The 72,089-nt window shown below is 45.7% G+C and overlaps 1 protein-coding gene across 1 annotated transcript in view; it reads left to right on the plus strand.

Annotated features, from left to right (window-relative positions):
- The window catches only part of DHRS2 (dehydrogenase/reductase 2), a gene marked incomplete at both ends in the record, with an annotated part of 6,951 nt that extends 6,420 nt beyond the window's left edge, over nt 1-531 (plus strand). Inside the window, 2 exon segments of the mRNA XM_080707104.1 lie at nt 372-413; nt 415-531. Coding sequence (XP_080563230.1) covers nt 372-413; nt 415-531 — 159 coding nt within the window.
- Between the last annotated feature and the right edge of the window lie 71,558 nt (nt 532-72,089).

Raw genomic sequence — 72,089 nt, forward strand, 5'->3', positions numbered from 1 at the left:
CAAACCCTAACATTGGCCATGATGCTTTTCCTACCTTCTGCCTAACACAGGCTCTGAAATCTTTCCCTAGGTGAAAGAACTACCACACTTGCTACCTAGCCTGAACAAACTCTATGAACTGCAGCGGTAGGTACAGCTGTTGAGGTGTGTGTCTACTTAGAGGGAAAGATCGATTTCAAGAAGAGATAAACCCTAAATCTTCCTCAAGTCTATTGGCTGTTTTTCTTATCTGATGTGTGAAGATAGCACAGTTCTGGGTTGGGGACAGGTGGGTGGGCGTGATCCCACCATGACCCATGAGCCTGGAGAGGTATTGCTTTATCAGGGTGAATGCGAGGCTCTCTCTGGTCCAGCGGAACCTGAGGTCAGAGCTCGACACTGCGAAGGTCATCACCCCGGCTCTGCTCTCTTTCCTTCAGGCCCGGGGAGGCGGAGGAATGCTCAGGGATCGTGTCCTTCCTGTGCTCTTCAGACGCCTGCTACATCACTGGGGAGAACATCGTCGTGGCCGGCTACTCCCCTAAGCTGTGAAGACAGCATGTGGTCCAAGAGTGGGCCTGTGGTCCTCAGTGGAAAATGGGGAGTATGGTGGGGAATGGGGAGATAGGGAACCTTCACGTTTCCTTAGGGTCCAGGGGCATTTAGGGAAACTTGCTCAGGAAATAAGAATGAAGGCAGGTGTTCAAAACTTTTCATTTGGAAATAAACATGTTTGGAAAGTTCTAATCTGGGTGTATTCCTGGCTTGTAATGTATGAGCAGTGCCCTGACCTGCAGGCCTCGTTCTTGGATCAGACACTTCCCTTGTCATTGTCTCTCATCCATAACAATTTTTACCTTCCCTCCCTCCCTCCCGTCATCCCTTTCTCATGACACTGGAGACTGGGCAGGATGCTTTCCATCTGCCCCTCGACATCCATCCTCTATGCCTTCTCTCCTGTTCCTTGCCTCGGAGGGCCTGGAGGGATGTTTCTAAGTCCCTTGACCTCTGCTCCCAGTTGGTCAATTGAGGGCAGAGGAGGCTGTGGTCAGAGGCTGCCATCTGTGACTTGTTCTGTCTTCCAAAGGCTGTACCTCTGGACAGGCAGTGCCTTCCACACAGGTAGATTTCCAGTTACTCTGGCCTGTTCCTGCAGGCCTAGGGGTGGTCATGGTTCCCTATTGTTGTTAGACCAAGGGTACCGCTCTCTATCTCCATATCTTCCTGGATGCTTTAAACCTTGTCCATTCATTTGTGAATGCTTTTTTTTTTTAATTACGTTAATTTTGAAAAAATTTTTGCAGTACTGGGGATGGAACTCAGGGGCATTCTTCCTCCAAGCTATACCTTCCAGCCCTATTTTTAATTCTTTATTTTGAAGCAGGGTCTCACTGAGTTGCAAAAGGCCTCACTAAGTAGCTGAGGCTGTCCGTGAACCGTTATCCTCCTCTCTCAGCCTCCCGAATGCTGGGATCACAGGTGTGCGCCACCACGCCTGGATGAAATTTTTATTATATTTTTGTGGTAATGAGGTTGAACCCAGGGGCACTCTATTACTATAACTATATTTCTTGCCATTTAAATTTATTATTTTGAGACAGAGACTAGCAAAATTGCCCAGGCCTGGCTTCAAATGTGTAACACTCCTGCCTCAGCCTCCCAAGTAGCTGAGATTACAATTTTCACCACTTGCCTTATTAGTCCTTTAATTTTTTTTTTGTACTGGAGATGAAACCCAGGGGCCTTATATCTTCAGGCTACACCTTTAGACCTATGTTATTTCTTATTTGGAAACAGGGTCTCACTAAGTTGTTGAAGCCGGCTTTGAACCTGTAATTATCTTGTCTCAGCCTCCCAAGTACTGGGATTACAAGTGTGTGTTACCACACCCAGCTGTCCTTTAATTTTTGAAAGAATTTTTTTTGCTTCTTATAGAATTCTTGGTTTACAAATTTTTTCCTTTCAGCATTTCAGAGAGGTCATTTTATTGTCTTCTGGCTTCCATAATTTTTGATAAGTCTGTGTAATTCTTAGCTTTGTTCCTTTTTTCTGTAATGTATCTCCCTCACTTGTGTCTTCCCTGTTCTATGAACAATTTTAAGATTTTATTTTCAGTGTCACTGATTTTTAACAATTTGATTTTGATATGCCTTGGTTTTATTTTTCCATCTGTTTATTCTTCTTGGGCTTTGTTTTCCCAGGTCATATGTGTTTTATAGTTTCTTTAAAATTTTTAAAACTTCAGCCTTTACTTATTAAATTCTCATTTGTCCTACCCTTTCTCCTCTCTCCCTTTGGAATTCCAATTACAAGTATGTCACACTACTTTACATTAGCTTACAGGTTATTAAGATAACCTGGTAACTTTTTCCAGTTTTTTTCTCTTTGCCTCATTTTGAGTATATTCTATTGATATATCTTAGAGTTCTCTGATCTTTTCCTCTGCAGTGCCCAATTTGTGATGAATGCTTATATTTAAGAGAGTATATATTCCATCTCTGAAAGTTCCAAGCAATATCTAACTTCTAGAAGGCTGGGAAATACATGCCATACCTACATGCTCAGAGAGAAAAGAAAAACAAGTCTGCCACGCGGCCCATCCTGGATTCCCTCATTTGTCAGTCTCAGTAGTCTGATACCCGCTTCCCTCTTCAGTTTCATCTCCCGCCACACTTCCTCTCTTGTCTTGTTCCACTCACACTGGCCCTTGGACACATCCTCAAACAGAATCTCTTCACACGCTTTTCTCTTTGCCTGGAGCACTGTCTTTTCATGTTCCCTATCCCACCCCACCCCCATTAGCTCTCAGATCAAATAGCAGATCTTCTCAGACACTTTCCCTTGACTACCTTATTTATTTATTTATTTTATTTTTTTGGTGGTACTGGGGGTGGAACCCAGAGGCTACCTCCAAGCTATACTCTCAGACCCATTTTATATTTTATTTGGAAACAGGGTCTCACTAAGTTGCTGAGAGCCTCACTCAGTAGCTGAGGCTGGCTTCGAACCTGTGCGATACTCCTGTCTCAGCCTCCCAAGTGCGGGGATTACAAGCGTGCACCACCACGCCCAGCATTGGCCATGGCCACCTTATTTAAAGTTACTCCCACACCAGTCCTTTTCTGTTTTCTTCACAGTAACTTTAACTCTTTTATCATATTATTTTTATTTGAGCATTTACTTTTTTTAAAAAAATTCAATCAAATGTAGGTTCCACAAGACCAGGCACTTCATTAGTCTTTTTCATGGCTAGCCAAATAAAAGGTGCCCAATAAATTTTCTTTTGAACAAATGAACTGCCATCTCTTTCTGGCTCAGTGATTCTCCTGCTCACACTTTCAGATGGAGGAAATCTCGTGCAAGACTCATAAATCGAACAGGACTTACTTTAGCAGGCATCACAAGTAGATCCAGCACTTTCAGTTCTGGGCTAGAGGATATTTTTACTTCTCTGATGCCCCATTGGCCCCTTAACTTCATTCATTCATACATTCATTCACAAATACTCTGCCCTTCTCACAGGCCTGGTTTCCCTGATATGGGTTTGATATACCTATGCATGCATGTGCCTCTGATTTATTTTATTTATTTATTTATTTTTATTCTATTCTATTTTATTATTATTATTATTATTATTATTATTATTATTATTTTTTGGTGGTACTAGGAATGGAACCCAGGGGCTTTCTACCTCTGGGCTATACTCCCAAACCTGTTTTATATTTTATTTGGAAACAGGGTCTCACTAAGTTGCTGAGAGCCTCACTAAGTAGCTGAAGCTGGCTTTGAACTTGTGCGATCCTCCTGTCTCAGCCTCCCAAGCGCGGGGATTACAACCGTGCGCCACCACGCCCGGCTTGTGCCTCTGATTTAATTCAGAAAGTTCACAAGCGGTAACTGTTTATTATCAGGCTTATTTACCAGCTTGCACCTTACAGTTGTGCCCTGTAGCTAAGGGCTATTTTTTCCCCAATAAATCCTATATGTTCAACATCTGGTTATTTGTTTGTCCAGATGAGTTACCAAGTCATTCTGCCTTAGCACTCACCCTCAGAACGGCGCAGCTCAGGACGCACTTTGTAACATGGAGTGCTGGAGCTGGGTATGGCCTGGAAGCTGCAGTTCTATACAGGGTGGTGTAACTCAGAGCTGGGCATAGCCTGCTCTCCACAGCTCCCAGAACCCTTCTTGATGACCTCTTCTCTCAGGCTCCCTTACTTCCAGGGCTACTTATATCCTCTTCCCTTACAAAACTGCTTTTACTTTACATCAAAATAATTTGGATTTTTTTTTTTTTTTTTTTTTGCGGGTCTGGGGGAGGAACCCAGGGGCATTCGACCTCCGAGCTACACCTCCTGCCCTATTTTTTATTCTTTATTTTGAAACCGGTCTCACTGAGTTGCAAAGGGCCTCACTAAGTAGCTGAGGCTATCCGCAAACCGTGATCCTCCGGTCTCAGCCTTCCTAATGCTGGGATTACAAGCGTGCGCCACCACGCCCGGCTTGGGATTTTTTTTTTGAAGAAGAGAAAACAGGACATTTTCATTTCTAGTGTTGAGTTTGACTTTCTCTTGTCTTGGGCAGAAGTTAATGTGTAGTTTTTGTTTGTTAGAGATGCAAGTAATTTCTGTCTAAAAAGACAGACTATCCCAAGGGGTTTTTAGATCAGTTTTGTGCCTAACCCAGCAATCTGCATCTAATATTCCCTATAAATATCTAGCTTCTCAAAAGCTCTTTAAGCTGGTTGTAACATTTTATTTTTTCCCTCAGTAATTAATAAGTCAAATAAAATTCTGACGCCAGCTCATTTTATATTTGTATGAGAGATATGATGTTATCTTTTAAAAATTATACTTTAGTGCTATTTTTCATGTGCAGGAGAGACAAAGAGAAGAGGATATTAGCTTTTGCATTAGAACCATTTTTATTAATTATGCTGCCAAACTTCTCCCTCCTTATTGTTTACCCTTTACACACAAAAATATATTTATTCTTTCTTTTTTATAAAGGGAAAAACGGTCTATTCTTTTGACACGAGGTAGGTGTCCAAGAAGGTCTTCCAAAAGGGAGAAGGGGCCTCAGCTCAGCCCCGGCAGGTTCTTGACTTACAGAAAGGAATTTCAGGGTATGTCAAAAGAAGCACAAACAGATTTATTTGAGAAAATGACATTCATTCAGGGAAGCAAGTTAGAGAGTGGGAGAAATGGGATACTGGAGAGGGAGATGTACTTTTGGGGTCACGGGCTTTTCTTTCTAAAGGGAACTTGAGAGATGGGGACAGGAGAAGTGCGTTGGGGGTGCGCGGCGTCCGCTGTAAGCTCAGTTCTCTCACTCATGGGGCACCAGGTGGGTCGCAGTGGTCCCTGCTTCTTCCAGGATCTCTGGTTGACATCATCCATTGAATAGATCATGTTTGGAATATGCCCATATTTAAGTCTCTAACGATATTTTCCCTTGGTTTTATTTAGACTAATCAAAACACACGGTGTAAACTAGCAATGTGTGTAGGCGTTAATCACCAAGACTCACAATACTCTGAGATTCAAGGACTTTTTAAGAGTTTAAGGCCTGGAGAGATACAGGCATGGGAAGTAAAGGTGAAGGTGTTTGTGGAGCATCTGATATTTAAAGTTACAGTTTCTTTTCCCTCCCCTGTTGGTCTCCTTTCTACCTGTCCTTATTTTATCTACCATATATCACTTTATCATTCTGTAGCTGCCTCAACAAAGTAATTTTTTGTGTGAGGTACTGGGGATGGAACCCAGGGGCATTCTACCTCTAAGTTACACTCCCAGCCCCATTTTTTATTCTTTATTTTGAAACAGGGTCTCACTGAGTTGCCGAGGATCTCACTAAGTAGCTGAGGCTGTCCGCGAACCACGATCCTCCCATCTCAGCCAACCAAATGCTGGGATTACAAGCGTGCACCACCTACCATGCCCGGCTTCAACAAAGTAATATAAAAAAGGTATCTAAAATGTTGCCTCAGACCACATATCTGACACTGTAATGGAAAATATCACGAATACATCAAGTTGATGGTAGATGGGTGTGACATTTCGTGCCTTGCCAGGTAACCACAACGACAAGAAACTAGTTCTTTGGGCTTTCCTACCAACTCCTCCGTGCCGCAAAGTTGTGACCTCTGCCAGGCACTTCAGGATCCCCACCAGCACCTTACCTCAGCTCTAACGAGCTCTCCAAGTAAGTGAAGGCTTCCAGCTGTAACAATTCTGCACAGACTTTCTCTGGTATCACCATAGAAACAAGGCCCTCGGTGTGGAAATAAAAACCACATTACAACGAGGAAGACTGCTGTGCAATGTGGATTAGTGAGCTGAGCAGCAGACAGGGTGGGACTTGAAATAGGAAGAAACTGAGTGACAGCAGGGCAGCTGGAGGAAGGAGACAGGATGGATTGCTGGTCTCAGAACACAGAGACAAATGTATAATATTTGCTCTATGTGCCTGATTCTGTTTAGTTGTTTTGTTCTTGTTACTGGGGATTGAATTTAGGGGCATTCTATATTTGAGCTACACCCACAGCCCTTTTAATTTTTTATTTTAGAGTTTCACTAAGTTGCTACATGCTGGCCTTACACCTATGATCCTTCTGTTTCAGCCCCCAGGTACTGTGCCCAGCTTGAGCCTGATTCTCACACACTGCCCTGTTGTGACCGGGCTGTTCCTTAGGAGGGTGCTGCCCTCCCCTCCAGTTTTTCTTCCACTATTCCCTAGACCTTTGTGAAGAGAAGTTCTACCAAAGATGGTTAAGATGTTAACTACAGAATACTTCTTTAGATTTACAGAACCCAGAGCATCTGATGACCTTTGTGGTACCTTCTTAGCCTTCAGTTCTATGTATCAACTAAGAGGAAACATGTAAATTAAATAGGTAATCATGACGCACCAGAACTGCAGGAACTGGCCACAGGAGACGGGGGTCCTTTGTGATGTTCTATTCACTCTGTTTTCTCAAGATTGGAGCTGGGGGTGGGGGCTCGAATAAACAGGATTCTTACTTACCAACTCTTCTCTCCCAAATGACGGCCTTCCGGTGGTGGGTAACCCAGGCCTTTAATTCTAACAGTATTTGGCCGGAGGCTCCTGGTATGGCAATGGTGTAATGGTCACTTTACCAGAGCCAAATGTCCGAGCTACCTGCCTCTCCAGGAGAAATGAGTACTGATTGGTAGGAACGAATCAGGATTATTGCCAGCCCTGATGGAGACAGGGAGTAGCTCCTCCAAGCTCTAGATCCCACTCAGGGCCACGAAGGGTGTTTATGGGGAGGGAAGGAGGTGGTGAGGCTTCGGGCTGGGTAGGCCCTTCCGTCAGTGGTCGGCGAGGGCCTGTGCCTTCTCGCAGGATTTTAGCTTCTCGTGCTAGTCACTGAGGAAGCTTTCACAAAGGCCATCTGGGTTCCACGAGTCTAAGGAAGGTTTCAGACGTGGCCTCTCCTCTGAATGAGGCGGGTCCTCTTCTTAGACTTTAGAAGTCAGGTAGAAGAAAGGGGATGTCAAAGGATTAGGAGGGGAAGGGGAAAGTAATCCTGCTAAGGCCGACTTCCAGAAGACGTTGCCCTGTTACCACAAACAGAATATTCATGAGCCGGTGTCGCTTCTGCGTATTATTTTGGAAGATCCAGCAAAGATGTCAGATTCAATGAGCTTAACAATGAGGTCGTGCAAATCGATCAGCAAATACTAATGCCTAAGTAAACACTGGGCATAATTAATGAAAGACAGTGTATTAAAGTATAGAAAAAGAAAAACAATTTTCTCATCACCCCTCCACCATGTGTTCTTAGACTCCTGGTTACAAAAGACAAATTAGCATGAGAAAAACAAACAGAAATTAATAACATGAATATCTCACGCAGGAGAAAGCCCAGAGAAATGAGTAAATGTCTAGAGTAGCTCTTTAGGAGTTATTAGTCTTTGGGCTTAAATGCTTTCCTACCCTGAAACAAAAAGAAGGGTGTGGAGAAAGGCCTGGGAAGGCAAGGGGAAGGTCTGCTCTGCAGGCTTCAGCTGTGCTTCCCCCCTGAGTCACTGGCAGAGGGAAAGACATCCCTGCAAATGGGGAGTTCTGTATAGATGTAGCTGTCTCTTACAAAAGGTCTACTTTTCAATTTCTTCTGCATCTGAAGTGTCTGAATATAACTAGCTCAAAATAACCCTCATGCCAAGGAGTATCTCATGAGGTAACAGATTCTAGTTTTCTGCAGTCAAAATTTGAGGTGGCATGTCCTGACCCCCATTACAAGGAAATTTAACTGGCCAGCAAATCTATGAAAACCTCAAGTTAATCGAATTAAAGAACTATAAATAAAAACCATCCGTTACCATTTTTGCTCATCAAGTTGACAGATTTTTATTTTTATTTATTTTTTGGTACCGGAGATTGAAACCAGGAACAGTCTACCTCTGAGCTGGATCTCCAGCACTGTTTTTTTTTTTTTTAATTTTTAAAATTTTGGAATAGGTTTTGCTAAATTGCTGAAACTAGCCTCAATCCTGCATTTCTCCTATTTTAGCCTCCCAAGTACTGGGATTACAAGCAGGTGCCATCTCACCAGGCAGTGAAGATTTTAAAATTGAAAGTTTAGGCCGGGCGTGGTGGCGCACGCTTGCAATCCCCGTGCTTGGGAGGCGGAGACAGGAGGATCGCAGCTGGCTTAAGAGACCCTGTTTCCAAATAAAAAGTATAAAATAGGTCTGGGAGTGTAGCCCGGAGGTAGAAGGGCTTCCAGGAACCCCAGTACCACCAAAAAATAAAAATGAAATTGAAAGGCTAGGGACCACCATGGGGACAAAGGACAGACGTACACCCTAGACGTTAACTCAAGACTTAACTACCCATTAAATGTCTGGTTTGTGTTCTTTCCTCTTTTCTTCCCTTCACACCCAACAATCTTTTTTGTTTTTCCCCTCTTGGTACTGGGGATTGAACCCAGAGGCATTCTACCTCTGAGGTATGCCCCCAGCCTTTTTAATTTTTTATTTGAAACATGGTCTCAATAAGCTGCTGATGTTCTCACTAAATTGCTGAGGCTGGCCTTGAACCTGTGATCTTCCTGTCTCAGCCTCCCACGTCCTGGGATTAGAGGTGTGCACCACCATGCCCACCTGGCTTCTAAACAATCTTACTGATCACAGAGACCATATGCACCATCCAATCTAGGATGCTTTTGCCATAAATTCTCTGAGAATAATCCATATGAGAACATGAAAGCCGGGCGTGGTGGCGCACGCTTGTAATCCCAGCATTCGGGAGGCTGAGACCAGAAGATCGCGGTTCGCGGACAGCCTGAGCTACTTAGTGAGGCCCTCTGCAACTCAGTGAGACCTGTTTCAAAATAAAGAATAAAAAGTTGGGCAGGGGGTGTGGCTCGGAGGTTGAATGCCCTGGGGATCACCACAATGGGACCCAGGCAAACAAGCTCCTGGACCCTTGACCTCTTCCTTGCTAACAGCCTGGCATGTGTTTTCTTCTGTGCCACCCTCATGCTCTCTCAGCAGCTCCAACAGCATCAGAAGGCAGAGCTGTGTGTGCAGGATGGCAGTACTGTTAAGAGAAATTCAGTAGTTTCTGGGAAAAACTAACAGCCTGTATCAGGAGCCTAGAGAAAGTGCTTTTGCTAAAAGTGCTGACTCTTCATTTGGGCCTGCAGATGCCCAGTGGGTAGCTAAAAGCGGGATAAAGCTTGGCCTCTCCGCCTTCCCTTTGTATCTGTCTCCTTTATTACCTAAGGCTTTGGGTCAGGTCTCTGCTAAGCTCTGCCACGTCAGCCTGTTAGTGGCTTGCGGAGTGTAATACATGACTATAAGCCCTGAGTTGACCTAACCTATCTCATTCCCCTTCGAGTCTCAGCACAGCAAGATAATAGCGACTAAGATATTTGCAAGGTTTGCAGGAACACTCAACTGCTAGATCCCTGGGCCATCAGCTAGAATCCTCCAGTCAGTGCCCTAACTCTGTAGTCACCTTGGATCTGGGAGCAGCGGGGCATCACAGACCGATGGGCCACGATGAGGTCACCCCTGAGTGGGAGCAAGCACCCGATGGGCCACGATGAGGTCGCCCCTGAGTGGGAGCAATCACCTGATGGGCCACGATGAAGTCACCCCTGAGTGGGAGCAATCACCCGATGGGCCACGATGAGGTCACCCCTGAGTGGGAGCAAGCACCCGATGTCAGGAAAGAGGCTGCTCCCTGAGAAGGGCGATCATCTCAGAGAACCAGACCACCTCCTCCGGCGATCAGGACTCCTCCAGAGCCGCCTTGCAGAGCTGGAGAGCACGATCACCCAGCCCATGCCCTGCCCAACCAGGCTGCCTCGCTCCACCAGCTCTGCAGGCCTCCCAGAGACGCAACCCCAGCCCCGGGCTTTGTTCCCCTTTCCTACAAAACCTCAAAGTTCCTGTCACTCCCTTGACAGCTCTTTGACCGCTGTGCTTCTATATCTGTTCTTCCTGTTGTGGCCACACTTGAGTAAAGCCCTTTTGTTATCCTTCACCATTGCTCCTTATTTGATTGGTTTATGGAGATGGTGGCTGAACTTGGTCTTTTGGGACCACCAGGGTCTTCACTCAAGGACTTTGGTAACCATGCCCATTCCTCAAGGTCAGGATGTTTGCACAGGAAGAAAAACCCATCTTTTAAAACTGTGCCCCTGGCCAATGAAAAATGACCAGACTATGGTCCACCTCCAGAAGATCAATAAAGGCTCTATCGCGCTCTCTTTGGGGGAGCTGCCTCTCTCTCTCTTGATCAGTCCTGTCTCCCTTCAGCGGAAACCCCAATTAAAGTCCTGCCTGTGTGGTTGCGCTCGTTTGGTTCAATTTTGTTCCTTCCATCATCAAGTCAGCAGTTCCTGTCTCTGCCATCAAAATGACAATACTTAATAGCTATGAGGATGTTTGTACACTTTTGGTAGAAGTAGAAAGTACAATTTTTCAGGAAATCAATTTGACAATAATGAATCAAGAATTTCTATCCATTTAATTCAGGATTTTCACTTATGAAAGCCTCTACTAAATCAGATGCTTCCCCTAATCAGCAATAACTAGGAGGAAAGGGGCAACAGGAAGAGGTCAAGCTATAGAAAGGGCCCTATAGTGAAGCAACTAAGGTGACCAATCAGAAGGTATGGAATAGGGGAGGATGGAGCCTCTTTAGAAAGCAGGAGGTACATAAACAAATGTATCAGTTAATCACCAAACAAGCATGAGATTGAGGGAGGGGGAGGGAATGGGATGGGGACTGGATGAGGGCTAATTGGATGATGTATGCTTGTATATCCTCTCAGGTCTTGTATTCCAATGTGATATGTGATTACAATGCACCAATAAAAAATAAAAAATAAATAAAATGTTGAGTGTGGAATTATTTATAAAACCAAAATATTGGAAGTAGCCTGAAGCTGGGCAGGGTGGTGCACAGCTGTAATCCCAGATTACAGATAATGAATCCACATCTGTAATTTAGGAGGCTGAGACAGGAGGGTTGTCGCAAGTTCAAGGTCAGCCTCAGCAATTTAGGGAGACCCTGTTTCAAAATAATAAATAAATAAATAAATAAATAAATAAATAAATAAATAATAAGGCTAGGGGTCAAGTGCTCTGGGTTTAGTTGAGTCTCCAGTTAAAAACAGAAGAGAGAAAGTAGACTGAATGTCTCCAAATGAAGAATGTCTCTCCTACCAGTATCCCCCACGCTCACTTTACTTCAAGCAGAGGCTTTCTACCTCACAACTATACCCCCAGCTCTTTTTATTTTGAAACAGGATCTCATTAAGTTGCCGAGGGCCTTGCTAAGTTACTGGGGCTGCCCTCAAACCTGTGATCCTCTTGTCTCAGCCTCCTAAGGACTGGGAGAGCAGGTGTGCACTGCCACTCCTGACACTCTGCCGTTTCTTGAGCAGGCCAGATTTGTGCTAACATCAAGACAATCACGTTGTTGTTCCCTGTCTTTGAAACACTCTTCCTCGGATGTCTGTAGGTTCGCAACCTTACCTCATCCAGGTCTGTATTCACATATCACTTTTGTAGTGAGCCTTTTATAAAACTGCGCCTCTCTACCATACTCATTTTCTTGGCTTCGTTTTTCTTCCTGGCGCTCATCACCATCTAGCACTCTGCGTAAGACCTCGATTACAAGTCCATTTAGCTACAAAGTTCGTCATTGTCTAGTAGCCTTGAAAAAGATTTAAAATTTTAAAGCCCAATTAAATGCTACATTTCATTGCACTGCAAATTATTGCACATTTCTAAAAATAAGACAGAAAGAAGGACCTTTGAGTCAGATCAAGATTTAAAAGGCTGGAGACTCTGAAGTGTGAAATTGGCTAAGAAGAAGCCCTCTTTCTTTATATGATACTTAAAAAAACAAAAAACAAAAAACAGGGTCTTGCTATGTTGCCCAGGCTGCCTTCCAGTTCAAGATCCTCCTGTCTCAGCATCCTGAGTAGCTTGGATTATAGGTGCATGCCACCATGCCTGGGCCATGATGGTGACATCGATTCTTCCTTATTGCAGCCTAGCTGTCTCAGACCAAATGTCTATTGAAGCTAGACTTTTAGAGAACGTGGTAGAAGGATATTGGGGTGTTAGCAAACCCTGTCTGTTTCTGGTGGCTTCTGGTAAGATAGGAGGAGGGGGAGGAGGGAGAGGAGGAGGAGGAGCTTTGATCTAAGTTGATCTGGCTGAAAGCAGAAAGAAAACAAAGTATGCTGATAGACACCCCTCTGCTTGTCTGAGACATTGCTGAGGGTTCCTTAACTTGCTTACTGCAGAATTGCCCAGACCAAACACCTTCTGTGTTCTGAAATAAGCATAAAAAGCAAGGAGATAAGATACATAGCCGAGGGATAAAACTGGGACATCTAAGAGACCAGAGGGATGAGCTCTTCCATGTTGGGCATAAGTAGCCTTTCTTCCTCTCGTCGGGGCCCTTGGGGCTGTCGGGGCCAGCCACTGGGCTGAAGACTGGCTGCAGGTGCAGGCTGTTCTGTTTAACCTGATGTGCACCAGAGGTTCACTGCTTTCACCCAGCATCTTTTTTCAAGAGGAAAACAATTGACTTTGGGTCCAGGGCTAAGCCCCAAACTCCAGTGTTTTTTGAAGAGGCAGAGTGGGGCAGGAGATCATGAACAAAAATTTCTAATGCCTGCTGGGTTTTTAGGGGAGCTGATTATCAGTGAAACCTCAATCCTAAACAAAATGGGAACTTACGCTTCCTCAGCCTCAAAGGCAGCCCCAGGCCACTCCTCTCATAAATTTTGTAAGAAGTGTTCTGCAGACAAAGCCAGGTCTCTGGAAGGGATTTCTCTTTTATGAACCTCTCTGTCTCCCTCCAGGCAGACCATGGAGGGCCATGGATAATAGAGGTCTTTTATGCAGTGAGGGATACTGCGGGCAACCAAACTGGCTGACTATAAATCAGCACTTTGCCAATATAAGAATCCTATGCTATTAGCCAGAGGCTGAGACAGAAGGATCACAAGTTTGAGGCCAACCTCAGCAAATTAGCGAGCCCCTCAGAAACTTAGTGAGACACTGTTTCACAATAAAAAATAAAAAGGGCTTGGAGTGTAGCTCAGAGATGGAATGACCCTGGGTTCCATTCCCAGTACAACAAACAAACAAACAAACAAACAAACAAACAAACAAACAAACAAAGAAACAAACTGTGGGCGCCCAGAGGAAGCACAGGTTGGTGGTGAGGACAAGACCCTGCTCACCCTTCTCAGACACAGATGTGTGCTCATCTTGTGCAGACACAAATGTGTAGATAGGTAAGTATGACTACGCAAAATGCAACAAACATGCATACATCATGCTGGCCTGAACATGTGGCATTTTGCCCAGAACCCTATATAAGGGATGGATCTGTAAAATAAAGCTGCTGTTGTTCTCCTCCTGATGGCGACTCCACATGCTTTCTCCCCTTTAGGGATCTCTCCATCGAAACCTCCCACACAACTGCAGCTGGCCGGTGATAGGGCCCCTGCCACAAACAAGTAAGCATTCCATGCTATCGTTGCTTAGAAATATGTACTTCAGATTGGTTGCTACTGCTTTCTTTACTTTCATAGATAGCAAATTTTTTAAATTTATAATTTCTATATTCTTCCAACATTTTGTCTCTTTGGGGAGACAATACATATCCGTTAGTCATAGGTTGCGTAGTCATGAGGATAAAGATTTGAAACTAGCCGGACGTGGTGGCGCACGCTTGTAATCCCCGCGCTTGGGAGGCGGAGACAGGAGGATCGCGCTGGTTCGGAGCCAGCCGCGCTGGCTTAAGAGACCCTGCTTCCAAATAAAAAATATAAAATAGGTCTGGGAGTGTAGCCCGTGGGAGTGTATCCCGGAGGTAGAAGGGCTTCCAGGAACCCCAGTACCACCAAAAAAAAAAAAAAAAAAAAAAAAGATTTGAAACTAAAGGATGCATATATCTTAAGAATCTGGGCTCAGAGCTGGGTGCAACAATGAAGTAACATTTGGTTGTTTCTCTTTCAAAATTAGTTTATTTTCATTTGTCAATAAGGTAATTGCTTTGTGTGGACTAGGGACATTTTTGGGAACTATATTTATGAGTAGAAGGAATGCTAGGCAGCCAGGAGGTAGAATATAGTGGACATGTATCATTCCTCTGTAATCTCTTCTGTTGGGAGACATTGCTTGCCTACTCTGATTGATTCTCTGTGTTAGTAAAAGTATCTGCTCCTGTAAAGTCCACAGGCCAGTTGTGCTAGGGAGGTGGGATAGGTTGCTGAGAGACAAAAGAAAAAGCCTGGAGATGAGATGCAAGCCATGGAATCTATGGAGAAATGCTTACAGGAAAGCTCAGTGTTGACAGGCTCCATCCCTCCATCCCTCACAGCGCTTTGCCAAGCAATGCCTCCATTCCTCTTGATGTACTCCCAACATTGCATTTCTGTCCCTGTCAACGCTTTGCCCAGCGGTGGCTGGCTGGATGAGTGGCATTTGTCCTAGCCACAGTGCTTTCAGTTCCACAGTAGTTGCTTCCAACTCTGGGTTTTATAAGTTAGGTTACAGAAGCAGCGCTATCACTAGCTTGCGTAGTTTGCATGCTCCTCGTACGACCAGCATCCCAAGAAGCAGCTGTCCAGATGCATGTGCAAGAAAGAAGCCTCTACATGGAGCACTAACTTGCCCTAATTCCCAATACATGTCAAAGAAAGCCTGTTTTTATCTAGACATTCTGGCCTGGGAGAGCTCTCATAGTTCCCTGGATTTGCATAGGGTCTTGGAATGGAGAGGAACACTTTAGGAATATAATGTTTTATTGTCCTCCTTATCGATAAGGATGACATGGCCCCACATCTTGGTAGCTACCTGAAAGAGGCTACCTGGTAAGGACACTCCATTCACCTAACCACAGGGGCTGGCTCAGGAATGGTATATGACTTAAGATGGACCAATCAGAATTCTCAGGATTCTTTGCTAGAGCTAAGATGGTCTCATTCTTCCAATTTTATAGTTTTGAGAGTACTGGAAGCTGGATAGTTAACTATGGTGGTTTTTTGAAGAAGATCATCTGAAGAAAGTGGGAATGGGGCCAACACAGATTTAAAGAGAATTAAAAGATGAAGAGGAGAAAGAAAAGGGGGATAGAGCTAGAGATTCAGATTCAGATTCAGATGATGATGATGATGATGATGATGATGATTTTGGTGGCACTGGGGTTCCTGGAAACTCTTCTACCTCCAGGCTACACTCCCAGGACTATTTTTATATTTTTATTTGGAAACAGGGTCTCTTAAGCCAGCGAGGCTGGCTTCGAACCCGTGCGATCCTCCTGTCTCCGCCTCCCAAGCGTGGGGATTACAAGCTTGCGCCACCACTCCCTTTTTTTTTTTTTAAACTTGGAATTGGACCCAGGGACATTCTATCTCTGAGTCACAGTTCCTCTTTTTATTTTTTGAAATAGAGTCTCACCAAGTTGCTGAGGGTCTGGCTAAGTTGCTGAGGCTGGCTTTGAACCTGCCATCCTCCTGTGTCAGCCTCCCAAGTGCTGGAATTACAGGTGTATGCCACCATGCCCAGCTATGACTGAAGTCTTGATGGGCAGTGACCCTGGTGTAGACCCATAATTTCTCACTTGAGTTACTGCCGCAGCGTCCTTTCTCTCTTCTCATATCCAGGCGCATTTCTTGTCAATCCTTTCTCCAAACGTGGTAAAAATATCTCCTCGTGTGAATGGCAGCATATCTCTTTTCTGCTACAAAGCCCATTGTTTGCCTTACCTTTTCACCTTAATCTTTATCAGTCCAGTCTTTCTGTGCTTTTGCTTTATTGACTGTTTCAACAGCTCTAAATGGGATGTGTTTTCTCCTACTCGGTGCATTTGCATGTATTCCCTCTGTACTTTGAAAATATACTTCCCTTCACTTGCCAACTCCTCTTTTCCCTTCCAAATGAAGCCTGGGTTAATGTTTCAGATCCCTCAGTGTGGTTGGCAACCTCTCCTGGTCCCAGCGTAGGAGAACAGGTCCCTGGGTGCTGTGAGATAGAAGAGAAGAGGCCGGCAAGCCCAAGGGTGCAGAGTGCAAATGCCAGGGACTCGCTGATGGCAGCCAGACCCATTGGATCTTGCAGTTGGGTTAGAAGTAGGGGCCTGTATAATGGCCGGGACAAAAGCGCTTTCGTCTTATCTCCAGCTCATACAAAGACATCAGGCACACTCCTGGCGCTGAAGGCACCAGGGTCCAGTTGTAAAGCTCCCTATGCCACTCTAAGGGTTTTCTTTATTTGTCATCTGCTGGGAAACTATGTGGGGAAAACAAGCCAGGTTTACTTATCATGGAAAGAACCCGAGATGGCTGTGACCAAGTCAAGCTGACTCCAGAGGTTACAGCTTATAATCACACCTTCCATTTCCCCTATTATAGCACATATATACCATATTTAAATATGCTTTTCTTATCAGTCTTGTCTATTAGGTGTGAGTCTCTTGAAGGAAAAGACCTTGAGTTATTTTTCTGTGTATTTCTAAGAACTGGCATATCACCTTGTGTATAGGAAGTGCTCAATAATCTTAATCAAACTGCAAAATGAAAAGCAATTTTTGGTATCTGCCAACTGCCTGCCAGCCGCTGCAGCCACAGCTGTCAGGAGGACGGAGGGGCAGGGAATGTGATGGTTGCCACTCCTCCCCTCCCACCCTCCACTGTCAGTTACCGTGTGAGGCACTGACACCATCAGATCACTCAGCAGATTCAGTCCTATCATCAGGACAGCCTTGTTTTCATTTTAGAAAGAGACATTTTATACAGCAGTAGCGAGACTTTTGAAGCTAACCTGCCTGAGCTTTCTTTCTTTCTTTCTTTCTTTCTTTCTTTCTTTCTTTCTTTCTTTCTTTCTTTCTTTTTCTTTTCTTTCTTTTTGGTGGTGCTGGGAGTGGAGCCCAGGGGTTTTTCTAACTCCAGGCTATACTCCCAGACCTATTTTATAATTTATTTGAAAACAAGGTCTCACTAAGTTGCTGAGAGCCTCACTAGCTGAGGCTGGCTTTGAACCTGTGAAATTCTCCTGTCTCAGCCTCCCAAGAGCAGGGATTACAAGCGTGCGCCACCACGCCCGGCCCTGCCTGAGTTTTCAGTGCTGCAACTTAACCCCTTAGCTAATTGTTTGGAGCTTAAAGTTCAAGTGACCTAATTTCTTTCTTTCTTTCTTTCTTTCTTTCTTTCTTTCTTTCTTTCTTTCTTTCTTTCTTTCTTTCTTTCTTTCTTTGTGGTACTGGGGATGGAACCCAGGGGCTTTCTACACCTGGGCTACACTCCTAGACTTATTTTATACTTTATTTGGAAACAGGGTCTCACTAAGTTGCTGAGAGCCTCACTCAGTAGGTGAGGCTGGCTTCGAACCTGCATGATCCTCCTGTCTCAGCCTCCCAAGTACTGGAATTACAAGTGTGCGCCACCACGCCCAGCTCAAGTGACCTAATTTCAAAATCCATGCTATTGCCGGATGTAGTGGCACACGCTTATAATCCCAGCATTGGGATGCTGAGACAGGAGTATCGCGGTTTGTGGCCAGCCTCAGCTACTTAGTGAGGCCCTTTGCAACTCAGTGAGACCCTGTTTCCAAATAAAGAATAAAAAATTGGGCTGGGGTGTAGCTTGGAGGTAAAATGCCCCTGGGTTCCATCCCAGTACCAAAAAAAAAAAAAAAAAAAAAAAAGCCATGCTATTGCAAATGTTTTATATTTCTCCAACTTACTTTTCTCAATTCTTGCTTTCAAGACATTTATTTATTTACTTATTTATTCATTTATTTTTGTAGTACTGGGGATTGGACCCAGGGGCATTCTACCTCCAAGCTATACCCTAGATCTATTTTTTATTCTTTATTTTGAAACAGGGCCTCACTAAGTAGCCGAGGCTGGCCCGAACCTGCGATCCTCCAGTCTCAGCCTCCCAAGTACTGGGATCACAGGTGTGAGCCTGTGAATGAAACTTTCTGCTCAAGATGGCAGACTGAACACACACGTTGTCTCCATTCCATCACTGAAGGAATAGTGGATAAGAACGAAAGACATCCACATGGCAGTGAAGTGGAGAGAATGGGATGGAGGTAATTAGTTGATCAGAGATGCGCCAGTTATTACATCCTCACCTTTCTAGTCCACATCCACCCTTCGTTGCCCTGCGTGTGTACAGAAACAATGCCTCCTTGCCAACTGGTGTGGGGCAAACTCTGCCAACCTCGAGCTCTGGAGTGCCTGTGGGGCGGGAATAGGCCTTTCTTCCTCTTCCAGAAGGCTCTCACACCTCCCAATGCACAGCTTCTCCCGGTGCTCCAAAAAGCAGCTTCCCAGGGAGCTCCACAGTGCAGCACTGCGTGTGAATGGCCTCCCCAGGGCTTCCTCGACAGCTCCACACTGAGTTCCCAGGCACAGAGCAGTTCATCAATAACAGTTTATAATTCCTGAAGAAGTCGTGAACTTTTACACCCCAAATGCAAAGGTAACTTGACGGTTGTCAGGCCACATAACCCAGACATGGCCAGAAGGGATTTACATACCTCTTTGAATTTCTGTCCATACCAATCCCCACATAAACATAATTTAAATACACGATGTGACCAATAGTGAACGAAATTGGGCCTTCTACATTGTTGTTAGGAGAATACAATGGTACCGACTTTCTTAAAAGCAGTTTTAAAGTTGCATTTAGACCTTAAACATTTGTGTGTGTTGGGAAGTACAGGGCATTAAACCCAGTGGATTTTATTTCTGAGCTATACCTCTAAATCCATTATCTATCTATCTATCTATCTATCTATCTATCTATCTATCTATCATCTATTTAGCGGGTCTGAGGATGGAACCCAGGGGCATTTGACCGCCGAGCTATACCCCTTGCCCTATTTTTTATTCTTTATTTTGAAACAGGGTCTTACTAAGTTGCGGAGGGCCTCACTAAGTAGCTGAGGCTGTCCACGAACCTTGATCCTCTGGTCTCCGCCTCCCAAATGCTGGGATTACAAAGTATGCGCCACCACGCCTGGCTCATATCTTATTTTCATTTTGTAACAAAGTCTCACTAAGTTGCTGAGGCTGCCTTTGAACCTGTGATCCTCCTGTCTCAGCATCCCAAGTACTGGGATTACAGGCCTGTGCCTATAATTTAATTAATCAATTAATTAATTAATTAATTTTGTGGTGCTGGGGATTGAACCTAGGGGCATTCTACCTCAGAGCTATACCCCCAGTCCTATTTTATTTTTTATTTTGAAATAGGGTCTCACCAAGCTGTTGAAGGTCTCATTAAGCTATGGAAGCTAACCTCAAACCTGTGATCCTCCTGTCTGAGAATCCCAGGCACGCCAGGAGGGCGGCGCACGCTTGTAATCCCCGTGCTTGGGAGGCGGAGACAGGAGGATCGCGCAGGTGCGAAGCCAGCCGCACTGGCTTAAGAGACCCTGTTTCCAAATAAAAAAGTATAAAAGTAGGTCTGGGAGCATAGTCCATAGGTATAAGGGCTTCCAGGAACCCCAGTACCACCAAAATAAATAATAAAAAATAATAAAAAAAGAATAAGAAAAGAATCCCAGGCACTAGGATTACAGGTGTGTGCCACTGCGTTGTGCCCAGCCTGTCAATCAAGACTTTACAAGATTCTACTTACCTCCGTGGTCCCCAGTCCCCTGGCACTATTGGAGGGTAATGTGCCTTTAGGAGGTGGGGCCAGTGGGATGAAGTGCTGTCCCTTGGGCCCCAGCCCTTCCTGTGTCTCTTTGCTTCCCTGCTGCGATGAAGTAGCAGCCTCCGCAGCCACCACCTGATGCCCTGCGTTGCCCCAGGTCCAGACTGAAGCTGCTACTGGGCTCCTCCCAGACCCTCCTCTCCCCTCCTTCCTGCCTCACCATCTGTCTCCCCTTTTCCTGCATCGTGCACGGTCTACGCATGTGCTGCAGATGCCTCCTCCGCAGTGGAGATGCGCGACATCTGGATTCCACAGCAAGGCAAGATTTGTGGCCAAGGGATTTGCAAGTAGCATGCTGGGCTCAGCAAAGCTAAACTGGCCTTAGCTGGTGTGGGTGCCATTTTGACTGTGTTTCTCTCCAAACTACCTTTTAATGCATTTCTATAGTGAAACTCCCTCCTGCTCTCACCATCAGCTTATAATTTCTATGGCAACCCCGCTACCACCACCAAACTGGCCAAATACAGTCGGATGTGCAGGGAAAATGTAGTTCTTATAGTTCTTGGAGACAAAGTGACACCTTTCTGGAAAAATCATAAATATTCTGCCCCTTCATCTGGCTCTCCCCACCCTGTAAATCTATATAATCTTACTCCATTCCAACTTGGGGCTTTTCCACTATCATAATGATATATAATATCATATTTGATATATATTAGAGTGAAATATATCAATCTTATGTGATAGCCCATAGTGGATTATGATTCCATGACTCCCATTTCTGCCTCCCCTTCTACTCTCATTCCAAAACGAGGGCTTTGGGTGCGACAGAAGGAGCAGTGGACAGACTCTGAGGGTTGTAGCTGTAACACACCAGCATTTGTGAGAACTGCAGCTCTGTTTGGATTCTCTGATAACTAATTAACTGCAGGAGGTGGAGTAGAGAGCAGAGTGAGCTCCAGAGGTGTATTCTAGAGGAACAGAGGAAAGAAGAAGAGAAGGAGGGATGGGAGTTGAACCTAACTTTTAAGTGTTTTTCCCCAAGAGAGACAGTATCTGGGAATCTACAAAAAAGGCTGCTACAAAGCAAGCCTTCCAGAAACTGGAGAAAAGCAATTGGGCTTCGGAGTCCACCCTCAGGTGAGGTTCTGTCTTCCAAAGAAAGCTTTCTCTTCTCCTTGGAGACTGGGAAGATAGACCCCTCAGGGCCTGGACTCTGAAGACAGGGCGTTTCCTTTGCCCAGCTCACTCCCTGCCCTGCAAAATGCCAAGATGGCCTTGGGGGAGCCTAGGGAAGAGTAGGGAAGAGTGACATGCCCAGGTGTGACCAGAGTGTGGCCAGGGAAGGGCTCACACTGCTCCGCAGTCACAGGCATGTATGGTGTGTACGTGTGCACCTACAGGTGTCTTCCAATGATTAAATTTTGACCCATATAATTATTCTTGGTGCTAGGTCCTTATCAGAAGGAATGCTAATTTTCTTTCTTCTCTTCATCCTTCTTTCTTCCCTTCCTCCCTCCTTCCTTAAAAATTTTATTTAAAGGCCGGGCGTGGTGGCGCACGATTGTAATCCCCGCACTTGGGAGGCGGAGACAGGAGGATCATGCAGATTCGAAGCCAGCCGCGCTGGCTTAAGAGACCCTGTTTCAAAAAACAAACAAACAAACAAACAAACAAACAAACAAACAAAAACCTATAAAATAGGTCTGGGAGTGTAGCCCAGAGGTAGAAGGGCTTCCAGGAATCCCAGTACCACACACAAAAAATTATTTAAGCTGGACATAATGGTGCATGCAGTACTTGGTAGGCTGAGACAGAGGATCACAGGTTCAAGAGACCAGCCTCAGAAACTTAGCTAGATTCTCGGTAACCTAGCAATACCCTGTTTCAAAAATAAAAAATAAAAAAGGCTGAAGATGTAGCTTGGAGGTAGAATGCACCCAAGTTCAATCTCCATTAACACAAATATTAAAAGTTTTTCCAGTATCAGGAATTAAACCTAGGGCTTCATGCATACAAGGCAAGGGCTCTACTACTGAGCCATACCCCCAACCCTTTTGCAATTTTATTTTAATGGAGTCTCATTAAATTACCCAGGCTGTTTTCTAATTTGCAATCATCCTCCTGAATCAACCCTGGCTATCAGTGGGGTGACATATGTTGCAGCCAGATCACCCTCACATCCAATATTTTCTTTCTTTTGGTTAGCATTTTACTCATGTATTTTTATCTATTCCAAGTATCCTATATTATTTTGTTTTAGGTATATCTTTTGTAAAATGAATACAGCTATATTCGTTACCATTTTGATTCATTCACATTTATTGAGGTTATTTATATACTACAACTGATTCCTCCAAACATCTGTGTTTCCAGTTAAAGCACTGTTACCACTCTCCTGACTGCTGGTGTATAGGACTGGTGGCCTTCTGTTATTCTCATCATTACTTACAGTGGTCGTAGCACCTCTCCCGATGGCTGCTTTGCAAAAGCATAGGTCCTGGGAAAGGGGACTCTGGCCAGCCCCTCCCAGTGCAGCATCTGTGATCACCCCTCCAACCGCTAACCCGATGCCCACCGTCCGCGCCTGTTGTCTATGTCTGTTGCTAACCCTCTCAGAGTATCACAGCTCTTCCGCCTGTTGACACAGTCCATTTTTTAAGGACTTTGGGTCATCATTTCGTCTTTCAGTATAACTCCATTCCTCATAAATTCTGGTCCACTGACAACACCACTTCAAATTTTCATGTGCTGCTATTTTTTCTTTTTCTTTTTTATTCCTTTTACCCTTTTCCATAAACTCCAGTGAGATATTATGGAGGGACAGGCAGCACGGTGTCTTAAGATGATCATATCATCTCTATCCGATTATAGTTTATTTACTTTCTGCCTTTTCCATATGCATTATTTGATCTCAACAATTTTGTTCATCTGATATTTTTATACACAATTTTGTGTCCTAGTTTTCTACTGAATATTGTAACCTAATTATTTCCCCCACACTATTATTAACTCTCTTGAAACTTTATTTTTAGTGCTTGTATAATAGACCATCAAGGAAAAAGGTCCAAAATTTCCTTGTTATTGAGAATTTTGGCTATTTCTGTTTTAACAATTTTTTTTATTTTGAATTGTAGTTTTGGATGGAGTGCTGAAATTCTTACAGCTTCTCAGCAAAGAGCAGAGGTTATTCAGAATTTGCTCTAATTTTAGAAAAACAATATATGTGCTCAGATGGCGCACAGGTTTTTCTGTGCTACTGCAGTTCTTTTGGATCATGTATTACTAAAAACCAGGAGACGAGGACAATTCTTCAACAGGATAGACCTGGACCTGGGCAGCTGTCACGGCTGTGTGGCTGTCTGTGGATGCTGATAGGACAAGTTTGTTGGTATCGGTCTCAGGAGGGTGAGTTATCACAAAATTGATCACAGCTTCTCAGCTAAGATGGGAATACATTTCTTATATGATTTAGGTCTGAAATGTTCTTTTTCTGTTCTGTTCAATACAAAAGACATCAGACACATGTGGCTGTAGCACTTAAATGTAGCTAGTCCAAACTGAGATCTGCTGTAAATATAAAATATACACAGAACTTAAAAAACTTAGTAAAAAAAAAGATGTAATAGCCTCTTTTTTTTTTTTTTTTGGTACTGAGGATTGAACCCGGAAATATTCTACCTCCAAGCTATACACCAAGCCCATTTTTATTTTTATTTTTAGGTACTGGAGATTAAATCTAGAGGCATTCTACCTCTAAGCTATGTCCCCACCCCAATTTTATTTCTTTATTTGGAAACAGGATCTCATTAGGTTTCTGAGAGTCTCTCTATGTTGCTGAGGCTGTCTTTGAACCTGTGATGCTCCTGTTTCAACCTTCCAAGTACTGGGATTACGGATGTGCACCACCAAATTCAGTCCCCCGCCCCCATTTAAATTTTTATTTTTTTATTTTTATTTATTTATTTATTTTGTTTCTACCTCTTTTTTTTTAATTGGTGCACTGTATTCATACATCATAGTGGGATACAAACTTTTGTAGACATACATACACACATCACCCAGTCAGCCCCCACCCGATCCCCACTCCATTCCCTCCCCATCCCTCCCTCCCATGCTTGGCTTAGTGGTTGACATCTAGTATTATAGCAATTTATCCAAAGTTAAAAATGATAATCTCACATAACAGTTTAATTTGTCTGATACCAAGCTTTTGATGACTTAAAGATAACATTTCAATATTTCTTTTTACTTTCTTACCAGAGAATTTTTTTTCTATTTTTTTAGGTGAAACTATCATATATTTATATATTTATTTTTCAGAAAAAAAATCTATCCTAATATGAAACATGGACTCTAGATACCCAAAACGATCTTGAAAAAGAACAAAGCTAGAAGATGTATATTTTCTGATTTCAAACCATATAAAGCTACAATAATTGAAACAGTGTAGTACTGTTTTAAAGGCAGATATATAAACCATTGGAGTTAAATAAAAGCCTAGAGCTAAATTCTTCCCTATATTGTCAAGTTATTTTTAACAGGGTTTCCATGAACATTTGGTGGTGGAAATATTAATCTTTTAACTAAATATTGTTGAAAAATATAAATTACATGAAAAAGAATAAAATTGGACCCTTACCTAATCCCATATACAAATATTAACTCAAAATAGATAAAAGACCTAAATATAAATCTTAAGACTATAAACTTTTAGGAGAAAATCTGGGTCATAAAACCTCACAACATTGAAATTGGCAGTGATTTCTTGGATATGATTTCAATGGCACAGGCAACAGAAGAGTATACAAACTCCCTAAAAAAAATATTGTATATCCAAAGACAATGTAAACAGAGTTAAAAGTTACTAATAGAATGGGATAAAATATTTCCAAATGCTATATCTGAAGGTATATTAATATTCCAACTAGAAATCCTAAAAATTAACAACAATAAAGGCAAACAATACCCTTTACAGATAGGTAAAAGACTAACATAAATAATGAATCTCCACAGATAACCAATCTTAGTTGTCTGTTGGATGGAAAATCTTGTTTCTCTGGTTCTGGTGTGTGTTACCTATTTCTTCTTTGTAGTTAATCTCTTTGAGTATTTTCTCTAGTGCTGGTTTTGAAGACATAAATTCCTTCAGTTTCTGTTTGTCATGGAAGCTTCTTATTTCTCCATCTAATTTGATAGAAAGTATGGCTGGGTAGGAAATTTTTGGCTGAAAGTTGTTTTCTTTCAGAGTTTGGAATATGTTACTCCAAGCCCTTCTGGCTCTCATGACTTGGTTTGGGAAGTCTAAAGTGATTCTAATTGGTTTGCCTCTGAATGTCACTTGGCCCTTTGTTTTTGTTGCCTTTAAGATTCTCTGCTTGGCTTCCACATTGGTCATTTTGACAGTTATGTGGCATGGGGATCCTCTTCTCCGATCCTGTCTAAAGGGAGTTCTATAAGTTTTCTGGACCTGTGTATCGACCTCTTGCTCTATGTTTGGAAAATTTTCTGCTATTATTTCCTTGAAGAGATTGTTGATCCCTTTGGTTTCACTTTCTTTTCCCTCCTCTATTCCAATTATTCTTAGGTTAGCTCTCTTAAAATGGGTCCATATTTCTTCAATATTTTATGTCTGATATTTTTTTCTAGATTAGAAACTATGCATTCATTTTTGGAATGATCATCTTCTAAGAGCGAGATTCTGTTCTCCATGTGGTCTAATCGGTTGTTTGTGCTTTGAATTGAGGCCTTTACTTCATTAATTGCATCCTTTATCTCTTTTTGGCTCTCTCTGAGTTCTTTTTGAAGCACCTCTATTATTTCTACAGTTATTTTCCTGATTTGAGCTTCTAGAAATCTCTGATTTTCTGTTTTATCGGGTTCTGATGTTGTGGGGTTGTGGGCATTCATTGATCCATTGTTATTCCTCTTTCCCATGATTTCGGAAGTTTGTGCCTTCTCTGGGTTCTTCCCTTGGGTCACTATGACTTCACTTAAGGTGTTCTGGATCTCGAGTCAGTAGTATCTCAGACCCCACTACTCCTTTACTGGGTTGTATCACAGAGTCTCCGACCCAGAGAGTTGATAGAGGCTGCTTTAGACTGTGGGGGGTGCTAGGTTGCACGTTCTCCTAGGGTGTGATATCTCTGCCACCACCCCTCCCCCACTGGGTCAAGTCCCAGGGAGTACAGTACTGGGATTTCTCCTCTGTGGCCCGCAATTTGACTCACTGTTCTTGAGTACGCAGATGTAGCTGTACTGGTCTCGGTGAATTCGCTGCTGCTGCCGCCGGTGGCAATATGGCGCCGCTGCTATGCCCTCGGCCGTGAGGCTGGCGTATTTCTTCTTGGTTTTTAGTTCCACTCTGAATCCCTGCAGCGTGTGCTGAGCTCAGCCACTGGGAGCTTTAGATGCTCTCTGCGCCGAGAAATCCCGTCTGGCTGTTCCGCAGCGGCTCACCTCGGCTTGCTGTAGCTGTCCGGTGAACTCACCACTGCCGCCGGCAGTATGGCGCTGCTGCCGCATCCTCGGGCATGAGGCCAGTGTATCTCCTCTGTGGCTCTGAGCTCTGTTCTCAGTCTGCTTTCTCTCTGGAGCCTGGTGATTTTTTTGTTTCTCTGGTGATGGTGTTTTCTGGCTATGAAAGGCGCTGATTTTGTGGTAATGGAGATTGGTTGTTAGCGGGGCTCTTAAGCCCCGCTTTTCTTGGTCGCCATCTTCCCGGAAGTCCCCTTTTAAATTTTTAAACAGGGTCTTGCTAATTGCTGAGGGTGGCCTCAAACCTACGATCCTCCTGTCTCAACCTCTCTGTGATAAGGATTACAAGCGTGTGCCTCCATGCCTGGCTAATAGCTTTTTATATTGACTAGCTGTTGAATAGGCGGATCAAACAATATTTCTGTTGGACAGCCCTGTTTGTGCCTGTCTTAGGATATTTGAGATTGTGAAGCCATGGGCATGGTTGTTTCTTGCCTCTTCTTGCTATAGCACTTTAGTATTAGTTTCTTGATACTCGCGGTCTTCGCTACAGAGCTACCCTGTTCCATCTGCAGCCACGGCAGCTCCTTTGACATCCTAGAACTTGAGCATCTGAGAGATCTCCAGTCCAGGCGTTCCTTCCTGCTCTTTGCTGCTTAGCATCCTGCTTACTGAAGGTCAGTGGAGGTGAGAAGAACTGATGTGAGGTGCCCCAGAGCAGTCTTAAGTCTTCCTCCCTGAGCTCAACAAATGAGTTTGAAATAACTTGGAAACCAACAGCTGTAGACTTAAAGTGCACAACTGCACAAAGCTCTTATGTAGGAACATGAAGATTTGTTTATTCATTCAACAAATTTTTAAATTCTTACCACAATGCCAGTGACTGTTCTAGATGCCCGGGACACATCGGTGAACAAAATGCACAGGCCAGCGCCATGCTGGAGCTGAAATTCTAGCAAAGGGAAGTGGGGAGGAAACAATTGACCTTACAATATGCAAATTAATAGCATGTTGGAAGGTGATAAGTACAATAGAAAAAGATTAAAGCAGCATAAGAGAGATCCAGAGTGCCAGCAGGAGGTGGGGCATAGACTGCAGTTATAAACAGAGTGGTCTGGGCTTTGGTGAGAAGTGACAATTAGACAAAGACCCGAGGGAGAGAAAGGGCAGGGGTGGGGATCTCTGGTGAAGAGGCATTTGGGGCAGAGGGAAGAGCCAGGGCAGGAGCCCCAAGGCAGGGAGCGCTCGGCGTATCTGAAGACCAGCAAGGAGGCCAGGGTGCTAGGGGAAGGTAGTAAGGAGGTCAGAGAGAAAAGGGGCAGTGGGGGTCATTTAGGGCCATATAGGCCATCGTAAGTTGGGACCTTGCTCTGAGAGGTATGGGGGCCACTGTGGGCTTTTGAGCAAAGGAGTCACCTGCTCTGCCTGCGTGTTAAAGGACCACTCAGCCTCCTGTGCTGAGGTTGGGTTTAGACTAGCAGCGGTGCTATTGGGCAGGGGTGGTGTAACCGAGGGAAACCCCAAGTCAACCCTGCAGCTTCACTTGCTCGTGGCTGACTTCAAGAACACCAATTCTGGAGGTCATACAACTGAGCAGTATGTTATTAATCTCCCATCTTTGCTGTGGCCGACTTCTTTGATTGAAGCTGCCTGATGTGTTAAAACTCTTCGAAGCGAAGTCACGAGGATCACAAGTTTGAGGCTAGCCTGGATGAATTAGAGAGTCCTTGTCTCAAAATGAAAACTAAAAGGGCTGGGGATGTGGCTTGGTGGCAGATCACTCCTGGGTTCAATCCTTAGCACTAGGGGAAAAACTATGAAAAACTGTTCCCCAGCAAAAGTTCTTTTCAGTTCCTGTTCCCTTTCTCAGACTACGGCTGTCACCCTGCATTTCTGTGATTGCGCCTCTTTTTCTGAGCTGATTTCAGAAACCAACTGTTAATCACAAAACTGGAACATCCTGCCTTCAAGAAGGACAACGCTACCCGCGAGGAGGTCAACACCTGCAGTGGGCACCAGACTGATGCCAGCTCCTGAAAAACACTGATTCCTGCAAGCCCTGGTCCAGTCTTCATGAGAATGTCCCCACTTCCCCAAAGATGGGGCAGTGCGTATTGGAGACACTAATTGGTTTCCTTCTGAGTTGTGAACACCCTTAGTAAGGCTCATTGTTCTTTTTTCTAACACTCGCCTCTCAGATACTGCTTTCTGTGTAGCAAGTTTCCAAACCTGAGTTCAGCAGGGTAGAAGTAGTAAAAACATTGTGTTTTGATGGACAGTGACGATGTCTCAGGATGTGAAGTGTGAAAAAAAGGAAAGAATGAATAGTGACTCCAAAATCTTAGCTTGCTGGGGGTGGTGTCACACGCCTGTAATTCCAGTACTTAGGAGACTGAGATAGGAGGTGTAGGTCTGAAGTCAACTTCAGTAACTTAGTGAGACTCTCAACAATTTAACAAGACCCTATTTCAAAATAAAAAATAAAAAGGCTAGAGGTGTAGCTCAGAGGTAGAATGTCCCTAGGTGCAATCCCTATTACTCCACCACCACACACACAAAAAGGTCTTAATCTGCCAGGCGTGGTGGCGCACGCTTATAATCCCCACGCTTGGGAGGTAGAGACAGGAGGATCAAGCAGGTTTGAAGCCAGCCTTGCTGGCTTAAGAGACCCTGTTTCCAAATAAAAAGTATAGAATAGGTCTGGGAGTGCATCCCGGAGGTAGAAGGGTTTCCAGGAACCCCAGAACCACACACACACACACACACACACACACACACACACACACACACACACACACAGAGTCTTAATCCTGGACATTTGGAAAGAGGGAGCTGCCTTCAGCTAAGATGGGAAGGCTAAAAATAGAGCAGGTCTGGGGAAAACACAAGGGGTTTAATTTGGATATTATATGAGTTATCATTGCCGTTTAATAAAATACGCCAACAGGGTGTATTCATTTCGAGTCATCCCCCTCCCCATGCCATTTTGGCATGGGGCTGTATTTCTATCCTCTGTATTTCTATCTTTTCCTCTTTTTCTGTTTTTCTGTGTTTTTGTTTCTTTGGGGAGTTTTTGGGAAATTATTCCCAGGGGTCTAACAAAGATCCCTGGGGACAGTTTCCCAATCCGTAAGACTGTTGGTGCCCAATTTCATGGGGCACACGGCTCTGTATTTTTCACAGGATTGTTTTTAGCCAGTGGGTCGGTGGGCAGCAGCAGTTTTAGCTCCAGCTGGTGAGCTGGTGAGCTGTCGAGCTTTTAAAACAGCTATGGAGCAGCCTTTGCATCACGGCAGCTCTGAAAGTGACTTCCAGGGCATCTTGTCGGTGGTCCTAGTACCACTGCACCCCAAAAGGTATTGTAGGGGTGCTGGAAAGCAGGCTGGAAGAAGCGCCTCCCCCCAGCATGAGAAGTTAACCAGAGAAGTCTTCTCCCATATTAGGATTAGAAATAAGATATTAGAATATAGAGTTAAGATATAGAAGTAAGGTAGGATTAGAAACAGAATGAAGATCCGTAAACCCAGCTGCCCAGGTTGCAGGATTCAAGGACCAGGGCAGGGGACCTACCAGGTCAAAGCCTCTAATCTCCAGCTTGCTGGCCAAGGTCTTTGAACATGGGTCCCATCCCCATATCTCTGAGCAGATTAGCAAACAAGGCCATGCTAATCTGCTCTCCAGGCAGAGTCCTCAATGCAGAGATAAGCCTGGCCCAGCCAAGGTGGGTGGGAAAGGCAGCCCTAGGGAATGAACACATACCATAAGGGAGATAAGCAGTCTTTAGCAGGCTCTGATGTGTGTGGATGCATGTTTTAAAATTATTGGTTGTACTTGTTTGTCCTTGTATCTGATTGGTTGTATTCTAAGGTTGGCGGGCTCAGACTTTTGGCGGGCTCTGACCTTGTAACCACTCCCTCCTGGGGCTATAAATCCAGACTGAGGAGTGAGCCCTGGGTGGAAACTCGATCATAGTGTCTGGGTCTCGACCCCTGGCTAGCCAGGACAGAGCTGCAGCACAATAAACCTCGCTTGCATTTTACATCTCTTGTGAGTCCTTCGTTATTTGGGTTGGTGGGCGATTCTCGGACCCTTCAGTATGTACCCTCCTGGAGTGATAAGGAGTTCCCCCAGAATGACCGTGATTGTCTGGCGTCTGGGAGGCAATTCTGGTTCACGGGGAACCCCCGACCAAGGATGTAGCCCGCGGTCGAATCCCCTCCAGGAAGAAACCCCTTTAAATAGTGTAGGCTTGAGAGGCCCAATGAGTGCCCGTCCATTCTGCCCACATTATAGATGGGACACTTTTAAAAGCCCCATACAAGGTTAATTCTAAAAGAAAAGCCCAGGGCCCACCTCCAGGAAAAAAAAAATTCCCAAACAGGAAACACCAGCCAGCAACCATTTCTAAATAGCAGTGAGTTTTTCCCCGGCAATGGGAAAAAGGTTCTAAGGAAATAAGCTAAAGGAGGATAAATGGACAGAGAGAGCTCCCCAAACAGGAGATGCAAGCCAGCAAAAGGTAGTAAGTTTTTTCAGTGTTTAAAACAAGTTCTAGGGAGATAAGCTAGTTTGTTTTTAGCAGCAGGGTCTAGGAAGCGTGGCCATTAGCAACTGCGGCCACATGCACCCTGTTGGTTGTTATGGCAGGTTGTAGTCACTGGCAACTAGTGGAAGCCATAATGGGTAAGCTTTTCCAAAAGCTCAAAAAGAAAAAAAACCTGGTAAAAGTTTTTTTCCAGGCAGGTCTGCTGGGTGATGGCCACACCCGGGAGACTTTGTCAGGCATTCAGCAGGCAGTTACAGCTTAATTTGCATAAGGAAGCCCTCAGGGAGGAGGCAGCTCAAGGAGGAGGCCATGCCTGGCTGCAAGCTCAGAGGCCCCTCAGAAGTGAAATAGTCACAAGGAAGCAAATTAATAAGATCATTTTTTTTTTTTTTTTTTGGAAAATGGCAATCTTTTCAGCCAGAAAACCTCATTGAGAGACAGGACAGGCACAGTGAAAGCAGATCCAAGGCAGGAGGGAGGTGGCTACAACTCCAAGCTTGGAGTAGCTTTCTGGTGGACAGTACAGCCACAGTATTGCTCCATGCGGTCCACGCTGGACGCTCCCAGCTGGACCACTGGCTTTAGGAGTAATGTCCTAAATTCTAAGCAAATTCCATTGGGTTTTAAGTGGGAGGCTCTGGGGAGGCGGAGGTGACCTGGCCCAGACAGGCCACTAAAACCCCACCCTTTCTCTCTCAAGGGGATCCCAGAAGTGTCGGATCTCCACTCACATGTGTTCTCCAAAGCAGAGGAAAAAGCAGGATCCCAAATGCTAAAGAAAGCTCTCGTGCTGTTTTTTTTTTCTGCACCCAAGTATGGCTACAGTATGTGCTGGGGAACAAAGACATGTGGCCCAGCCAGGGAGGTTTGAAGTAGCTTATCTTCAGCTGTTCTTTTTAACTTCAGAGACCACCCAGATTTCTTTAATGATTCCAGGGTTGAGACAATTGTGGTAGCCTTGGCTAAGGTAGTATGGGGAAAGAGTTTAAAGTTCAATCTGTCCATATGCAGTTCTTTCTTAAGGGTTGAGTGTAAGACTATGACTCAAACAATAGGTATTGGCATTCTTAAATCTTTACCCAGTAGAGTGGGAGGCCATCCTCAGACTGCAGGCTGCCAATTTGGTTTAGCAGGGACTTGAAAAGGGAAAGAGAGATGGATAAAAAGCCATGTATGAACTCTGGCTGAGCACAGAAGCCTAGGCTCAAGTCTGCTTAAGGATGGAAAGCAAGGGCATCACTGGAGTAATGCTCTCAACCAGGAGGCCAAATAGGCCCTCTGAGGCCTGGCTCACAGTGCAAAGGGGGACCATTACATGGCTGAGTGCCCCCAGTTCCGAAGGGAAATGGGGTCCCCAGACCTAGATTCCCAGTAAATTATCACCACCTGAGCTGACTAAAAGAGCCTTAGGCGATCACGCAGTGAGATCTCAGAGGCCAGTTCTAAGGCCTTGCCCTTCTTTCCTGGCCCAAGGTCCAAAAGCTTAGCCAGGGTAGGGGGGTAAACAGGCCAGCCATGAGCCATCTCTTTACTCAAGATTTAGCCTGCGATGTCCAGGATGACCTTCCCCGTTCTACCATTCTTGGCGGCACCAGAGAATTCAGCTCCTCTGCTAACAAAAGTTTTTTTTTTCTCTTTTGCTGGCTACACTAAAGTTATTGCTCAATGATACATTTTTTTAATCTCAGTCTTAGCTAAAATGGTTACTTCAGAAAAGTTGTCCAATTAGACTCCTGTGAGAGGTGATTAGATAAAGTTATTTTCTTCTTTGACAAAATCAATGTTTTAAGACACTAGAGATGTTTTTATGATGTTGTGGATTTCTGTGGTAATTTACAACACAATTTTTAAGGTGTGTGGTCAAATAAATATGCATTGTCTTTTAATATTACTCCTTTTGCAAAATTCAGGTTTTAAGGCACTAGTGGTATTTATCTAATGTCTTAATTCTCCATGTAATTTATAGTTCATTTATTAAAATGCCAAATGCAATGCTTTAAAATGCTCTTAACTTCATAAGGTTGAAAGTAACACTTAAGTCTTTTAAATGGGTTTTTTTAACTGATGGTATATGAACAACATTATTAAATGGTATGCTTTTTTGGGGGTTTGCTTGTATGTAACAACAAAAGATAGATATAGAGAGTCTATAGAGGATTAATTTTGGCAATGAAATCGGGAGACCCCAAAGTCTGTAAAAATTGGCTTCAAGGTTGTTTACCAGAAAAGTTAGAGACTAAGTCATATCATACAGGGATTTGAAATTTGCCTTAGAAATTAATTCCAAAAGCTTGTTAAGTCCACCAGGCAAGCAATCTAGAGACACATGTCCAGGTGAAGATTGGCAGCTTGGTTTCACTCATGCCAAGGGAAACTTTTAGGTCTTTTCTGACTGGGACATAGTCCTAGATAACAATGTTACCCTATTGTCAGTGTACCAGCAAGTTTTAAGTAAACTTCAAACAGTGCCAGAGGAAAAGAATAAAGTCTGTTTTGTCTAGGTAACCTGGTACTCATCAAATCATCTAAAATCTTTATTCCAAAGCCTATTTCAGGTCTCCACAGCACTAATTTCTGGATTCACATGGTGCAAAATAAATTTAATACATCCCACTTTTGTGCGTTTCAGCTTAAGTCAACAAAACAGGTTTTAATTTCTCATTTAAGTGCTATGTTTAGGTTTTCATGGTTAACCTGTATTGTGAGTATTATTTCATAGGGTCAAAGCTTTCTGACAGACATTTACCGAGGCCCTTTGGGTCGTCATAGACGCACAGGACACGGACCCATCTGATTCCCCCATGCCAACTACATGCATGAATGTTACCCTAAAGCTGGGGCCCCCCAACTTCTCCCCTTTACAGCTCGAAGCAGTTTATGACCGACTCGACATCCTTATTCCTTTGCTGAGGGGTACATTCATGCAATAGAAATGGGGGGAAAATTAATGGGAAATGAACTCATGTTAAATGTTTGTAAAATTGTAAATGTCAAAATGTATTTTCTGCATCTACCTTTGGCCTGACAGGTGTCAGGAAGTTACTAGACAAAGGGGGGAATGTACCAGTATTGGGAACAGCCTAGGAAGATTTGGGAAAGCTCTGATTATTAATATATTTCAAAAGAAAATAATTGATATATTTCAAAATAATTGTGTCAAAATGGCGGCAGACATGGGTAAAGAAAGGACTTGATTTCTGCCTAAAATAGGCAGTTATTCCAATGTAAATTAACCTAGCTCAAAGTAATTAACCAGTCAACAGGAGAGGAGAACTAGGCCTATCTCTATCTAAAGACAGATCTTAAGAGAGGAGAACTAGGCCTTTCTCTAAAGACAGATCTACATGATTGGATAAGCCAGCTAAGATGGTAGGAGGGGTCGGCCTTCATGAAAGGAGATACCTCGCCACACCTTGCTAGGGGAGGTACCTTACAGGGTAAGGGGAGGTACCTTACGTAAACAAGATGGAGGTCATGGGTATAAAATTCCTTTGGTGTATCCATTTCGAGTCACCCCCCCCACCCCGTGCCATTTTGGCATGGGGCTGTATTTCTATTTTCTGTATTTCTATCTTTCTAATAAACTTCTTTAAATCTTCAAAAAATAAAATGAAATAAAATACACCAACATTCAGTGGCTTTAGACAGTGACATTTATTCTCGCATGGCTCCTGTGGGCCAGGAATTCAGGAGGTGCTTAGCTGGGTGGTTCTGGCTCGAGGACTTCTCAGAAGGTACCAGTGAGGATTGGCAGGGCCTTGAAGTGCTGAGCTTTGCTTGGCTGAAGGATCTGCTTCCAAGCTCGATTTCTCACATGGCTATAGGCAGGAGGCCACGGGTCCTCACTACATGGGCCTCTCCATGGGCTGCCCAAGTGTTCTCATAACTTGGTATCCTCCTGGATAAGGAGAGACGGAGAGACAGAGAGACAGACAGAGAGGAGAGAAACTGACGGAAGTCCCTAAAGGTACACACCACCACTTTTGCTTTACTATAGCCAGTCCAGCAGAAGGACAGAGGAGTTAAGCTTCACAGCTTTTTATTTTTATTTTATTTTATTTTATTTATTTTATTTTTGCGGGTCTGGGGATGGAACCCAGAGGCATTTGACCTCCAAGCTAAGCCCCCTGCCCAATTTTTTATTTATTTTGAAACAGGGTCTCACTGAGTTGTGAAGGGCCTCACTAAGTAGTTTAAGCTGTCTGCGAACCGCAATCCTCCTGTCTCAGCCTCCCAAATGCTGGGATTACAAGCGTGTGCCACCACACCCGGCTATTTTTTATTTTTTTAAATAGGGAATTGGACCCAGGGACATTCTACCTTCAAGCTACAACCCCAGTCCTTTTTTTTTTAAATTTTGAAACTGGGTCTAAGTTTCTGAAGGCCTCACTAAGTTGCTATGGCTGGCCTTAAGCCTGTGACTCTCCTGTCTCAGCCTCCCAAGTACTGGTATTACAGGCTTGTGGCACTTATGCCCAGCTAGGTACTACTTCTCGAAGAAAAGTATATCACAGAGTTTGTGGACATAATTAAAAACCATCACAGATGTATTAAGTTTGAGATATCTATTAGCTATCTCAATGGAGACATCAAATAGGTATTTAAATAAGCTAGCCTGGGGCTCAAGAGAGAAGTGAGAGACATATGTGAAGAGTCCTCTGCCTAGAGATGGCATGAACATTGGGATCACCAATGTAATGTAAGTAGGTGGAGAAGAAAATATGGCAAGCATGGAGTCGATTCCCTGGAAAACCTATGAATCCTCTGCTGCTATGGAAGATGATTTCCCCTGTGATCACAACGTGCCATTCAACCAGGCTTGGAACAACGTCCACCATATTGGAGGCCAGCTGTAATCCCAGTCCTTAAGAGGCTGAGACAGGAGGATCACTGGCTCAAGGCCAGAAGCATGTGGTAACTTAGTGAGACCCTGTTTCAAAAAATAAAATAGGGCTGGAGGTATAGCTCAGAGGTAGGGTGTCGCTGGGTTCCACCCCAGTACCACACACAAAAAGAAAAAGAAAAAAGAAAGAAAGAAAGAAAAAATTGGGGCCCAGGCACATAGGGTTTAGTGCTAGCTGTTCATAGGTGCTCCCAGGGAAAGTGGCTCCTTAGCACCTAGGGCTGGGGCTTCTGGGAAGTTGCAGCTCTGCTGGGGGCTGTGCTTAGGTGCAGCTCCTCTTACTCAGGAGAGGAGGAGTGCCTAGTCCTAGCTGGCTCTGTCGTATAACCAAGAGGGACTTCTTAGGATCATTTTCAGATATTTGTTATACCATAAGTATTGAGTCCCTACTTAGATATCACTCTCAAAAGTACCTAAAAAGACTGATACAGACCAACCAGAAAGTGGAAAAAAATTCAACTAAATAAAAGATGGACAATAGAAGAAGAGCGATTAGCTGCCTCTATTAATTAGGACCTACAATAAAATTTGTCATGATTTGTCGTTTATCACATTGAAGGAGATCTGTGCTTTCCTGAAGAGGGTTATCTCTGACCAAGGGCACATCCTGAAGTAGGATCATCTGTTGTTTTCCATTGCCCACAGCAGGAAGCCCCTGACCCTGCAGTCTTACTGCAGGTGAACATTCTAGCATATAAACATTCGAAGTCTTACCATTCCACAGGTGAGCGGTGCCTGGAGGCTTCCACAGCCCTCCCCACCCAGAGCCATCCTCCTCAGTGTCAGGACCACCCTCATTTCTGCATGGGTGCTTTCCTGCCCTTCCATCCCTGAAGGATTACACCCAAACCTTACATTAGCCTTCTGGACACCAGACTATTTATTCTCATGTTCTTATGTAGTCACTTCCCGTGGGATTATTTTCCAAAAAGAGATCATGCATGTCATAAGATCCGAAGGGAGTCTTACATGTTCTCTGTCCCCACCACCTGCTGAATTGCACACTAAGAGCTGAGCATGTGCCTGGCGATGCTTCTTAAAACAAATGATTTAAATAGATTTTAGAAACACCAATCAAACCTGATTAATGAATCTCTACATTTGTTTCTTTTTATAGAGCTTTATCCATAATTTTTTTCTTGGAACTGGGGACTGAATGCAGGGACATTCTACCTCCTGGCTACTCTCCCAGTCCTTTTATTTTTTACTTTGAAACAGGGTCTCGCTAAGTTGCTGAAGGCCTCACTAATTTGCTGAGGTTGGCCTTGAACTTGTGATCCTTCTGTCTCAGCCACCCAAGTACTGGGATTAGAGGCCACTGTGCCAGATCTGCCTGTAACTGTTCTACAGATCAAAAGTAAGTGGCTTCTTAAGGAAACAAGGACAGAAGGATAATTTGAAGGGCACTAGAGAAAGCACATGCAAGGATTTCATGGCCAGTAGAGAGGTATCATCAAGATGAAGAGCCCAGAGGACTGCTGAGGATTCCCAGTCAAGCCAGAGCTCCTTCCATACTAACTTTGAGAACTTGAGCAAGTCACTTTCCTTCTCAGAGCCTCATATTCTCACCTTTAAGATGGGGGTACTACTAATAGCACTTACCACAGAAGGCTGAGAAGACAACAGAAGAAAATGCATAGAGTGTGGAAGTGGCTGCTACCACCTAAATGCTCAGTAAAAGGGAGCAATTCTTATCATTATCACCGTCCCTCAGTCTTCTGAAGGAGGCAAGGCCAGGGCTGCATCAGGAAGAAGAGCTGTTTTGAGATGAGGCTGATGAGAAACAAGACCAACTTCCTGTGGGATCTTGAGGATATGGGCCTGAGAAGTACAAGCAGCGGGGCCCTGTCAGGGAGGCAGGGCTGAGGGCCTCCAGAGACCCCCACGCAAGGAAGAGAGGACGAGAACCATCTGAGAGGAGGGGGTGACGCGATTGTGACCCACAAAGAGACACAGCTGGGGAAAAGGAGGTTGCAGTAAACTAGGGAAACGATGAAGCCTGAGCCAAGAGTGGGCTCAGAGACACAAAGGTCAGAGCCTGGAGACATTTGGTGGGAACGAGTGGCCTGACGGGAAGTGAGCTTTAGACAGTGAGCTATGCTCCTGGTGAGAGGCCTGGCGGTCCGCCGGGAACCACTTAGGTATGCTCATACGCCTGGCCCTGTTTCCTCTGATGACAGAGCGGCCCACTGTGATGGGAAGCCAGCCTGGGGGACAGGTTGAGGAAAGCTCTGTATATCCTTGTGAGACTGGTGATGTTAGGAGACGCCATTGCCAAGGACCCATGGAGACGCCCCTTCTAGAGCGCTGATTTTCTTTCCACGTTAGTTCCAGCAAGACAGGGGCCTGACAGCTGGCCATCATGCTTGGGGATGTGTTGTGGACTTTTAGGGGCCTTCTGACCTCCTCTGTCCCTCGCTCCATAAGAATGCACAGAAGAAGGGAGATAAGAGCCAATCCCTGGCTGAGAAAGTGGCTGCCCTCGCTGGGTCTGCAGGGGGAGAGTCAAGGGGAGTCCCTGGCTTGCACGTGTCCAGGGGACCCAGTGTTCCTGTAGCAGGGGGAGCCATGGACCCCCACCTAACTCCCCATTCCATGACTCAGTTCTGGGAACCACCATCTTTCCAAGGGTGAGCTTCTGTCCTTAAACTTCCATTTTCTAGGAAGCTAAGTGAGATGTGGGGGAAGAGAAGGTTGCTTGGACTTTGACCTGGATTTGAATTCAGACTCCAAACTTATTTACCTTAGCAATGTGTAAATGTGCACAACGGACTCTGTAAAGTATGACAACAATACCTCTATGACAGGGTAATACAAAGGCCTAGCACAAAGTAGGTGCTCAGTGAGCACCCCATCGATTGTCCTGCTTTGAAGGTTTGGAGGCTGGGGCGCCAGGGAACACAGTCTGTGGCTCACAATCCCAGGAGAAGACAGGTTGGGAGGGGCCGAGGCCATCACCACCCAGGATGGGCCCATGAGGTTATCAGCAGCCGAAGAGGCAGCAGAACCTGGAGGGGCCAAGCGTGACAGGAACCGTGTACCACAGAGAATGACCGGTGGCCATAGTGAGGGGCCAAGGGTGGAAGGAATATGGCCAGCTGCGTGCTTGGTCACTCCCAAGGTCCATGATCCACCTAGACAGATACAGGAATGGGCAGGGAAAAAATGTGTTTTTTTTTGGTTTTTGTTTGTTTGTTTTTGCAGTACTGAGGATGGAACCCAGGGGCATTCTACTTCCGAGCCACACCCTCAGTCCTATTTTTTTTTCTTTATTTTGAAACAGGGTCTCACTGAGTTGCAAAGGGCCTAAGTAGCTGAGGCTGTCTATGAACTGCAATCCTTCCATCTCAGCCTCCCAAATGCTGGGATCACAAGTGTGTGCCACCATGCCTGGTTTGGGAAAGATGTTTTGAGTCTGATTCAAGAGATGGCTTTCCATCTCTGCTGGGTACCATGCTCCCTCTCTGCTCTGGGTTTGATCCAGACATGACCCCAGAGACCTCAAGCAGGAATCATATCCCATTACAGCACAAACCTTCTTTCTCTCTCTGACTTCAATGTCCCCTCTCTGTCACAGAATATTGTGGGTGTGGCCCTCCTGCCAAGCTGAGAAGTGCTGTAGAGAGCAGCGAGCAGGAGTGGGACCAGGCGGGCCCTGGGGCGATGGAGCTATGAGGCCGTCTCTATCTCCATCTCTATTCACACACCTGCTTGTGCCACCTGTATTGTCTCCAAGCCTCAGCCCTGCTTCCCTGGGCAGCGCTTACCTGGGCCAGTCTGCCTGGGGTGGGGGGCAACGGCACCGCAGGACTGCCTTCTTTAGCCCTACAGCAGCCTCAGATCTGAGGAGATATCCTGGTCCAGAATCTCTGAGCTTGGAGTCTAGAGCTGTCACAGTCTAGATCCACTGGCAGCCATCCAGACCCTTCAGTCTGACTGTCCCAGAATGCTCCTCTGCACCATCACAGGGATACCTCATCTGCCACAGACACAGCTGCCGCGGCACCCCCACTCAAGCCCCTGGGTATTCCAGGCTCCTTCCTGCTGCCCTGTGGATCCTCTGACCCTGCCGTGATGGGCCTGGCCAAAGTAGGTCAGCCCCGGGCTCCTTTCTGCCCGGTAAACAATGGGCCTGTCACCTAGCCTTCCTGATCGAGCTCCGAGTGGGTGGCCAGCCCTGCACAGGTCACCTCTGACTTGTAGAAGAAACTCACATTCAGCACCTGTCCCTGAACCGCACTGCACACAGAGCCGGCCCTACGCCCTGAGAGTTCTTGCCCTGCTCATTAAAGCAGACACGACTGCACCAGCTTTCCTCCATCCGCCCGAGGCTGTGTTCACTCACCTGCTTTTCTGGCCAGAGGGAAGATCCCTTGGGTCCCTTTCCACAGCTTTAGGTCACACAGAAAACAGCATCAGACCCCTAGCTCCTCCCCATACTCTAACACTGGGACTTCCAGGTGGGAGGGGTGCTTGCTGACTATTCTGGTTTCAATGTGCAGGACTGGCCTGCTGCTGCCTCAGTTGGGGACGGGCCAGGAGAGCACCCAGGGCCATGCTCCTCAGGCCAGGCGCGCTCTCTCACCAGTCCTGAACCACATCTTCCTGCTCCCATCGCGTCGCTTCCTGAACCACCTTGGGCTTCTTGGTCCCCAGCGATGTAGCCAACCGTATGAATGGGAACTTTGGGTGCAGATTTGGCCAGCAGACTCCAAACCTGCAGCGGGCCCCCTCACCTCCGACACTCTGTCCTCTGAGAATGTCAGGGCAGTGACAGTTGTGAGGGATGGGGCCACGTGATGCAACCCCAGGGGCTTCCACAGTCCCTGGAGGCAGAGCTGCTCCACACATAAGCTCTTCCCCCTCCTTACTTTCTTTCTCTTTCTCCTCCTCCTCCTCTTCTTCTTCAATTGAACCTAAGGGCATTCTACCACCGAACTACATCCCCCACATTTTTTTATTTTGAAACAAAATGTAAGTTGCTGAGGCTGGCCTCATACCTGTGATCCTCCTGTCTCAGCCTCCCAAGTACTGGGATTGTACCACTCTCAGCTACATTTTCTCTTCTTTGTCTGTTAGCAACCAGTCACTACTCTGGAATCCAGGTTACTTTATGTTTTTAATTTATTTAAAAATTTTTCCAGTACTAGGGATTGAATCTGGGAGTTTCCTACTACTGAGCTACATTCCAGACCTGTGTGTGTGTGTGTGTGTGTGTGTGTGTGTGTGTGTGTGTGGTACTGGGGGTGGAACTCAGGGGCTTTTCTACCTCTGGGCTATACTCCCAGACCTATTTTTTTTATACTTTATTTGGAAACACGGTCTCACTAAGTTGCTGAGAGCCTCACTAAGTAGCTGAGGCTGGCTTCGAACCTATGTGATCCTCCTGTCTCAGCCTCCCAAGTGCTGGGATTACAAGTGTGCGCCACCATGCCTGGCTTTACATCCCAGCCCCTTTTACTTTTTATTTTGAATCAGGGTCTTGCTAAGTTGCTGAGAGTCTTGCTAAATTATCACCTGCTGGCCTTGAACTTTCTATCCTTCCAGCGCAGCTCCCAAGTCCTGGGATTACAGGCATACACCACTGTGCCCGGCTTCTGGCTTTCAGGTCACTTTAAATGGGTTTCCTTGGGGCTCCCAATGGGAGCTGGTCCTTCCCAGGGTGGCAACCGCTGCTTCAGCCTCACACGGATGGCTCCCTGCTTCCAAGTCTTGTGCTCCAAAAATCTAGTTGCTGCCCAGCAGCAGTTTCCAGGGAACTCTGGGGTTCCCTGTAGAAGACACTGGACTCCCACCCCATGTAACTTTCCCAAAGAACTCACTTCTCCCCAGGGGTCCTGGCACCGCCCCCACTCCCCTCACTTCTGAGCCAGTCTCCCCATCACCTGGAACACCATTTTCGGTGAGCATCTGGCATCTCGGCTGTGTTCCTCATCCATGTGTCAGACCTGGCTGCTTCTCACTGGGAAGGTTCAGCGGTGTCCACTGCCATCGCTGCTGCCGCCCGTGAGTCTCACATGGCCACAGAGCTCTGGTACGGGGCAGTGGAGCGGATGCGGGGTGGAGAGGAGGTGACTATCAATCTTGTGTGATAATGACATGCAAGCCCATGCACCGTACATCTGTCCTGCACACAGGTAAATTCCCATTCATTGCTTTTTGGATTTTGTTGTTGCTGCTGCTGTTTGTGTGTTTTTGTGTATTTTATTCTGGTACTGAGGATTGAAGCCAGGACATTCTAACTGTGAGCGAGATTCCTAGTTCTTTTTCATTTAAAAATACTGTCTTGCTAAGTTGCTATGGCTGGCCTCAAACCTATGATCCTTCTGTCTCAGACTCCCCAGTCCTGGGATTACAGGCCTGCACCACCACAGCTGGCATGTTCATTGCCTTTTATCTCCTTCAATCCCACAACCCTTGGGCTGCCATAGACGATTATATGGTTGGTCACTGTACAAGAGCAGCTAGTCTAGAAACAAGCGGGAGATGAAACCCAGGCCCTGCTTGGCTTGCCAAGCCCTGTGCCCTGGGATTGGTTCTTCCCGGTGGACTCCTACCTAGCACTGACCCTATGCATTTCTTCAAACTGAAGATAATCGGGCTTTGCAAAATTTCTACATTATCCTGAAGCAATGGGGTGACTTTAACACATTCACTCCCAACATCAAGCACCAATGGGGCTATATAAATTCAGAAGAAACTTTAAAAAATAATTAACACTAGGGGGCACTACAGGCTCCCAGTGTCCCTGCTCGCCACTCCTGTGACTATCACAAAGCAAGAGGAAATTGAGGCCTGCAGCTCTTCAGTGGCTTGTCTGAGGGTGGCCAGGCATGGTAGGACATCCTTCCTCCGGCTCCCTGCCTTGACCTAAGCACTTCTCTGGGCCAAGAACGAGCCTCTGTCTTCTTGATTTTTCCTTAAGTCCAGGCTTCCTCCTGCTCGATCTCAGATTTTGTTCCCTGGTAGTTCCAGGGGTGGAGTGGAAGAAACCTGTGAGCATGGGCCCAAGAGCGAGCGGGCATGTCGCCCTCCACACCCCTGGAGGCCCCGCAAGCCTCTCTCCCCTCGGTGGCAGCGTGCTTTCCCACTCTACTTCCTTCTTAGATGCTGGGGGCCCACACGACCAGCAGAACTGCCCCGCTGGGGCTCACCACGCTGGCAGCGGAGCTGGCACCAGAGGCCTCCAGGGGAGCCGCGTGGCCAGGACCTGGGGAGATGACCTCAGCCAAGGACCGTAGCTCTCGCTTCTATAGCCGAATCAGGGCCACTTTCCAGGGCAGCAGCCCCGCAGAGCCCTCAGGCCAACACTGGGCCGGGCCATCTGCTTACAGAGACATCCACCTGCCACCGCAGCCTCTCTGGCCCCTGCAGTTCCTTCAGGCTCAACAGAGTCTTCCAAGTTCCGTTAAAATTCTATGGACGGCGGAGGCAGACAGTCTTCTCTGAAAGAGACAGGGCTGTCTATACCCTTGCTTCTCAGCCCTGCCTAAGTCTGGGGTTGCCCAGCTTGGGAGGTGAGATCTGGGAGGCAAGGGGCCTCACTATGTCCCTCCATTGAGCCCAGGCCCATGAAAGCCTGGGCCCCAGGGCCGGAGGGCGTGCTAGGCTCTCTGTCCACAGTAGCAGGTCATGGTTTATTAGGACACAGCCAAGGCTTCAGTGGCTCTTGATATGGGACGGGGCCTGACGCCTCTGTGGACTCACTCTCTGAGGCCAGTAGGTCACTGGGAAAACACCTGGCAGACAGCTTCTCCCTGAGGCTCTGAGGGCTGCAGCTATCTGTGTGGCTGTGGAATTTCATCTCTGGGAAACAAATTGCAATTGGATAGGAGGAAGAATAAAGGCCAGGCCCTCGGTGGTGTTGAAGGCACCAGGGGCAGGTTCACAAATAACTTCTAGACAGAGCTAGCTTAGGGCATGGCAGGTGATGACAGACTTGCTGCTGAGAATTACTGAACCTGGACCTGTGATCTTTTTTAAATTGGCAATAGGCGCTTGAAACTCCTAACCCAGCTTCCTGGCGTGGTTGGCAAAGAGGAGCAGCTGCTTTGGCTACAGACGCATCCCCGCCTCAGGGGCTCAGTTCCTCACTACAGTCCTCGTCCGCACGAGCTCCTTCCTCCAAGTCTGTCACCAGCACTTGAGGATCCTGAGATCATGGAAAAGAAAAATTATTTACCTTGAGAGTCAGGAACATTGGTAATTAAACATCATGCCCAGTACCCAGGGGTGTGGCCAACGCCTCATCCCTCAGAAGGCCAGCAACACCAAGAGGAGATGCACCCGGTTTTCTTCATTTCCACCTTTCCACCTGGAAATAATTCTGGATCAAGAATGGAAGATCTGTTAAGACTCCCTCCTGTTTTGCATCTGTCTTTACCTTTTTGGGCCTCAATGTCCTTGGCGATTAAGGAGTTGGACTAACAACCTCGTGCCCTCCCCTCTCACCCTCGCAAGTTTTTTTTCCCAGTGCTCTGGCCTCCACATGAACATGGGCCTGAAGGCTCCAGCTGTCCCCGGCATGTGTCTGCCAAGTTCTGCCATCAGCATGAGGCAATGGCCCCCATCATGTGGTGGTCAACCAAACCAAAGTCCTAGGGGGTTAAAGAAGGTGGTGAAATCCAGGTTCTTAGAGTGCCAAACCCAAGCTTCACCCTACGCAGGTCATCCCTTCCAGCCCAGTTGCTGTCACACTCTTGTCAACGGCTCCTCTGAGCCCACACTGCCCACTCCCATCTTCCTATCAATGCTGCTCCATGGTCCTTTCCTCCCCCTCCCCCGGCTAGTCTCTCAGGACCCTCGCCTGCTGTCCCCAATGGCTAGGAAAACTGCTGCCCCGCTCCCAGCACGGTTTCACTCCTGTTCACTGTCAACAGCGGCCTTGCTACATCCTTCACAGAGAACACAGTAGCACTCCGATGGTTCCCCTTCAATTTCCCTCTATTCTGGTCCACAGCTTACTTGCATTTCCTTTTGCTCTTAGCTAAAAACTTGGGTATCAGTGGAAGGGGTGTCTTCCCTCTTGAAGGGAATCCTTTTTCCCTCCATATTAATTGGAAATCTCTCCTGCTCCCACCCCTGTGGGATCCTTGTTCCACTCGCCATCTTCTCTCTTACTGCAGCTTCAACCTCTCAGAGCACTTTATTTTATTTTATTTTTGCGGGTCTGGGGATGGAACCCAGGGGCATTCAACCTCCGAGCTACACCCCCTGCCCTATTTTTTCTTTATTTTGAAACAGGGTCTCACTGAGTTGCAGAGGGCCTCACTAAGTAGCTGAGGCTGTCCGCGAACCGCGATCCTCCGGTCTCAGCCTCCCGAATGCTGGGATTACAAGCGTGCACCACCACGCCCGGCTTCAGAGCACTTAAAAAACAAAAGCAAAAACAAACAGCGAGCGAAACTCATACTCCCGTTCCTCTAACCATCCTAGGCACATTACTTCACTCCTTGCCGTGCTGGTCCCTTCTGTGCTTCTGCAAATGTTCTTGTAATCAGTGTTCACGCTGAGGCTTTATTCTCCTGCCTTGGTGAGCATCTAGAGTTAGATCCCTGTTACTTTCCATATATTAAATACTGAGTAGAGTCTGTGGATTCTTCCCCTGCCACCCAGGAAGCTCTGAGCCTGCTGCTGCCTTATTGTTTGTTTTTTCTTTTCTGTTTCATGAGTTTGCATTTATGGAATATTTCTACCATGCAGCTGCTGTCACAGGCTGGCAGCCTATTCTATCGTTTTAGTCCTGTTCCAGGGGAATTTTTCCTGGGTCTCTGGGGAGGGAGGGAGTGAATATCAGCTATGGATTTCTCATCCATGTCAGTGCCCACAAATGTCCCCCCTTTTTGCGGTACTAGGGATTGAACCCAGGGACATTTTACCGTGGAGCTACACCCCAGTCCTTTTTCTTTTTTAAATTTTGAAATAGGGTCTCACTAAGTTGCAGAGGGCCTCACTATGTAGCTGAGGCTGTTCTTGAACCAGTGCTCCTCCTGTCTCAGCCCCCCACGTACGGGGATTATAAGCATGCACCAACACACCCAGCTTCAAATATCCCCTTTTATTTCTTTTTTACTTTTTTAAAATTTTTGCGGGTCTGGGGATGGAACCCAGGGGCATTTGACCTCTGAGCTACACCCCCTGCCCCATTTTTTATTCTTTATTTAGAAACTGGGTCTCACTGAGTTCCTCTGGGCTCAGCCTCCCGAATGCTGGGATTACAAGTGTGTGCGACCATGCCCGGCTCAAATATCCCCTTTTAGACAAGCTTCCAAGATGCCCCAGACCCCCACAGTTGCTGCTCATGACAGGACTAGTGGGCCTCCCTCTGCTGGACATTTGGGGACCACAGTAGTACAACCTAGAGTTCCACCTGGGCAAAGCAGTTTCTCGCACTCTCTCCTGGTTGGTCTCCCGAGTCTCATGAGCAGCAGGGCCCTCTGTTTCTCATATTCACAGTCACAAAACATTGGGCACCACAGTAAGGTGTCATTCTGGAGCTGAGGAGGGACAGACCCGCACCCACCAGGGGAGGCATGGGCATTAACAAAATTGGAATCTCTTCAAGGGGCTTCCAAGGTATGGGTCAAGAGTCCCAAGCTATTGAGGTGTCTGTGTATAGAAAAGGGTTATCATCATCATAAGCATCACTAGTTACAGTGTGTGTGTGTGTGTGTGTGTGTGTGTGTGTGTGTGTTGCTGGGAATTGAACCCAGGACCTCCCACATGTGAGGCAAGCACTCCCAGCCCAGGAGTCACAAATGACCACCTTTGGCTGCAGCGCAGCTAGTCCCAAGGAGTGCCAACGCGGTCTCCTCCTACTTGGGTCTTGGGTCAGACTGGCACATGGGTGGCACAGACTTTGCAGGATGGACCTTTCTCACCTCCTCTCCACATTCTTTCTTCTGCTCATAATAAAAGGTACTTCACACAGTATTTAAGATCTCTCAGAAGTGCTGACGGAAGCCGGGCGTGGTGGCGCACCCTTGCAATTTCAGCACCTGGGAGGCTGGACATGAGGATTGCACAGGCTCAAAGCCAGCCTCAGCTACTTAGTGAGACTTTCAGCAACTTAGTGAGACCCTGTTACCAAGTAAAGCATAAAAAAGGTCTGGGAGTATAGCCTGGAGGTAGAAAAACCCCTGGGTTCTACCCCAGTACCACACACACACACACACACACACACACACACACACACACAGGCTGATGGGAAACTTCTGCCTTTCCCTCTGCTTCCTTTTTTACTTCCTTTTATACACAGAGGCGCAGCTAAACTCATCGGCCCATGATACCGATGGCAGCTTACAAAGCCAGGCAGCGTCCTTTGTCTCTCTTGCCCTGGGACCACCTGCACTTAGGCAGTATAGGTTCAAGTGACATTTCTAGTCTCTAGGAAGCAGAGCTTCTGCTGTATCCATGCAGGTCTCTGATTTAGGTTAAAGATGCATTCATTACCTGAAACTTGCTGGATTCATCAAGTCAGCCCTACTTGGCCAGTTGCCTCCAACTTAGAGGAAGGGCGCAGGAAGCTTCATCCTCTGAGTGAGCGTTAGCATGTGCAGCTGACCCTGACTTACTCTCCCATCTGTCTCTGTCCCTGTAATTCTCAGCTTCTCAGATCCACTAAAGAAGGAAATGTCATTAGCTCCTACCAACCACTAGCCTGTGTGTGGCAGGAGACATCTTCTTTTCTGCTCCAGCTGGACGTGGTGAGACCCTGGCTCTGCCAAGGCCACGGATGAGGGTCCTGCTAGTGCCACCACCAGGCTGCAGCTGAGCACGTCGGTGCTACGTGTGCACCTTCCGTTTGCTGCCAAAGCCTCTCAGGTCATCTCTTCTTTCTTCAGAACCCCAAGGCCTCTGCTGTCTCCGCTGTGGGAATCGCAGCCACCGGCTCAGGAGGGCTCGCGTGCTCACGGATGGGGTGTTTCTCTTTATTTACTGTCACATTTACTTACACATTCTTTTACAACTTCATTTTTATAATCTTCCCTCTTTAAATACTTAGGAGTATTTAAACTCAAGGGGAAGCCTCGGGAAGTCAAGATTCTTCCAGCCAAGCGTGGTGGCACACAACTATAATTCTAGTGCTTGGGACGCTGAGGCAGGAGGATTGCAGGTTTGAGGACAGTCTCAGCAAGTAGTGAGACTCTCAGCAACCTAGCAAGACCCTGTTTCAAAATAAATTAAAAAAAATAAGGCTAGGAGTGTAGCTTGGAGATAGAATGCCCCTGGGTTCAATCCCCCAGTGTCACACTCACACAAAAGATTCTTCCAATGGGCAATGAAATTATTTTATGTGTACATACAAACACACAACAACAAACCCCACAGTTACAATGCACTAACAACAACAACAGAAAGGAAGAAAGAAACTAATTAGCCATTTAAGGTAGAAGATTCTTCCAAGACTGCTTATTGTGTTGGGCATAGTCATTGGTTTGTAGAATGGTGGGCAGGCCTGCTTATTTCAGGTCAGCTTTTACAGCATTGTACAAAAACTTCTGAACGTATCAATTCTCAACAAGCTCTCCAGCTTCATCTTGCCTTCTGTGCTCCATGAGGTAGCGCTTACACGAACTCTGCTGAGCTAAGATGCACTGAAATTCAATGAACACACACACACACACACACACACACACACACACACACACACACTGCTGAGTACCGTAGGAGACAATGAAATCGACACCACAGTATCTTTATACAAATAAAAACGTAGGCATACAAAATGACAACAGACATTTTAATAAAAAGGTCTACAAATAAATGATCAAGTGTACTAGAGTGTGTGCCTTCGAGGGGGGAGAAACGGCAGTGGAAGTTGGAGATAAAGGGAATCAGTAAATGAATAAGTGAAATTAGAGCGCAGCCTTGGACAATCAGTTAAAGAGTACGCCATGAAGTAAGAAGAACAAATTCCACCCTCTGTTCCCAGGACTTTAAAAAGCCAGAGAGAAGCCAGGCATGGTGGGGCACACTTGGAATCCCAGTAACCGGGAGGCTGAAGCAGGAGGATCAGCAGGTTCCCAGCCAGCCTCAGCAACCGAGGGAGCCCCTCAGCTACTTAGAGAGACCTTGTTTCAAAAAATAAAAATAGGCCGGGTGTGGTGGCGCACGCTTGTAATCCCCGCGCTTGGGAGGTGGAGAAAGGAGGATCACGCTGGTTCGAAGCCAGCCGCCTATCATAAGAGACCCTATTTCAAAAATATAAAATAGGTCTGGGAGTGTAGCCTGGAGGTAGAAGGGCTTCCAGGAACCCCAGTACCACAAAAAAAAAAAAAAAGCTGGGCGTGGTGAGGACGCCTGGAATACCTGCATCTGGGAGGCTGAGACAGGAGGATCGCAGTTTGAGGACAGCCTCAGCTACTTAGTGAGGCCCTCTGCAACTCAGTGAGACCCTGTCTCAAAATAAGGAATAAAAGATAGGGCTGGGGATATAGCTTGGAGGTAGAATGCCCCTGGGTTTCATCCCTAGTAGTACGCGCGCGCGCGCGCACACACACACACACACACACACACACACACACACAAAGCTGAGCATGGTGGTGTACATTTGTAATCCCAGCATTTGAGAGGCTAAGACAGGAGGATCCGGGTTCCTGGTCAGCCTCAGGTATTTAGTAAGGTCCTTTGCAACTCAGTGAGACCCTGTCTCAAAATAAGGAATAAAAGATAGGGCTGGGGATATAGCTTGGAGGTAGAATGCCCCTGGGTTTTACCCCCAGTACCGCAAAAATAAATAAATAAATAAATAAATAAATAAATAAATAGGACTAGAGGTATAACTCAGAAGTAGAATGTTCCTGAATTCAATACCCAGTGCCACAAAAAATTAAAAACAAACAAACAAAAACTAGAGAGAAACTGGGCATGGTAGCATACACATGTAAATCCCAGTATTTGGGAGGTTGGGACAGGAAGATCACAGGTTTGAGGCTAGCCTCAGTAACTTAGTGAGACTCTTAAAAAAAAAAGGTGTCAGGCTAGAGGTGTAGATCAGAGGTTGAATGTCCCTGGGTTCAATCCCCAGTGCCAACAAGAAAAAAAAGGGAAGGAGAGAAGGGGAAGGAGAAGGGAGGGAAGGAAAGGAAAGGAAAGGAAAGAAGGAAGGAAGGAAGGAAGGAAGGAAGGAAGGAAGGAAGGAAGGGAGGGAGGGAGGAGGGAGGGGGAGGGGAGAGGGAAGGAGGGAAAAAGGCAACAGACTTAAATAAGACACTTTGCAAAACAGGACTTCCAAATGACACATGAACATATTGAAAGATGTCCCTTTCAGAAACATATAAAAAGTCTTTTACTGTAGGTGACTAGTAGTCAGGGAAACTTGAGTAGAAGACACACGAGTTAAGTGTGAAGTCAGAGGACACCTGCCAGCGTCCAGTGCTGGCGAGGAGGTGGAGGAGGCAGCGGCAGTCAGCGGGGGTAGGTCTATGGGTATGTATCTTGAGATAATCACTGTGCTTGCTGAACATTTTGTTTTTGAATTCTGTTGTTGGTGTGTTCTATTTTATTTATTGGGGGATTTACTGCGGGTTGAACCCAGGGGCACTCTACCCCTGAGATACAGCCCTTTTATTTTTATTTTTATGGTTCTTGGGATGAAACCCAGTGACATTCTACCTCTGAGCTACACCCCCACCTCTTTATATTTTTATTTTACAACAGGGTCTTGCTAAGTTGCTGAGGCTGGCCTCGAACCTGCAATCCTCCTGTCTCAGTCTCTCGAGCACTGGGATTATGGATGTGCGCTACCACACCAAGATGTGCTCTACTTTATAACCTAAAAGTATAAAACATTGCTTTACCTTTATAACAAAGTAAATACAGATGTTTGGAGGGGAGCTACTTGCAAATCTCTGGTCATTTTTGTTTTGTTTTCTTTGTGAATTAGTAGGAGAACTTGGTGGCACTTTATTCTCTGATGTTGCAGTGGGAGCCAGTTTTCCTTCTTTTCATCTTCCTTTGGGGGTTCTGTAGTACCAATTTGACCAGCTAATGTTGGGAAATATGGCTCTGAAAGAGAATTCAAGGACCTGGACATCTATCTTTGGAAAATCATTGAGTCTGACTGACTTCAGAATACATCAAGGATCCAAGTTTTCCAGAAATGGCATTTTAACTTGAAAATGCTGCTCCAAGACACAGGAGCACGCCCCACAGCTCAGGAAGGGCAGCGGGTGGGCTTGGAAGTACGCTGTGACATAGCAGGCAACAAAGTCGATCCAGTTAGCGCAGAGAGGATCTCAGTCCTGTGCTCGGACACAATCTTATTTTGGAGCCAGAACTACTAAAGATGAAGGTGGTGGCCCATTTTTAAAGGTAGTGTGGTCTAGAGTTCTTGGAAGCATGGTCAGCGTTCCTGTTTGGCCCACATGACGAATTTAAAAAAACTAGAGATGAAAAGAAATTGAATTGATTAGGTATAATGCTCACCATATATCATTTGGGACCATTGATCAAAAAAGAATTCCTTTGTGTTTTTATTCTGGTCATATCATGTTTATACAACGTTTAGAGGAAATTCTGTAAGAAGGTACTGTGATCAACTGTTTATACATTTTGACTAATGGCATGGAATATGATGATGGTTGAGTTTTGGAGAAAATGATGAATAATTGCTGTGAATCTATGGAGGCGTATTAGTTCGAGCAAATTTATAAACCACTGTATCTATGAGCAAGTTTATAAAAACCCTGAAATCTAATTATGGATTATTTTAAAACAAAGTGCCCAGGCAGTACATACAATCCGTACAGCTCACTTTTTGACAGCTCTATTCTGCTAATGATTTTATAATAAGAACTCAAGTGAGGACAGGTAGGACAGGGCCACAGCATGTATTGGCTGTCACAGGAGCTGGTATTGTTCCCATAGACATTTTCTCTTTTTCCTAGAACTCCCCCAGATCATCCTTTTCTGACTGCGAAGAGGTACCCATATGCCTCAAAAAAAGATGGATTTTTTTTTTTTTTTTTTTGTGGTGCTGGGGATGGAACCCAGGGGCATTTTACCACTGAGCTACAACCCCAGCCTTTTTTTTTTTTTTAATTCTTTATTTTGAAACAGGGTGACACTGAGTTGCAAAGGGCCTCACTAAGTAGCTGAGGCTGTCCGCAAACCTCAATCCTCCTATCTCAGCCTCCAAATGCTGGAATTACAAGCGTGCGCCCCCCGTTTATACAAAGATGGATTTAAAAAAATACATTATAATTTACCCATACATATCGAACACACCACCTCTATCACTACTTTTGTTTTAATATCTACCTAGCTGCTGTACATCTTTGTTTCTTTCTCTTTATTCCCCCCCCCCTTTTTTGGTAATGGGGGTTAAATCCAGAGGCATTCTATCTCTAAGCTACAGCTCCAGCCCCCTTTTTGTTTGGAAACAGGGACTCACTAAGTTGTCGAGGGTCTTGCTAAGTTGCTAAAGCTGACCTCAAGCCTGCAATCCTCCTCTCAGCTTTTCAAGTACTGGGATTATAGGTATGCGCCACCACGCCCAGCTCAGCTGTACACATGCCTGTCCATTCATTAAATATATGTATGTAGGGCTGGGATGTAGCTCAGTGGCAAAGCACTTGCCTGGCAAATGCACCACCCTGGGTTCGATCCCCAGTCAAAATAAATAAATAAATAAATAAATGTATGTATGTATGTATGAATGTTTTCGTTTTTTTTTTTTTTTTTTTTTTTTTTTTTTTTTTTTTTTTTACTGGCCTAGATGATTGGCAGGCCTGCCTGCTCTGGACGGTCACCTCCTCCCACATTAATGGCTCGTGGAAGGTGAGCGTGGGCAGCAAGTGCCTCTGAGTCTGCTCTCCAGCGCACTAGGCTTCCTGCCTTGAACCTCAAGCTGCGAGCCTCTGTTTGGCATTGAGGGTGACCAGGGGTCCACCAGGGGTACCAGAATGAGCGGGGAGCAAGGATGTGCATGCAAAGGAGGGCGGGTAGGAGTGACCCCAAACCTCACTCCTGCTCCTTGAGCTGGGGGAGACCCTCATCAGGAGGGTGAGGACCTTGCTTCCTCTGCTTTTGGCTATTCCGGGGGCAAGTGGTCAAATCCACAGTAGCAGCCAGCCAAGCAAGACACGAGCCATCGGTTCTTCCTCCTTGGCTGGCCTGGGCTCTGTATGGATGAGCGGTGGAGATGCTGGGGTCCAGCCTGGCTGTGGGTTGCTCCAGCCTATGGCCTTCTCATCCTTGCTACAAGGGAGGTTATAGCTGATTTTAGTTTAGAGGCAGAATAACCCAATTTGAGCCAAATTGACCAAGATATATAAAAGCTCCCAATTTTTTTTGGGGGGGGTCGGGTCTGAGGATGGAACCCAGGGGCATTCAACCACCGAGCTACACCCCCCTGCCCAATTTTTTTTATCCTTTTTTTTTTTTTGGCGGGTCTGGGGGTGGAACTCAGGGGCATTTGACCTCCAAACTACACCTCCTGCCCTATTTTTTATTCTTTATTTTGAAACCAGGTCTCACTGAGTTGCAGAGGGCCTCACTAAGTAGCTGAGGCTGTCCGCGAACCGCCATCCTCCAGGTCTCAGCCTCCCGAATGCTGGGATTACAAGCGTGCGCCACCACGCCCGGCTCAAAAGCCCCAAATTTATGGAATGCGTTTTATTCACTTTTTCTTGTACAACTTTAGCAATCTTATTTTACAAACAAGATTTTTTTTTAGTCCTATCTCATAGTCAACGATGGAAATAGAGATTTTTTTCAATAGGGGTAAACTTTTAAAAACATTTTAAGGTCAGGCGCTCGGTTAAAACTTAATATACCATTCAGGGCTGAAGTTGGATATTTGACAATAATCACGTTTTCTTAACACTGAAACATGTAGTTCAAAAGCGTATTCTTATTTGTGAAGAAAATGGAACAAGGCACTTGAAAGTGGAACTTTTCTGGAAAATCTGGGTTGTACAATTTTACATTTTTGAGAGGACCCATGTGCCTTCAACAGAATGAGAGTCACTTAAGAACTTAGCCTCTCCACTTTGCTCTGTGCTGGGCAACCCCAAACACCACTGCTGATCTGGGCTCAGGAGGGACTGAGGAAGCTTCAGGTTTACAGGCAAAGGAAATGGACTGCTCTTTACTGGAAATAGAAATCCAATATAAATTATCTCATAATTTGTGATGTCATTTTAGTTGAGTGATAATCTCTAATACCCAATATCTGTGAACACCAAGGGAATAAAGCAATCCAACATATATAGTTGTTACTGTATTCGTTGGCTTGGATTCATATTAATTCTCTGACTCATTCGCCAATTTATATTGAGAACTAAATACGTATGAAATACCGTTCTAGGATGTGGGGAAATGGAAGGTAGACCAGTCCCTACAACCACTATGATAGGAGACAGATGTTGACTCAGGCATGATAAATGTAATAACTAAGGCATGCTCTCCATTTGTGGAGGATCTGCACACAGAAGTGCCGCCTCTTAGTGTAGGAGGCACAAGAAGCCTTAGAAACTACAGTGCTCACAATTAAGCCAGAGAGAGAAGGGGATGGAATTCTTGGCAGAGGTCACAGCACATGCAAAATCATGAAGCAGAACAGACTCAAGCTAGAAAGGGAAGATGTTTTCACTTAAAATAGACGCCAGAAGCTAGGCATGGTGGCAGTTGCCTGTAATCCCAGTGCTGGGAGGCTGAGACAGGAGGACTGCAGGTTTGAAGCCTCAGCAACTTATCAAGGCCTTTGCAACTTAGTGAGATCTTGTTTCAAAATAAAAAATTAGGCCCAGTGTGGCCCACACTTGTCATCTCAGTACTTGGGAGGCTGAGACAGAAGGATTGCAGGTTCTAGGACAGCCTCAGTAAGTAGTGAGATTTTCATCAACCTAGTGAAACCCAGTTTTAAAATAAAAAATAAAAAATAAAAAAATAGGGATAGGGGTGTAGCTCAGAGGTAGAATGCCCCTGAGTGCAATCACCAGTACCACAAAATTAATTAATTAAAAATTAAAATAGGGGCCCGGCATGGTGGTGCACGCTTGTAATCTCAGCATTCGGGAGGTGGAGGCAGAGACTGGAGTATTGTGGTTCCCGGACAGTCTCAGCTACTTAGTGAGGCCCTTCACAACTCAGTAAGAGCCTGTTTAAAAAATAAGAAGACTAAAATATAGGGCTCCGGGTGTAGCTCAGAGGTAGACTGTCCCTGGGTTCCACCCCCAGTACCAAAAAAAAAAAAAAAAAAATTAAAATAGGGCCGGGGTGTAGTTCAGAGGTAAAATGACCCTTGGTTCAGTCCCCCCCCCACCCACATAAACACACTCCAGAGAGGTGGGAAGGGGAAAAATGAGGCTCGAGAAATGGAGTAGTTTAAATAATGTTAAGTCCATATACTACCAACCTCACTAACACATATAGAGAGGAACGAGGAGAGAGGAAATTAAATTGAGAGGTAAAAACACCAGTGCTGTGAGCGCGTATGGATGCGTCATTTTGAATCTCACTATAATATCTAATTATAATGCACCAATAAAAGCATAAAAAAGAAAAAATATATTTCAGAATTGTGATTATTATATTGTACTAGACAAATTGATGTTTTTCTTTTCTTTTCTTTTGAGGGGGGAAACTGAGGATTGAAGCCACACCCCCAGCCCTATTTTTTACTCTTTATTTTGAAACAGGGTTTCACTAAGTATCTGAGCCGGGCTGCGAACCTGAGACCCTCCTGTCTCAGCCTCCCAAGCACTGGAATTACAAGTGAGCGTCACCACGCCTGGCTGACAAATTGATTTCTAAAGTGAGTTGATTCTTGTGTCCACAATGGACAGGAGGCTTCTCATTACCTAAGAGGCGTTTCATCCAGGGGCTTGTGGGATAGTTGGAGCAGGAAGTGGGTTAGGGAGTAACATAGGGGTTTTTCTGATTTCATCCTCTAATTTCTGCCTGTTCATTTTGACCGTAACATTTGCCAACACCAGGATACACAGGGTCATCTTAAGCAGAAAATGAGTTTATTGCATGGTAATAAGGAAGGTATTGGGAGCTCACAGAACCTTGGAAGGCTGGACAACTAACCGGAGGTTAAACCTCCAGGAACATTCTCCACACTAACCACAACACTGACTCCATAAGGAAGCACAGCCCACATCATACCCAAATGTTCCAGTTTGCACTGGTCTGAATGTTGGGGACTCAAGCTCATTGCCATAGCCACCACAGCCAGCATCAGTGCCGTGCCTGATCTCAAGACCTGAACCTCATCCCAAGCACCACTGTCTCGCAAAGCCAGTTATCTCTGCAGCCACTGTAGTAGTTAGCCAAGGAACTCACGTAGCACCTGTTAGGGTCATTTCCAATTGAGATTTTTCATGGGGTCCTCTCATTGGTGGAGCCAATGTCTGTGTCCTACTATGAAAGAGACAAGGGAATCTTTTCTGACTAGAGAGACTGAGTAGTAGGATGGGGACTTGTTAGTAAGATATCTTCAAATGGTTCCACGTAGCCAGACAATAGTCAACAGTCCCAGTTTTAACACAAGTTTTAAAATAAGTGTAGACTGTAGTCTATTCATATATACAGCTGTCCTACTCTGTCCTGCCTGGTACATGAATCATTCTTTTGAATAATGTATCCATGCTGTATGCATTACCCACCCATTAGTCACTTGGTACCCATCTTAGTTATTAGACTGTTACAGTATTATGGTGCTTGTTTTGAAGTAAACCGTATTTTTTCTCAATAATGGCCCCAAAGCATAGAAGTAGTGATACTGGCAGTTTGTATATGCCAAAGAAAAGCTGTAAAGTACTCCCTTTAAGTGAAATGGTAAAAGTATAATAAGATTTTTTTTTTAGTGGTACTGGGGTTCCTGGAAGCCCTTCTACCTCCGGGCTATCCTACCAGACCTATTTTACACTTTTTAATTTTGAAACAGGGCCTCTTAAGCCAGCACAGCTGGCTTCGAACCTGCATGATCCTCCTGTCTCCGCCTCCCAAGCACAGGGATTACAAGCTTGCACCACCATGCCCGGCATAATAAGATATTTTGAGAGACTACTTTTAAATAATTTTATTATATTCCATTATAATTATATTATATAATTATATTCCAGTTATAATTTTGGAGACCACTGCTACAGTACAAAGACGAGCAGTTCTATCCCCGACAAGCAGTGATCAGAGGCAAGTTATTGGACTTTTTGAGCCTCTTTCTTTTTACCTATCAAAAAGAAAATGGCTGTCAGGCGCAGTGGCACACACTTGTAATCTCCCCGCTTGGGAGGATGAGACAGGAGGTTCACACAGGTTCTAAGCCAGCCATTCTGGCTTAAGAGGCCCTGTTTCCAAATAAAAATATAAAAATAGGTCTGGGAGTGTAGCCTGGAGGTAGAAGGGTTTCCAGGAACCCTAGTACCACAAAAAAAAAAAAAAAAGGAAAGAAAGAAAGGAAGGAAGAAAAGAAAAAAGAAATGAAAATGGCTGATTACTTTGTAAGGTCCTATCTTCAGAAAGAAATAGAACTACATTTTTACTTAGTTAAATACTTCAAAGCAAATCAGAACTTGAGAAACGCATCTTAGTCCATTTTGTGATGCTAAAACAGAACAGCACAGGCTGAGTCATTCATAATGAGCAGAGGTTTCCTTAGCTCACAGTTCTAGAGGTTGGGAAACTCAAGACTGAGGGACTACCTCTGGTGAGGCCTTCTCGATGCACATGGTGGAAAGCATCACACAGCATGAAAGTGCAAGAGAAGGCCAAACTGGCTTGTGTAAGAGCCCGCTTCATAACAACTAACTCATTCCCCTTCAGCATCAAGCCATCCGTGTGATCCATCACCTCATAAAGGTCCCACCTCTCACCGCTGTTGCCTCAAGGATTAAGTTTCTAATACATTCAGATCATAACAGCATATTTTGCTCCTTCACCAGTTTTAAGCATTGGTAGACAGATGACTTGGAGCTAGATATAGAAATTAAAATGACTTCATTGAAGAACTGTCTACTCTCAGACTACACCCTAGGACATGAAATTAGCACTTGTTGACTTCTTTTTTTATATAAATTTTTATTGGTGCATTGTAGTCATACATCTTAATGGGATAAAAAACTTGTGGAGCCGGGTGTGGTGGTGCACGCTTGTTATCCCTGCACTTGGAAGGCGGAGACAGGAGGATTGCACAGGTTTGAAGCCAGGCTTGCTGGCTTAAGAGACCCTGTTTCCAAATAAAAATATAAAAAATAGGTGTCTGGGAGTGTAGCCCAGAGGTAGAAGGGTTCCAGGAACCCCAGTAACACCAAAAAAAAAAAAAAAAAAAGAAAAGAAAAAGAAAAAGAAAAAGAAAAGTATCTGGTTTCTTATTTTTTTGTGACATTTCACTGTAAATGCCATAATTTTGTTCCCCTTATGGCTGGGCAAAATTCCACTGTGTACATATCCCATAGTTTTGAAATCCACTAATTCGTTGAAGGACATCTGGGCTGGTTCCACAGTTTGGCAATGGTGAACTGTGCAGCTATGAACATGGTTGTTCATGCATTAGTTTGGTATTTTTGTTTTCATTCTTTTTGGTAGATACCCAGAGGTGGTATTGCTGGATCATATGGTAAGTTCATTTTCCTTCTTCTGAGGATCTTCTATACTGTTCTCCTAAGTGCTTGCACCAACTTGGAATCCCACCAACAATGTATTAGAGCTTCTATTTCTCCACACTTATTCCCACTTACTGAAAACCTGAAAGCCAGAAGGTGAGTAATTTTGACAAGATGGTCCACTCACAACCAATTTTTTTAAAATAGAGGTCACTTGGATCTGGAATCTGCTGAGAGATTAGGTGAGGCAGCGGCAGCTTCTAGTGCTTCCTGGCCACACAGCTGAAGAAACCCGCTGGCCCTTTGCTGTGGAGCAGGCCCCAGTTCCAGGCCTGCCATGAAACAGGCTCCGGGCCCAGCTCACTGGCTCCAGACCAGGCATCACCCCATGGTGGGCTCCGGGCTTGGCCTCCCTGGCTCCAGACCCGGCCTCGCCCCGCGGTGGACACTGGGCCCTGTCACTGTGGGCAGGATGTTTACAGAGGTTCCCATTTTTCCTTCCATATATATACACATATATTTCTTTAAGTTGGAGAAAACAGCACGTGTCATTTTCAGAAGCTGGGAGCCCAATTCCTTAGCAGCAATGGATTTTATCTCCCCACTGAAAGCGGAGGCTCGCAGCCTCACCATGGAGAGCAGGATCTGCTGCTCCAAGCACACCCTGGCCCCCAGCACAGCACAGATGAGCATGGCAGCCATGAGCTGAGATCTCCTGGGACACCTGGCACAGCGTGCTGGCCCAGCAATACAGATGGGGCTCCCTCCGACTTGCTCCAGACATTTTTTTTTATTAATTTATTTTTTAAATTGGTGCATTGTAGTCATGTATCAATCACATTGGAGTACAAGACTTGAGAGGATATACAAGCACACATCATCCAATTAGCCCTCCTCCAGCCCCCATCCCATTCCCTCCTCCTCCCTCCATCCCACGCTTCTTTGGTGATTTACTTTGATACATTTGTTTATGTACCTCCTGCGTTTTAAAGAGGCTCCGTCCTCCAGTATTACATACCCTCTGATTGGTCACATTAGTTGCTTCACTATAGGGCCCTTTCTATAGCTCAACCTCTTCCTGTTGCCCTTTTCCTCCTAGTTATTGCTGATTAAGAGAAGCGTCTGATTTATATTTTCTGCGATATTTCTCTGTGCATGCTGCGTTGCAAGTACCGATCCCACTCTTGATGGTCCCAGAAGTGGCCTGGCTACTCAGTGGACTGATCCAGACCTCGCTGGCTCAAGCAGCGGCCTTGCCTCATGGGAGGCCCCAGTTCTGGTCTCACTGGCCCCTGCACCGGTCTAACCCCTAAGCTGGTTTTGGTCCTGGCCTTGGAGGCCGCAGGAGTGAACTTGCCTCACGCCAGGCTCCGATGCTGGCCATTGGCCCCTGCACCGGCCTAACCCCTTGGCAGGATTCCAATCCCGGCCTCGAAGGCCCCAGCACCGGCCTAGCCTCACGGCAGGCTCCAATGCCGGCCTCGTTGGCCCCAGCACCGGCCTAATCCCTCGGCAGGTTCCGTTCCCGGGTTAGGAGGCCCCAGCACTGGCCATGTCTCACGGCAGGCTCCGATGCTGGCCTCGCCTCACGGCCGGCTCTGATGCCGGCCTTGCTGGCCCCAGCACCGGTCTAGCCCTTCGGCAGGTTGTTATCCTGGCCTCGGAGGCCCCAGTACCGGCCTTGCCTCATGGCAGGCTCCGATGCCGGCCTCGCTGGCCCCAGCACCGGCCTAACCCCTCGGCCAGCTCCGATACTGGCCTCAGAGGTCCCAGCACCGGCCATGCCTCAAGGCAGGCTGCGATGCCGGCCTCACTGGCTCCAGCACCGGCCTAACCCCTCAGCAGGCTTTTATCTGGCCTCGGAGGCCCCAGTATCGGCCTTGCCTCACGGCAGGCTCCGATGTCGGCCTCACTGGCCCCAGCACCGGACTAACCCCTCGGCAGGCTCTGATCCCAGCCTCAGAGGCCCCAGCACTGGTCATGCCTCACGGCAGGCCCGGATGCCGGCCTCGCTGGCCCCAGCACCGGCCTAACCCCTCGGCAGGCTCTTATCCTGGCCTCGGAGGCACCAGTACCGGCCTTGCCTCAAGGCAGGCTCCGATGCCGGCCTCGCTGGCCCCAGCACCGGCCTAACCCCTCGGCAGGCTCTTATCCTGGCCTCGGAGGCCCCAGCACCGGCCTTGCCTCACGGCAGGCTCTTATCCTGGCCTCGGAGGCCCCAGCACCGGCCTTGCCTCACGGCAGGCTCCAATCCCGGCCTCGGAGGCCCCAGCACCAGCCTTGCCTCAAGGCAGGCTCCGATGCCGGCCTCGCTAGCCCCAGCACCGGCCTAACCCTTTGGCAGGCTCTTATCCTGGCCTCGGAGGCCCCAGTACCGGCCTTGCCTCACGGCAGGCTCCGATGCCAGCCTCGCTGGCCCCAACACCGGCCTAACCCCTTGGCAGGCTCTTATCCCGGCCTCGGAGGCCCCAGTACCGGCCTTGTCTCATGGCTGGCTCCGATGCTGGCCTCGCTGGCCCCAGCATCAGTCTTACCCCTCGGCAGGTTCCAATCCCAGCCACGGAGGCCTCAGTAGTGGCCTTGCCTCACAGCAAGCTCCAATGTCAGCCACTGGCCCCGGCGCCCGCCTAACCCCTCAGCAGGTTCTGATCACTGTCTCTGTGATTATTAATTCAAAGGTTCCAGGTGTAATGTATCAGATCTCTGCCTCCCCTGAGTATTGGCCACTGGCATTGCCACTGCCTCCACCGTTTTAAATCCTTCCCAGGCTCTTTTTCCACTCTGAATGTTGTCCAGTGTTCCTAAGCATGCATGATGGTAGCATTCGACATTTGGTGTAATTTCTCCAAAAAAATAAAGTTGGTAAGATCCGGTTTCTGCTTCTCCTGAATACAAGTCTCCACCACCATCGCGGAGAACTCTTTCAACACCGCATTTCTCTTTGGTCTCTGCTAAACTCTCTCCTTACAGGTGATGTCTGAGATTCTTAACAATATAGAGAAATAGCAGTCCTCTTTCACGGCGAATTTTTCCATAAGTTCCAGTGCATTTAGATAAGTTTTGTCTGCATCTCCAGTGTCCTGGCATCCATAACGGCTTTCTTACCTCCTCTTCGATATTTTTCTTTATCTTTTTCTGTTCTGGGCCTGGTTTCTCCAGGGGTCTGGCGTGCTACTCGCATTTCGGCCTGGGGCCCAGAGTCCCGCGACCTGGGCCCCGGCTGGTGTGCGCCACGTGCGACCCCCGCCCAGAACCCAGCGTCTTACTGGGCCCGGTTTCTCCAGGGGTCTGGCCCAGGACCCTGGGCCCCGGTTGGTGTGCGCCGCGCGCGACCCCCGCCCAGAACCCAGCGTCTTACTGGGCCGGGTTTCTCCAGGGGTCTGGCATGCTATGCGCAGTTCGGCCTGGGGCCCAGAGTCCCGCGACCCGGGCCCTAGCTGGTGTGCCCCGCATGCGACCCCCGCCCAGAACCCAGCGTCTTACTGGGCCCGGTTTCTCCAGGGGTCTGGCGTGCTACGCGCAGTTCGGCCCCAGACATTTTTCTTACATAGTACGTTGTCCAGAGTTCCTGAGCATGTGGGACAGGAGCAGTCTACTTTTGGGGAGATTTCTTCAAAAATTCAAGGTGGATTTGGTTAGATCTGTCTGCCTCTCCTGAATACTGGCAACCACCGCTGCCTTCTTGGTCTCTCCCAGAGTATGTTGTTGTTAAGTATTCCTGTGCATGTGTGGCAGGAGCAGTCTGCTTTCTGATCTCTTCTGGGATATCCCTCCAAAAATCACTTTCTTGCAGTGGCGGGTGCCGTGCTGCCGTCTCGCCTCTAGTTCCGCCATTTTCCCACTCTCTCTCCTCTATTTCAGATAGGAAGTCATGACTGGAAATGTTTCTGTGTGTTGTCCCAATCAGCTATTAAATCAAAATCTGTTCTCCAGGGTTTCTCAGAGGGATGCATGTCCTTTTCAGCCACTGCCAACCGTCACCGCTCTGGCTGTGATCGCTGCTGCAGCCACTGCCACTGCCATCTTCCTCCCTCTTCAATATTTTTTTAATAAAAGAGAACAGTACTTGTCTTTTGTGGGAGTTGGGGGCCATGTATTTAGCAGCAATGTGTTTTATCTCCCCACCAGGCGCGGAGGCCCAAAGCTTCATCACGCAGAGCGGGTTCTGCTGAGAGCACCCAGCCCCAGTGCTGCGCAGAGGAACGCGGTGGCCAGGAGCGCCCTTGGCTCCCGGGACACCTGGTGTTGGCTAATCCAACTATGCGGGGATCCATCTGATGCGCCCTGAACATTTTTCTTACATAGTATGTTGTCCGGAGTTCCTGAGCATGTGGGGCAGGTGAATGCTACTTTCGGGGAGATTTCCTCAAAAGTTCAGGGTGGATTAGAAAGAATTTACCTGCCTCTCGCAGATACTGGCCGCTGCCTCTGCCGCCATCTTGGCCCTCCTCCAGAGCATTTTTCTTACATAGTATATTGTCCAGAATTCCTGAGCATGTGGGGCGGGAGCAGTCATTTTTGGGGGATATTTCTTCAACAGTTCAAGACGGGTTGGATTGGATTTATCTACCTCTCCCGAATACCGGCCGCTGCTGCCGCCGCCACCACCACTGCCATCTCTGCCATTTAGGTCTGTCTCTTCTCTCTTATATTTTAGGTAGGAAGTCATGGCTATAAATGTCTCTATTTGTTGTCCCAATCAGATATTAAACCAAAATCTGATGTCCGGGGTTTCTCGGAGGAATACCCGTCCTATTTGGCCACTGCCAGCTATCATCGCTGCGGTGCGGTCTTGCCTAAATTCGGACTCACTGACTTCCGACTTGCACATCGCTGCACAGTCTCCTGCATCCACTGCGGGTGGAGACGGTGGTGGGTGACACACTGAAGCCGAAGCAAACTGAGGCTTATTGATCCTGGTCACCTCCTGGCCCACTTCCCAGTTTCTCTCATTGTCTCCCACTCCCCAGAAGACCTTTGTTCCCTCAGGTAATATGAGCTGTTGATTGTGAAAAACTCAAACCTGCACAACATTGCCATCTTCAAATATTCTCTTAAAACACTGCAGTAGAATTTTCCATGGTGGTGGGTACTGTGCCTGTAATTCCAGTGATATCTCAGAAAGGACTAATGTTTTCTTTCTCCTTCTCCTCCTCCTTTTTTTTTTTCTGCATGAAATCATCCTGAACTTTCCTGCCTCTGGAACATTTCACTTAGGTCAGCTGGTGATGTCTGACGGCCTCTGAGATCTCTGGATGGATGGGAGGCAGCAGCCCATGCTTTCTGGACTGGTGTGGTGAGTTTTTATTCTGCAGTCCTCATCTTCTTTCATGTGTCTTCAGTTTCAAACTTTAACCATGTGCCTAATGAAAAAAAAGTAGTGTAACAAATGTACAAGGTCAAGACACAAAAACAAGCCCCCACTTTCTGTGGTTATGTTATGATTAATAGTAAGATATCAAATAATTTTTCTTCTCATATCAGTTACTGATCAGGCAGGCATGGGAGCAACAGAAAAGTAATGACAGAACAGGTAAAGCCCTCTTCAGAAGGTGGAAGTCCATTTAAGAAGTGAGTAAATTTGAATAATTTAATGGCAAGTGAGGACCTTGGCATTTTAAATATACGGAAATAAACTTTGCAAACTGTTTCCTCTGATAAATATAGTTACTTTATGCTCAAAGTATTTTAAAGGAGTAGAAATGTAGCAATAGCATCTGAGATCATGTCTTGCCAGGCATGGTGCCAGGTGTCTGTAATCCCAGTACTTGGGAGGCTGAGACAAGAGGATCACAGGTTCTAAGTCAGCCTCAGCAATTTAGTGAAACTCTCAGTAACCTAGTCAGACTCTGTTTCAAAATAAAATAGGGCTAGGCATATTAGAGGAAACATATGTATCTTCTTCTTCTGTGCTTGGCTGATCTCACTTAACATAATGTTCCCCACTAGGAAACACAAAGAATACCAGTGGGACTCCAGATATTGAAGGGGAAATACTAGCTAAGTTTGGATGGTAAGATAGGAGAGGAGGAAGGCCGGTCTTGATTAATGAGGGTCTACACTTGAACATGTGTAAAATTATGAATAAGACATGGTTAACCTGGACAACCATTGGTGGGAGGGGGGAAGGGAAAATGGGGGCGGGGGGGGAGAGGGCACCAAATATAGTGTAAATGTATACTATTTATGTTCAATAAAAAATTGTTATAAAATAAAATAAATAGGGCTAGGGATCTACCTTGAAGGTAGAATTCTTCTGGGTCCGATTCCTAGTACCACGTGCACAAATAAAATAAAATAAAATAAAACAAAACAAAATGAAATAATAAAATTGGGCTAGGGGTATAGCTTAGAGGTAGAACGCCCCTGGATTGTGTCCTTAGGGAAGTCAGAACTGATGATTCAAAGCTATATAACCAACCACACTCAAAAGTATTTCTACTTTTTCTGTGCTTCAAATGAAGGGATCTCAGATGAGGAAAAGGAGCTTAGTGAAAATGGGGTTTGCAAAGAATGGATGTTATATATTGGGAATATCAATAATATAAGGCAAACAGGACTGGAGGGGCTGGTAATTTCTCTAGTCACACTTGAAAAGAATTTCCCATAATGACTCTAACATATGGAAAGAGATATGTCATTGACAAAGTCTTCGAAAAGCCCCCAACAACAAATATGGCATATCATTTCATAACTTCCTATGAAAGACCAACTCTGAAACCTAGACATAGGAAAGACATAAACTGCTAAAGGCGTTTGTCAAACAATGCTGATAGAGAGATAAAAGAGGGAAGAAATAGGATAAGTCCTTCTCTGCTCATACAAATGGCTGTCTTTCTCCCAAGGGCTTCTGTTATCCATTTCCTCCTGGCTAGGACCACTGAGATCCCATCTGAGTCGTATCCTGCCCTGATTCTTACTTCAGTCCCCACCCAAACAAGGCTGCACTAATCTCTCCCTAATTCATCTCACCACACTACCTCCCTCATGGCCACCCCGGCCACCACAAGGAGCACAGGGCCGCCCTCCTGACCCTTCAGGCTGGCCCAGCCCATCAGCCAGGCTGTAGGCTCCAGAAGATACCATGGGGGCTCACTTCAAACTCCAAATATATCCTTAAGATCCTGCTGCCCCTAGACAGATGCTCCAGATTCTGCAAACGGCCAGAATAATCCCCAACGGTGACCTTCTCCACCTCCCCAGAAAAGCCAGTTGTAAAGCATGCTTGGATGCACACTAGTGTCTGCCATGGTCTCTGCACGGCTCACACGCTGAGATGAAGTTCCAGGGTCCTCTGTGCGTGGTCTCCTCATGTCAAGAACATACCCACTCCTGTCTTTTAATTACCACCCTGACGTATCCTACAGGTTACAGGGAGAATTCCTCAAAGATTGTAGAGAAGTGAGACTTGTTTAAGATCCCACCTGCTCTACAGGTAGGTGCAGTGGCTCCCACCTGCTCCAAAAGGACGACTCTGTAAACCCTTTGCTCAGCTTGCAGAAAGGATGAGTCCAGCTGCTCGTGCCACTCCTGATTGGGCCAAAAATTGTGTCAATGGTATTATTCATTAAAATAAGGCCCTCCCATTTGTCAATTGTGATTCAGTGTGGTTTCTTCTTTCTTTTTTTATTTTTCTCTTCTTTTCTTTCTTCCTTTCTTTCTCTTCTCTTCTTTTCTTTTTCTTTTTCTTTTCTTTTTGTTTTTGTGTTCTGGGGCTGGAGCTCAGGAGCCTTTTACCTCCAGGATATACTCCAAGAATAATAGAAATACTTGGGAGAAAAGCAGCCATTTTTATAAGCATGGAAGGACTTAATCCTATTTCTTTCCTCTTTTATCTATCAGCATTGTTTGACAAGCCTGTTTTATTTTTTATTTGAAAACCAGATCTCACTAAGTTGCTGAGGCTGCTCTTGAACCTGCGTTCCTCCTGTCTCAGCCTCCCACATCCTGGGATTCCAAGCATGCGCAACTATGCCCTGCTGGCTTCTTCATATTAAAAGAGTTTGTTCACCCTTTCTCTCCTCTTGATCCATTATTATAGTATCCAGAATGGAAAATGAATAAAAAACAAGAAACACTTCAACAAAAGTTAAATTTGGAGATGCAATTTTCAAATTAGTGTCCAAGGTAGAGGGAAAAGGACCAAACAATCAAAATTAATTCTCAGAGAAAACATTTTTAAGAGAGTATTACCAAAGTCTCAGGCAAAACCAATAGTCGAAGCACACCATGCCGTTGTTTCATAAACATTTCGAACTGTAAGAGGGAAAAAAAGAATTCTTTAAGTTTGCAAGAGGGGAAAAAAGTAGGTAATTTTCATGGAGCAAAATATGAGAGTAGCTTGGCAATGAGCAATGCTCAAGGAAACGCAAGGAGGCTTTCTAAAGAAAGGACGATGGCATCCCAGGAATAATGGGCCACATCGAGTCTTTGTACAGAGAGGCCACAGAGAGACATGGCAGCAGAAGAACATGGCAGCCAGGATCCTCTTTTGAAAGAATAGCTCAAAGCTGCAATATATAGAATGCAAAGCTAAAATTAGAGAAGGGAATTTATTTTCTATTTTTAAATAACTTTAATCTTTGGAAACATCAATTTTGTTTATTAACTTGGACAGAAACCACCTTTTAATGATAGATTTAGATTGTTTATATTAAATCTGGTGATCAGTACATTTGGTATTAATCCTTTATTGTCCTTTTGGTTATATGGACTATTTTCCACTTTATCTTTTGAAATGTTTTAGAATATAGAGGGGAAATACTAGCTAAGTTTGAATGGAAAGATAGGAGAGGAGGAAGGCCGATCTTGATTAATGAGGGTCTACACCTGAACATGTGTAAAATTATGAATAAGACATGGTTATTTAAAAATAGAAAATAAATAGTTTACAGGCCTTTGGTACTTGGTAAGTATTTCCACGAACTTGGGAATAGTTTAGTGTGATGATAAAGAAGATGTAAAAGTTGGCAGTAGATCCTTTTATGCATAATTATGTAGGTATTAATAATTCTAATTTGCATTGATATTAAGTTAATTGGAAAAATATCATTTACTTGTATTTTTTGACAGGAGTATAACATATCCTATAGGAACATCCAACTTCCATTTACAGAGATTACCAGGGAACTGGACTTTGTAAAAGAATATGACTTTGTTTCCAAACAAAGAAAAACTTTTCTTTTTTTTCCCTCTTTTGTGATACTGAGAACTTAAATGGGGAGTAGAATTTGATATCCAAGCTACACTCCTATTTTATTTTTATTTTGAAACAGAGTCTCATTGGGTCGATGAGAGTCTTACCACTTGTTGAGGCTGTCCTTGAACTTGCGATCCTCCTGAGATTACAGGCATTCGCCGCCACAAGCCTGGCTTGAAAGCTTTTCTTTTAAAGGCTGGGTAGCACTGGATGCCATCATTTAAAGCCCTGGAGGGTGTTCTGAAAGCTGGAATGTCCAGTAAGGAGACTGCTCAGGGATCTGCACCACAAAGGCGGGGTCTGCCCGCGATGGGCTGAGGAGCTGATGCTGCATTCAGGAGAATGTTTATGCTTTTGAATATTAATTTAGGAACTGAATTCCTAAGAATTACTGTCTGTTCATTAGAGGTGTGCATGTGGTCAATTACACCAATGGATATGCGGGATTAGAGAGACACGTGGGTTTCATTAACGAATGGAGCCTCCAAAAGAATGCAACTGTGGGGCGAATGCTTCTCCTGGCATTCTTACTTGAGGCCTGTGATCATTCATTCATTCATTCATTCATTCATTCATTCTAGTACTGGGGATTGAACCCAGGGACATTCTACCTCTGAGCTATACCCCCAGCACTTTTTATGTTTTATTTTGAAACAGAATCTTACTAAACTGCTGAGGCTGGCTTCGAACTTAAACTCCTCCTGTCTCAGCCTCCCAAGTACTGGGATTATAAGTGTGTTCTACTGTGCCCAGCTCCTTATGACTATTTTAGATGACTAATTCAGCTTTTGGAAAGTGGGCTGTAGGATTATTACTGTGTCTCGCTGAAACAGGAAAAAGGAGAGTTAGATCCTAGAGCCAAGTTGCTAACTAATCCCATTCTAACTAAAATCAGAGACACTAACAGAGACCAATAAAACAAAATAGGGGTAGTAGGAAATGAGAGAGAGAGAGAGAGAGAGAGAGAGAGAGAGAGAGAGAGAGAGAGAGACCCAGAGAGAGACAGAGACAGAGACAGAGACAGAGACAGAGACCCAGAGAGAGAGAGAGAGAGACCCAGAGAGAGAGAGAGAGAGAGAGAGAGAGAGAGAGAGAGAGAGAGAGAGAGAGATGGACCCAGAGAGAGAGAGAGACAGAGACAGAGACCCAGAGAGAGAGACAGAGAGAGAGACAGAGACCCAGAGAGAGAGACCCAGAGAGAGAGAGAGAGAGAGAGAGTCCCAGAGAGAAAGTCCCAGAGAGAGAGACCCAGAGAGAGAGGGAGGGAGGGACAGAGACAGAGACAGCGACAGAGGAAACCTCCAGCAGGGCATGGTGGCATGTGCCTGTAATGCCAGTACTTGGGCGGCTGAGAGGAGGATCCCAGGTTCAAGGCCAGCTTCAGTAACTTAGCAGGACCCTTAGTAATTTAGGGAGACCTTGTTTCAAAATAAAATAGGTCTGGGTGTGTGACTTGGAGGTAGAATGCCCCAGGTTCAATCCCTAGCATAAATAAGCAAATAATTCTCCACTTTCTTTCCTTCTGGTTGCCTCTGGAGCAGTAAGACAGATAGGAACAGTTCAGCAATACATAGTTTTGTAGAACAATGAAAATCAATGGAACCCACCAGCTGGGTAATTCTAATTGTTCTAGAACCTAAGTTTCTTAGCAGAAGGAAGAAGTGAATTTTGGGGCTTTCTTCTCCATAACGCTTCCCGGTTCAGGAGGGTAGGAAAATGGGTAGAGGTACAATAGCTCACTGGCACTGAAACTCACCTGAGCCAGGCAACGTGCCAGGCATCCTGTACACATCACACATCCCCAACGGGACAACACGACGTAGCTGCCATGACTGATTTTGACATATGGATGTCCACTATCTTGCTGGAGGCCACAGAGCAGAGCTGGGACTCTAACCCTGACTGCCAGCTCTCTTGTGTCCCATCCTCTCTTGTGACTCGTGATGATGGTCCCGGCAAGATCAGCCTATGCTAGGGCTTCCTGCTGTGACCCCTAGAGCCTGAACTGTGCCTCCCTTCTCTATCACCAGAGGCCTCCCAAATAGCACTCCTGGGGCTTTCCTGTTCATCCCAGAAACCCTATTGGTTCAGCTAGAGACATCATGGGTCTGCCACTTCCCTCTGGGCTTCTGTCACCCTGGCATCCCAACTCTGCTTGTATGTCAACATGGTCTCAGTGAGCTTCTCTCCCCCTTCCCTGCAGAGGCCCTGACACAAAGCCACACTCTCCCCCGCTGATGGCCCCACCCTTCCTGAGCCCCAGGTTCATGGAGATGCCTGAGGCAATCCAACACGAAATGCTTCAAGTTCCTCTTCCATTTGAATGGTTAGTGAATTTCTCTGCCTCCCAAGGCAGAATCAGGTGCTTCTTTCTTCATAGTGCTTGGAGCCTCTACACTCTGTTAGAAGGACCATAGAGATAATTCCTTACATCACAGTGAATTGTAACCCTTTGTCTTAGTGAGGTTATGAGCTAGTCGAGGGCAGAGACAGAGTCATGTTCATCTTTCCTTCACCAGCATAGAGCCTGCCCACTGCACAGTCTCCATGGGCGTGACAATCGTAGGTTGCTCGGATGGATGCTTGCCTCATTGAATGTTACCCTGATTCTGGTGTAGTATAACTCACAGAGTATTTGTTTAGGTCTGCAGTTGACCATCAAAGAAAACGCCCATGACCTACAGACATGTTTTTTGCATGTGCAGGCAAGGACACCTGAATTTTCAAAATCCAAAGATCAGGACACAGAACAGAGGTAAACAAACAGCAAGGCACACACTCGTTTGCACTTTCACATACATACCTATTTATCTCTGCAGTCTCAACAAATGGAATTCAGCAAGGAAAAGGAAATGGATTCTGATTAGCTAAGACTGCTGATAAAGTTGCAGAATTCTGAAGAACAAAGAAATGATGTGACCAAGGACTCTGTTATGAATCATGGATAAACTACTAAAAATTGAAGCATCTTTTGGAGCTATTTGTAAAAAGTTGGGAACAAAGACTAAGGAGAATTTATTAAGAAGCTTTAAACACCCAACAAACATGATCTCAATTTTATTACTACCATGTCAGTAGACAAGGCAGCCGAGTTTGGAAAAAGGAGAATCTGATACACAGGAGATGATGATTTAGCAGATAGGATCTTGTTAAATTACTGAGTGAAAATTTTACAAATAGTTCAGAACAGAACAAACAACTCCTTGAGAAAAATGGCAAACATTGTGTTTTGAACAAATGCTGAATTGCATTCTGAGAAATAAAAGAGTACTCTTCTTCTAAGTTACACGTTTCTCTTAGTCTTCTGCAAAGCCATTCATGAACCATTGGTGCCACCAGCACCTGTGGCATATGGGACACAACCAGCCTGTTTGCCTTACTGACATATTTTATTACCTAAAAAGTCTCTCTAAGCTGGGCGTGGTGGCGCACGTTTGTAATCCCCGTGCTTGGGAGGCTGAGACAGGAGGATCACACGGGTTCGAAGCCAGCCTCAGCTACTTAGTGAGGCTTTCAGAAACTTAGTGAGACCCTGTTTCCAAATAAAATATAAAAAGGTCTGGGAGTATAGCCCAGAGGTAGAAAGCCTCTGGGTTCTACCTCAGTACCACCAAAAAAAGAAAAAAAAGAAAAAGTCTCTCTAAAAGACTAGCTCTCAATCTTGTTACATTCTGTATACACAGAGAATTCTTTCTGGTATGTTTGCTTAATTTTACAAAAAAAAAAAAAGTCTTGCAACTCATTTACAACTCACTTACATAATATTCTTTTATATGGATATGTAAGGTTCTAAGCCTTTCATATATTTTTAAATATTCATATTGTTTCTACTTTTTCTTGCTATTGTGATAATGCTACAATGAACACCCGTCTACATATATAATTGCACATTTCTGTAGGATAAATTCTGAGAAGAGATTACTGAATAAAATGTTAGTCATAAATTTTGACAGAATTATTGAGTAGAGCCGGGCGTGGTGGCGCATGCTTGTAATCCCAGCGCTTGGGAGGCTGAGACAGGAGGATCGCACAGGTTCAAAGCCAGCCTCAGCTACTTAGTGAGGCTCTCAGCAACTTAGTGAGACCCTGTTTCCAAATAAAGTATAAAATAGGTCTAGGAGTAAAGCCCGGAGGTAGAAAACCTCTGGGTTCCACCCCCAGTACCACACACACACACACACACACACACACACAAAGACTAATTGAGTAGTATTTGTTTTAAATCTTTTAACTTAAAGGATCTTATA

The sequence above is a fragment of the Muscardinus avellanarius genome (assembly GCF_963383645.1).
Source record: "Muscardinus avellanarius genome assembly, chromosome: 12".
NCBI classification, from domain to species: domain Eukaryota; kingdom Metazoa; phylum Chordata; class Mammalia; order Rodentia; family Gliridae; genus Muscardinus; species Muscardinus avellanarius.